The sequence below is a fragment of the Callithrix jacchus genome, chromosome 21 (assembly GCF_049354715.1).
Source record: "Callithrix jacchus isolate 240 chromosome 21, calJac240_pri, whole genome shotgun sequence".
In the NCBI taxonomy this organism is placed as follows: Eukaryota; Metazoa; Chordata; class Mammalia; order Primates; family Cebidae; genus Callithrix; species Callithrix jacchus.
The window spans coordinates 12,287,120-12,359,208 of NC_133522.1; the positions used below are offsets into that span (position 1 = coordinate 12,287,120).

At 35.2% G+C, this 72,089-nt stretch overlaps 1 long non-coding RNA gene across 2 annotated transcripts; it reads right to left on the minus strand.

The window, feature by feature from the left end:
* Positions 1-20,495: 20,495 nt before the first annotated feature.
* Positions 20,496-44,301, minus strand: LOC118149962 (uncharacterized). Of its 2 annotated transcripts, none has more exons than XR_013530680.1 (4): positions 44,233-44,301; positions 39,375-39,488; positions 39,088-39,212; positions 20,496-20,799 (listed from the first exon to the last, which is right to left on the minus strand). It is a non-coding gene; the product is annotated as an uncharacterized LOC118149962 (long non-coding RNA). The 2 variants fall into 2 exon arrangements; XR_004737741.2 differs by lacking the exon at positions 20,496-20,799 and adding an exon at positions 38,843-38,974.
* Between the last annotated feature and the right edge of the window lie 27,788 nt (positions 44,302-72,089).

Below are 72,089 nucleotides of genomic sequence, written 5' to 3' on the forward strand. Positions count from 1 at the left end.
AAAAATAAATAAATAAATATATATAAAATTTTAAAAATTCCCCAGTCAGTATAACAAAAACCCCACAAATCATAAGAGACAAAAGTGAATGATAATTTGGGCTTCTTTAATATTAAAAAAGTCCTCTCATCAAAAATACTATTAAAATTATTAAATAAGGCACAGATAAAAAAATTCACAGAGTGTATATTTCACAAGTGACTACTATTCAAAATACATCAGGAAATTACAAAACTCATCAATAAATTACCTAATTTTTTAAAGGAAAAAGTTAAACACATGTACACAGAATAAAATATACAAATGGCCAGAAAGCACATGCAAACCTGCTATTATTAGCTAGTGGAAAATGCTAGTTAAAACTACCATCGGATTACATTTCAGTCACTATAATGGGTAACAAAACAAAACCTCAGGGCACTAAATATTGGAGTGGATATGTGACCACCAGGACCCGGTCTTTCATCCACTGCAGGTGCGAGTGTAGAACAGTACAAACAATTTGAAGAATTGTTTATGGAATGTCCTATAGAGAGTTAATTATTCAAATCCTATTTATTAGACAAAAATTCAAGTGTATATTCACAAAAATATCTGAATTGTAACATTATGATTATAGCATCTTTATTCATAGCCAAAATCTGAAAATGAACCAAATACTAATCATCAGGGAACTGGATAAATATATTGTGGTATACCCATATGATAGACTACTGACGGTCAAGCTGAATGGTTACAATACGTGTAATTTAAATTATGTTAACTGCATTTTAATAAAAATTCCCAATTATTAAAGAATAAAATAACAAAAGAATATTTCTATGAAATACATGTATATCTATATAAACACATTATATAACCTCACTGAGCCTCAGTTCTCTAAGTGTAAAATAAAGAATTTAATAAAATATCTAAAAGGCAAGTCTCATTTTACTGTATATTTTGATAAGGAATTATTTGTTTTTAAGAAAGAGAAATATATTCAAACTAATTTTGGAAGAAAACTAATTATGACATGTATAAAGCAAGGAATGTTGTATGAGTTCACAAAAAACTAACACAGGAAATGAAACCTAAATGGTGTAAAAAAAACGCTCTCACTCTCCTCTGCTATCCTTTTTATTACCTCTACTTAATTTTCTTTTCCCATCTGTATTAATCTGACTCTCACAATCTACTTTCCCATAGACCAGAAGGGCTGCCCCAAATTGGTGGCATTGGGTACTAAGTTGAGAAAATGTAACAAATTTTATGCTGACATTTGATTGTCCCAGTCTCACCATGAGGCAGTACTCAGAAGAAAGAAAATTATTAGACCACTTCACACTTTCAATATAATGTGTTCACCTTTGGCCCAATCGAGTCCACACAAAGCAAAGCTCTCTATATAGAGAGACATGAACAATAATTCCAGCTCTGAAGCAATGAAGGGAACGGTAAGCTTTTTACAGAGCCAAAATTTATAAATAAAAGCAACAATACTTAGGAAATAACAATAATGCCAAATTCATGTTTAATTGTATAAATCTTCATTTTAATTTCATGTAAATTACCTGTATACATATTATGTTGTTTTTATATTTAATTATATGTGCCTTTTTGGTCCTAACAGGCACCCTAAAATTATGACAATAAAAATAATAATGATACAATAGAAATAGAGGATTACATTTTACTTACATGTAAAACTATTTATTGAGTCTAAGCCTTGAGCCCCATTTGTTTATTTGATGGCTTATACAAACAAATAAATGTTCATTAGCTGCTAAGGAGTATAAATTCATGGGAAATATTCTTTGTTACCCAAAACGTAATTTATAGCAAACTCCTAGTTTACTTGTTAGCAAATTATTAAAACCCAATCTTTTCTTTATGGCATGCAAGAAAGTCTCTCAATAAAAATATAAATCATGGCACTTTTTACTTCTGCCAATACTTAATCATTCAAGAGATAGGAATTGGGGGATCCTCAGATTATATATTAGTTTTAGTCATTTTAAACTCTTATAGGAGCTTTCTCTATTGTCCCTAAAGCAAATGATGTATAAATAAGATTTTAAAAAACTATTGATTTTTTTAGTTTATAATTTATTCTCAAGACTAAAAAACACAATTTCTGTTCTTCTTGAAACCAAATATACTTATTTAAGCCATCACTCCAAATGAAATGAAGTCTATTTATTCTTGTGTGGTCACATGAAACAACTGTTTCTACTAAAAATCAGACTGCATATCAAATAACAGCAGAATATAGACAAAAAACATTATATTGCCTGTGTTCAAATGATAAAGATGTGCCTTGCTTTGTACCGTCTACCAATAATCATCATAAGCAATTTACGGAGAATGCCATATCAACTCCTTGACAGTTGTAATGAGGTTAATGCAAAACTGAAAAGGTGAGTTACAACTTTCAGTTAAGTAAAAATCTTAAATATAGAAGCTAACATACAGTAGCCTAATGTATCTCAGCTTTATTTGATCTGAAAGTTTCTGTGTTAGATGCAATTTATATGAGGATATGAACTAATAGGAATAAAATTATTATTTAGAGACAAAAATAGTACTGCTTGATTTAGAAGAAATTTTGGCAGTACTCTGGTTCAAATACAATTTCCATATTTAAATACTTAACATCTTACCTCAGCCATTCAAATATTTCCAGTATTTGAAAACTGATCACCTCCTGAAGAGCCATATTTCCAGAATGTTCTGTAGTCATGCTTAGGCCACTAACAAAGGAATGTCACAAAATTAGATAATGAAAGAAGTGTTTGATAATGTTTTCATTAATAATTTGAAGTGCTGATGTGTCAAAATAGTATCAACAACAATAAGAAAAATGTAACTTTTCTATACTTTTAAAATACATCTTTTATGTTTCTTGGGTGTTATATTTTAAATTAATTATGAAGATACAGCTTCATAAAGTGCTTTGAGCCCCTTAGTTCAGTGCATGGGCTTATTTGCTGCCCATAGTTTTCCATTCTTTATATCAAATTTTTCTGCTTCCTGTAATATTCACCATATAGCACTACTAAAAGTCCATTCAAGGCACTAGCCACTCTTCTCTGAACACACACCAGTTAATGTTTTTGTCTCTTAAACTGTCATACGACAAAACTGAACATAATTTCACTCGCAGTCTGACAACAGATTGTGTGATCAGAGTGAAATTATCACTCTCCAACAATTATTACTAATAATGAAGTCCAAGATTGTATCGATTTGGCAACCAGATCTCATGGCTGGCTCACATTTATTCCAGTCAGAAAGCCTCCAAAAGTACTTATGTGTATATACACTGGTCTCTCACATATTCTGTTGTGCAGATGGATTTTTTTGGACACAAGTTCAATATTAAAATTATTTTTATTAAATTTCATTTTGTTAGGGTCAATCCTCCAGCACATCTTTGACATATTTTTGATTGCTTATTCTGCTATTAAACCTACCTTCTATGACACAGAATCAAAAATCCACGTTATAAATGACCTTTATATAAAACTATCCACTTCTTAATGAGCATTTGAAATGCTGAAGTTCTCTCTTAACTCTTTGTTCCTCACTAATTAGAACCCAAAACTTCCCTTTCTATGGGATAGGGAGAAGTTAAAAGAGAAGATATATTACCAATTCTATGGCCATGTCTTTCTGATAAATGGTTTAACATGTCACAAAAGGGTTTTTTTTTGAGACGGACTTTCACTCTTGTTACCCAGGCTGGAGTGCAATGGCACGATCTCGGCTCACCGCAACCTCTGCCTCCTGGGTTCAGGCAATTCTCCTGCCTTAGCCTCCGTAGTAGCTGGGATTACAGGCACGCACCACCGTGCCCAGCTAATTTTTTGTATTTTTAGTAGAGACAGGGTTTCACCATGTTGACCAGGATGGTCTCGATCTCTTGACCTCGTGATCCGCCTGCCTCGGTTTCCCAAAGTGTTGGGATTACAGGCGTGAGCCAGCAAAAGCCTTTTTAACTAGAAAATAAAAACACTGGAAGAAGGGACAAATGAATCAGATGGAAAGTATTATCGTTATAATACAATGAAAAGTTAGAAAAAATATATAAATTAATTAGTTTTAACAATATTTTTGGTCAAATAGCTTTGTATATTATCTTACAGATTAAATACCACTTAATGCATTTTTTTAAGTATGTATTTTAGTTTTTAAATTGTTTTTTGAATTGTAACACTTTTTATGTGCGGATCATAGTTAAGTATACAATGAGGTATTATGTTTACATGTCACTACTACTTTTTTTTTGAGACAGAGTCTCACTCTGTAGCCCAGACTGGATTGCTGTGGCGTGATTTCCAGTCACTGCAACCTTTTCCTCCAAGGTGCAAGTGATTCTCCTGCCTCAGCCTCCCAAGTAGCTGAAACTACAGGCATGCACCAGCATTACTGGCTAATTTTTGTATTTTTGTAGAGACTGGGTTTCACTATGTTGGCCAGGCTGATCTCAAACTTCTGACCTCAAGGGATCTACCAGCCTCAGCCTCCCGAAACTACTCTTTAATTACAAAACTATGGCAGGATTTAGCAGTAGCTTTTCTCTATGTAACTTCTTTGCATCAGGATTACTTGCCTGATCTTACATTCTCTTCTCATAACTGCAGTTTCATATCTATTTGTTTTTTTGAAAATTCTATCCCCAGAATTTGGACTCCTTGAAAAACTGCTGAATTTTCTTTGCATTAACATCACTTGGATGTTTAACTTGACCTTCTACTGTTAGAATGTATTTTGTATTGAACATAAAACATTGTGATCTTTTCAATTTCTAGAAATATCCCTTTTTGTTTTTTTTTTTTTTACAACTGTGTTTCATTTGTTGTTTGAAAAAAAAATATTTGTAATGAATCTAATTTTCCTCCAAGGATAGAAAATTTTTTTTGGTACCATTTGTTTTGTACAACCAAGTAGGATAGCTGTTTTACATGACCTCCTGGCATGTTTGCTCAAGGGTCCAGGAAGTGCCTGCTCTCTGTAGACACCGGGCCAGGATGCTCTCTTCTGTGTAGAGCTGCCTGAATTGACTGATACTAAAGTCAAGCTCGGTTAAATAGAGCGCTTCCTTTCTATGAAAAGATTTCTTTTTCAGATCTCCTGCTTCCTCTTCTGGGGAAGCTCATTCTCTGATCTGCACTTGAATATGTGTTGACCTACAGGTCTCTTAGGTGGCTCTACCTCCATTCTGTGTTAGTTTTCTTCTGGTGAGATGTTGCTTTTATCACATTTTCTGAAAAAGGACAGTTTTTCATCTTCCTTTTCTCTGCTGAATGTGTCAGATCCTAAAAATATTTCCCTGAAGCGTTGTTACTGAGACCTCTGGTGCTACCATCTCATCCTGAATGACCACAGAAAGAAACTGTTTCTTTTTGTCTACAAGAGTTGAATTAAGTTATTTTAAAAGCAACACATGAACTTGCTAGAAAATATTATGTCAACTGAGGTAGAAGTAAAACAGAGAGCATGTCATAAATTCCTATGATCAAGGAGACTAACATATGGTCCTATAATTTTAGAGAAACAGCCAGAAATAGCATCCTCGGAGCATTTAGAAATATAGCAACAAAAGGGTGTACAGCAATGTCACCATAGATTAAAAACCCTGATGATACCTGAAGAGACTTGGCAACAAAATTGTCTCTCCCCTTTAGAGCTATTTCCATAAATCATTGGGGAAAAGCCATTGATTGCACTGTATTGTATGAAAGGTGTGCTTTTGTTTTATGCTTGTTCAGAGTACAATATTTTCTTTATGCTGTGAAAGCCAATACAAGTAGGTTGACCAAAATTAAAGAAAACAATGAAAACCTGTTTGTTCTTTTATTTACTAACTCATTCCTCAATTCTGCTGCTTAAAGAAGCCTTCTTTCTGTGATGAATCTCTCTCCCTTACTTTCTTCATCTAATCAGTCACAACCATTGCCAATTTAATCTTGAAAATGCTTCTGTTCTGTCCCCACTGGCATTCTTTCAGCAAATTACCAATGAACCTGAAAAGAAGGACAAAGAAGATGCATTTAAATGAATCAATAAGAATATTATCAGAAAAAAATGAGAAAATATGGTACAATATGCATTGAAATAATTTTTAAAGCAAGTATAGGGAAAAGAAAATGATTTACCCAAAGTTTATATTTTGCAAGATGACAAAAATAGTAGCTGTATTAATCCTTCTTTTTTATTTTGTCTCTGTCAAGAAGAAATATATTCAGTTGGGAATATTCTTTTAAAAGAGAAGTAAAAGCTAACCTATGTGAAAGAGAATGAGTGGACTTAGCTTTCTGAAGGTAATGTTTTTAGTCAAAACATACATTAACATATGGAATTCATAGATAAGTGATAATTTGTCATTAGCTTCTGAGGACACTTAGAAAAGAGCAAAAGCATATGCTCCCTGAATATCCTATCAAATCAGTAGTACCACCATCCCACCATCCTAAGTTATCAACCTGAGCACCATCTTCTACTCATCTATTTTCCTCTCCAGACTTAGCCAAAAACGATTTGATAAATTTGTACTGATGATTCTACTTCCCAAACATCATTTACATGAGTTTTTATGTTTTCTTTCGATAACAACAACCTTATTACTTAAGGACTACAATAGTGTAATACATTTTTTTATTTAGTAGGTGTTTACTGTATTCCTACTAATATGCCAGCCACTGTTATAGTGCTGTACATACAATAGAGAAAACAATTACAAAATTCTCCACTCTTAGGGGATCTTAAATAGTTTCTTCAGCCTTGTATCTTCCAATATATCCTCCAAATTGCAGTCAAAGTTTTCAGGGCTGGAATTAGAGCAATGTAGAAAGTTACCCAAGACCATCAAAGAATGTGAATATTGGAGATTAAGATTCAAAGTCACACTTAAAACTCTACACTCAAAAAAACTTCAAACAACAAAAAACAACTCTAAGTAAAAATTTCATCCCATTTATACCCAAGATAGTAAAAATTATGAGGATCGTAGTGGAAACTACAATATGCCCCTTGCTAATATTTCCAAATTCATCTTCGGCAAGGATTCTACAAACAACCTATGCTTACATGTTTTGTGAAATATCACAATAAATTGTGCTGACTTTTTATAATCTGCCATATAATTGTCTCTCCTTATTATTTCTTGTTAATTCCCAAGACTCAACATAAATATTATTATTTCTCAGTAATTTTCCCCAGCCTACAGCAATTGTTCACTGAGTTACAATCTCTCAGTATTTGTATAGCTCCCTAGACACACATTAATACAACTATATAGGATGCTCTATTATAATTTGTATTTATATGAGCCTGGTCTACAAATTTATAAAGTCTGAATGTAGGAACAATGTCCTGTTCACTTGTATATGCTCATTGCCTAAGTTCACAGCACCTATTGAGTAATATAATAAATTTTGGCTAAACAAATGAGTCAGTGGGTATATTCAATCAGTAAACCCTTTTTTTTTTTTTAACCCTAAAAATTTGATACCTCTTATTAACTCTTCCAAGTTTACTGGGGCCAATTAACTATGATAAATTATTTACAAATACACAATTTATCCATGCTTAATCTTAATTTCTAAGCATTTTAATAACAAAATATCATGTTGAATAAGTACTTCCTTAGTAGGCCGGGCGCGGTGGCTCACGCCTATAATCCCAGGACTTTGGGAGGCCGAGGCTGGTGGATCACGAGGTCAAGAGATAGAGACCATCCTAGTCAACAAGGTGAAACCCCGTCTCTACGAAAAATAAAAAAATTAGCTGGGCATGGTGGCGCGTGCCTGTAATCCCAGCTACTACTCAGGAGGCTGAGGCAGGAGAATTGCTTGAACAAGGCGGAGGTTGCGGTGAGCCGAGATCGCTCCGTTGCACTCCAGTCTGGGTAACAACAGTGAAACTCTGTCTCAAAAAAAAAAAAATTACTTCCTTAGTTCATTTGTGGTAATAGATAAGTAAAGTGAAATTATTCAGGTTGGGAATTAATAAAATTCTTTAAACCTCTCCAATCTCCAAGAAGTGATAGAATCTCACAGCCAAAATTTCTTGTTAAAAATATTAAAGGTAGTTATTTTGTCATTAGATGTCACAATTTTAGCATTTACACAACATCTGGCTCAAATTAAAAACTCAAATATATTTTCATGAAAGTGATGACTAAATTTTGAAGAAACTAAAGAAAATCACGATGCAATTTATTTTTATACATTATATCTAGATTAAAGAACTCAACTTTTTGGTGAAGTCTCTCATATATTTATTCCAGTTTGGCTATTCAGATTTTTGCCTCACAGTTTCCAGGTTATATTTAAAAGCTCCAGATAAAAATGCATTTTAAGACTTTCCAATAAAGCATTTTATATTTGAAAATATCTTTATCAAATATTGTTGTAAGTACTCTACTGTGTTAAGAAAGTGGTTCCTGTTTTAACAATTTTAATTTCTAGGGGTTGCCAGGGAAGTTTATCTAAAAACTAACACTTATATAACTAATCACTATCGAATTTTTACTTATTCTGCATCTAGACTGAAAGAGGAGATATGCAAATTAAAGCCTTTTCTTTGGGAAAAATATCTATGAAAAATAAAACAAATATAATTTTAAAACTAAGCACCAGGATATGCATAAAGGGATGTGGTTGTCTTGCTTTTAATAAATGAAAGAATGAATGAAAATAAACATTCATATTCAAGGGGCCTGAATTTGGTAGATAATTTATTGTAAAACGATTTAGTAAACACACACACACACACACACACACACACACACACGTTCTTGATGACATTTTAAAATTCAGGTTGTTTTTAAAACATGAGCAAACTAAATAAACAATGAAGCATATTGCTACCTAATACTTTTGGTTCAATAATATTAATGGGATTTGCCTGAGTTATGGATAATCATAGAGAGAATTAGCTTTCAATTATTAAGTTATGAAGTGACAGCATACAATACAGAATCTAACTCCACTCTTCGAGAAGGCAAAGCTGTTCCATTTTAGAGGCATATTAATTCATACAATCCACAAGGGGCCCATGTCACCACTGTGAAACATAATCAGTACACTTAAAATAGGATAGCTTGATTCATTATAACCTCCCTTCTCTCCATCCTAATAATTACCTCAGGTATTCTGGGGTTGGTACTACATATGGAAATATTTCCTTACCAATTTTTTGTTCTATGATATATGCTACAATACCAGTTGAAATCACTGCACAAGTTTAAAGGTAACAACCCCGGAGGGGGAAACATTTCTTTTCTTAATTCATAAATAAAAGAAGTGTGTGTTTGTGAGTGTGGTGGAGAGAGTGACAGAGATAGAGAGAGAACCAGAGAGAGAGAGAGAGTCCTGGTAATATGACCTTATCCAGAACACTGAATGTTTGCCTTTCCATAAGTAAGAATAATAGACGCAACTAGCAAACAAAATTTCATCTTAAGAAACATGTAATTTATGCTTCCCCTCCCTCAGTCCTCAGATGACTTTTATTTTCTCAGGTCAGGAAAATTTTTCCGATTTATTTTTAAGTTGGAGAAACATTGTAAAGTTGAGGGTAAAAAGACAGCCTCTGAAGTTTCAGAATCAAGCTTTACACTTTGAAGATTGAAATATATTATGTTTATCTTGTAACACACAGAAAAATAGGATTCTCCAGTCACAATAATAGTTTTCATTGTTACAGTAAAATATTAGGTGTTGCATCTGCCATTTTTCTGTCTCCCAGCTTTGTCCTGAGGCTTTATTTGTAAAATCATTTCATTGCATTTTATTGCACAATTAAAAAGCACAATCTAGCAACTGAGATCAAGTTTTTACTTTTGGAAGTTTCAATTTCAAGATAATGAAACTGACTTTGCCCAAATATTTCTTCAAACAAATTCATAATTGCCATTCATTTTGAGGTCCACGGAAATTTGTGTTAACAAATGACACAATTGTCCAGGCATGGTGGCTCATGCCTATAATCTCAACACTTTGAGAGGCCAAGGCAGAAGGATCACTTGAGTCCAGAAGTTCAAGACTACCATAGGCAACATAGCAAGACCCTATTTCAACAATACATATATATTTTTTAATTGTAGCAGAATATGGTGGCTTATCGCTGAGTCCCAGCTACTATGGGGATGAGATTGCAGTGTCACTTGGGCCTGGAATTTTGAAGCTTTAACGAGTTGTGATAGCGCCACTGCACTCTAGCCTGGAGGACCAAGTGAGCAAAAGCAAAAACAAACGACACATAATAGAGAATTTTACAGATTCATATCTCAGAATAACTGAGTAAATTTAAAAAACACTGTAGAAAATTTTGGAAAATTTGGTAAATGATGGCAAAGGTAACTCGTAGATCTCTCATTATGTAGTTGAATGGTCCTGTGGGTGTGTATTTGTGCACACGTTTCTTACTGTGTTATTTAACAATTATACCCTATCGTTTTGAACAGCTTTGTTGCTAATAGCAAAGAAGATTTGTGTTTTATGTCAATGCTTAGCTTGATAGTTTCATTTCTCAAAATCAAAGGTGGAAAAAAGAGAATATACCAAAATTGAATTCCAGCCCAGATGCTACATTTCTCTTTGCTATCTGATTCTATATTAAATGTTCTGCAGAAAGGGAAAAAGAGAATAAAGACAGGAAAGAATTCAAAAGTAGAAATCATGAAAAGAATGATACTTGAGACCTTGAGAAAACTTTCAATGTCAAAAAAATAAATTCATTCAGAAGATGAGAAAATCAAGTTTAACTTATTAAAAGATTATGCTGCAGATTTAAGTAATTAGTAGAAAGCACAAAAAAAGAAAATGGCAAATATCCTTTATCTCTGACATCATAACTTAGGACAGTTATTTTTTTCAGAAGGCCAAAATAATAATGATATGATATTTACCAGATTAGTATTAGAGTGGCAAAATGTTATGAAAAAAATCAAGTTTGTTAAAAAGCCACCAATATTTTAGATTTTAAAGTATGTTTTTTACTATGTCACTCCTCCTCTGTGTCTCTGTCGAATGCCTTTTCCTCCATTGTTTTTCCTTTGAACTTCTCCAGTGTTACCTGATGGCTTACTTCACTCGCATAATCTCCACTTAACCTTTAATATTGCACATCCCAAATGAAATCGACATCAGTCAATTTGTCCAAGAGAACAAAGGAAAGATGGAGCAGAAAACATGCCAAGGAAATGTGTGTTAAGAATATGGTAATTGAACAGATGTTAAACTACATCAGAAAAGATCAAAATGTATTAATAAATCAACCAAACAGAGCCATACAGGCAGAAAGCAAAAAGGTGTTGTTTCAACTGGGTAAACACGCCTTTTTTCTTTCTTTTTAATTCCTACTATTAAACATATGCAGCTCCTTAAAATGTTTTATGAATTTCCTGAGTGATATATTCAAACTACAACCTGAGTCTCTGCTAACACCTAAAGTGCTAATTAAATGCTAAAGAAAAAAAGTATCTCCTAAGTCTATACAGTCAGTGATTATGATCAACAGACATTGTGCCAATTGCAAATATATTCAATTTTTTTCCATACTGGTTGATTTGTATGATACTGGCCACAATGTCAATTAACAGGCCCTTGCAGAGATGCTGCCAGTGGTTGTTAAGTGCATCAGGGTGACAGGGCACAAGGGAATGCATGTCCTGTGTTCCCCACTACTCCAAAAAAAGCTCATATCCACTGGGGGCAATGGAGCAGCTGACAAAACATACAGCATTTTCAGCGGCATTATCAATAGTGAGCCAGGTCTCTCTGGGACTAGTCATTACAGGAGGTACTGACACAAAGTATGTACCATCCAGGACAGGTGGCAGGGCACCTGGTCACCCTCTGACTGCAGCAATATGCTGGGAAAATCAGAGGGTAATGTTCTGGAATTCCTTTTCTTAGGTCATGTATCAGATAAGGGCAGATTTTTCCTAGTGATGTTCCTTCAAACAATTTTGGAAAATCAACAAATGATTTGTAAGTTATTGGGATTTGATTAATGATTTGCACTATAATATATACTTTTAGAAATCGAATTTATGATATATGAAGTCCAGTTTTTAAAGAGTACTGCAAAGTATGGAAGGGGAGAATCACATGTAGCTATTTAAATATTAATGTAAAAGAATTAAGGTTAAGTAAAATTAAAATTCAGTCCTCAGTCACATTAGCTACATTTCAACTGTTCAACAGACAAATGTGGTTTGTGGTTACTATATCGTTCTGTGAAGAAACATCTCCATCATTGTAAACAGCTGTCTTAGCACAGATTTCAGGATTAAAATGGAATATATTGTTTTGTATATAATAAATTATATATTAATTTATATATTTCCCCATTATTAATATTTTAATACATATTTAGCATATAATTAGCAAATCCTTTCTAGGCAAGGGTACTACTTCAATGTGAAGAAATTGCTTGATATATTTTTTAAATCCTAAGAAGCATTTTCAGAAGTTGTTTTTTTATGCTGTATAAATGTGTCCATAGAATATTTATACTCATTACCAGTGCTCGGAGTCTACTTTGATAAACATGGGAAATATTACTACCTTTCAGTCTTTGAAAAAAAGTTCTCAGCACCTCAAAAGCTTTATTTTTTCACTATTCATATTATGACTTTTGCATTAAAAAACTGTTGGCCTTTGCAGTGATCTGAATTATTAAAAATAAAATAAAAATTTTTTTACAGTTGTTTCTACTTGATAAAAGACGGCTAAAGTAGAATATTTCAGCCCCCAAAAGAAAAGGCTCCATAGCTATATTAGAGAGAATTACAGTATCTGTGATTTTTTGTTCTAAGTATTGCAATAGATTTGTTTTCTGGTTCCCATCTACATGTATAACAATAAATAAGTAACACTATTTGAAAATGATGATTGTCTTGAATAGATGTTAACAAGTGACATATTATTTCCTAAAGGGTAGACTATTTTTTTCCGCCTATTTAACAATAATTTATTATAACTCAGAGTAAACACAATTATTATTCTATTCATGTCTATTCACTACGATTTCCGTGAAAATTGTTAAAAAAGACAGGCCTCAGGGAGATTACTTAGAGAGTTCAGGATTTCTCTGTTCAGTTCCAGGAAGTGGAGGGGACACACAGAAGGCTGTTTTTCTTTCTTTCTGTTTTTGTTTTGTTTTGTTTTACTTCGGCCTAACAAAGCTAAGGACATGAGAATGTGCTGCTAGCTCTATGCTGAGGAATAAGTCCTAGAGAGGCAGCACATGTGGATCGGTCTGCACCCCATGGCTTCATGTGTCAATCAACTTATGAGTGTTCACAATTTGGAGCTGAGCCACACATAAGACCCAGCCATGTGTTCATCTTAGGAAGTGTATAATAGGACCAAGTATAGCAGTTATTCAACAGTGAAAAGCTAAAGTCAACGCCAACATTTCTAGGCATCGTGGAAGAAGTAAAGCTACCAGTTAATTTAGAGGAATACTTCGTAGATGTAATTAAGAAATCTTCAGTAGCGATGTAGCTATGAAGAATCCCCCTTACCCCTACAAACACACAAACAAAAATGTCACAAGCTAGACTCAGTTTTAAACATCCGCCAGACCCAGCAATTATGAAGCCATCTGGGAAAGTAAATAAATAAGCCATTTTTCTTATTTTTCTTCTGAGTCCTAGCTTATACTCTAAAGAAATAAGGGAGTGTTTATATACATTTTAGAGGAGGTGAGGGGCAAAGAAAGAAACAAGCAACTGTTTTCCTTCCTGGACACTATGAGGCTGTGCATAGCCTTTTCTGCATGACAGGAGAAGGAATAGCTATAACTCTGAGAAAAGTTAGAAACGTTACAGAGAACCGAATATTCAAGGGGCAGTTGAAATTGTCACTTTCAACTTCAAGTTTCTTTTCATTTTTATTAAACAATATGTTTTTTGCTGAAGGATAATAGGAAAAAAATAAAATTCATGAGTTTTTACTCAGGAGTAGTGGGTAAATATACCAAAGTAAACACATTTTAAAGAGACATTGGAAAACAAGGTAGAATTGCTGTTGGAGTAAATTTTATGAGACATATTTGTTCCAAATGTGAGTTACAACAGAGTTGAATGAAAGACAGAAGGTGGCTTTTGTGATCTGTAGACTCTATATTTCAATATTATCAACATCTAAAACAATGCTGTGTTATAACAATGATAATAAAGAAAACAGAAATCATTCCGATCCTCTAAGAGCTTGTTATCTGCTCTGTTCTGGTTTCACTGGCACGTGAATCAGCCCCTTTCACATTCCACTGCCAAGCAAATTCTCATTGTTTGGAAACAATCCTACTCTCCCAGAATATTTTGATGTTCTGCATGACCAGGAATGAATGATTAAACGGAAAGCAGGATTTGCAAGGTAGAGACTGTGCATTCCTCTGGAGACACTTGCTACTGGCACATGTTTGTAGGAGGATCTAGCCTATCATGCTCAGAGATAATTTGATTACATTCCAGAGCAAAATTTCTCTCTCTCACTCCCTCTCTCTGGGTGGGAGATGGGGTAGATGTTCTGGCCGCCCTACGCAGGCTTTGAGTCTCTTTTGCTGTTCTTCCCCTGGGGTGTAATTCCTCCTACATATCCAGGTAACCTCTGGTTCTTATTGTCTTGTCCCACAGGGAATTGGAGCACGGAGATGTACTGCTGCTAAGATTGCTCTGTGAGTAAACAAAAGGTTTTTCCTTTGATTCAGAGGTCTAGGGTTCCTATGGGGCAGGAGTGTGGGGAGGTGACAGAGAAATAGTGGCAGACTTACTTGTTAGTTTAAAAGTAGGGTAATATCAAAGACCCTTCAACCCTTCTCAGTTTTGTACTTAATGCTTTTACTCTAATATATACATATATGTAAAACTTTTTGATATCAAATCTCACTCTGGGGCCAAGGCTGGAGTGCCGTGGTGCAATCTCACCTACAGAAACCTCTGCTCCCTGGGTTCAAGCGATTCTCCTGCCTCAGTCTCCTGAGCAGCTGGGATTACAGGCCTCTGCCACTACACACAGCTAATTTTTGTATTTTTAGTGGAGAAGTGGTATTGCTATTGAGGAAGGAGACCCAGGCATCTAGGTTCACCTCCCCCTTGACCTCCACACTGCATTTCAGTAGAAAAGGCTGGAAGACTGTCGCCTCCTAAATCACCTTCCTGTAAACTGGCAGGCATGGTAAGGGGGAAACTCTCCTGAAGACACTGTTTTTACTTAAACAAGATCAAACCCCCACCCCACTCCTCCATCCCAGACCAGAACTCTTTCACATGTAATTCCTAAAATTGTAAACCCAAGACCCTTTCATATGTGATTTTTAAGGCTGTAATCCTAAGAACGTTTCATGTGTAATATCTAGAGTGTAAGCCTATATAAAGGCAGAGCTTCTCTTTGTCAGGGGAGCTGGGTCATTTAGACAAATTGTCGCCTGGCTGTCAGTCGTAATAAACTTCTTCCTTCCAGTCTGTTTCTCCTGACAGCTCCTGCTTCACTATGTCGCCCAGGTTGATCTCGAACTCCTGGGCTCAACTGATTTGCACACCATGGCCTACCAAGGTGCTGGGACTACAAGCATACACCACCACACCAGGCCTCTAATTAATATTTTAACAAAGACTTTGTCAGTTTTTAGATAAACTCAAAGAAGAGCTGAGTACTTATTCTGATTCCATTATATACCTGAAACCTTTATATTCACTCCCTCAATTCTTATATTACATTTCACTTTCCTATGCTCCCCATCAATCTGCCTCCAAGCCATGGTATTCTCAACATATCTGATGTCTCTCCCATACCTACTACTCATAAGGGGCAAAATCACCTCAAAATAATGGTTGCCATTTTTTGACAGTCACATGTGGCAGTGTTCACACAGTTGCAGCAAGGAGAAGTGCAGATCTGAGAAAGGGAAAAATCCCTCTATGGAACCAACAGACCTTATGATAGCACACTCACTATCACTAGAATAGCATGGAGGTAACTGCCCCCATGATTCAGTTACCTTGAGAATTGAATAGTCAGAATGTAGCCTTGAGAGTTGCAAGAAAGATAGACACGATTTTCACCCAAGGGAGGAGAGGGGTATAATGGATGATGACATGTATTACAATTTAGTATTATTTTAAAGACTACCTATGGCCCCATCTAGATCACTTCTGGGTAGTTATCCTAAAGCCACGTGGGATTCACAGACCAGAAAATACTGCACAGTATTTATTGTCCACAGACATCAATGCTTCAGTTTTTACACATTCATAGATTAGGTTCGGTGGTCTTCTGTTCTGAAAATATTTGCACATTATTTAAAGAGACAGTCTCCAGCACTGCCTTTGATATTTTGCTTCCATTTGCAAAAGCTAGAACATAATTAGAATAAAGCCATTTTCACCTCTCTATTCTGCCTTTGCTTTATGTTTTCCCCAGCTGTGTGGCCCTTGCTATGAAATAGCTCATAAAATCCAGTCAGAGGCAGGGCTCATTAATGCGGCTTTGGTTAGCACTTACTTTGGGCTATTGTTTTGTCACTCATTACTTAACAGAATTCTAACATACTCTGACAACACATACTTTTCATAGGAGTCACTTTTTAAAGCAAACAAGAATATTATAGTGATGTATTAAAAATTACTTCATGATGACCTTGAAACACCAAACATCTCTAGAATTAATGAATTACATAGGTTGCCATCTAGTCTTAACTATGCTTTCAACAACTCACAATGTGACCTCTGTTAGCAACTTACCTACACTGTGCCACCGTTTGCTCAAGTATCCAAGGAGGATGTTGAATATGATGAGGCTGCTCGAAAGCTTCAGTAAATACAACTATATTTTCAACTTTTCTTATTGGCCTTTTTAAGGAAAAAAAGATGTATCCAAGCCTCTCAAGATTATACATTCACAATTTACTTATCTTTTTGGTGATTTTGTTCTTTCTCTGAGATCACTCAAGCCATTTCTTCAAGAAGACCTGTGGGGTCTTTATTGGCTGCTGCTGTTTCTATAGCATTTTTTTAATGATGCCATAAGGCATAATTTCTATTTGCTATTTGATGTGGTTGGGCTGTGTCCCCACCCAAATCTTATCTTGAATTGTGGTTCTTATAATCCCCAGAGGGAACTAACTGAATCATGGGGGAAGTTACCTCCATGCTATTCCACTGATAGTGAGTGGCTATCATAAGAGCTGATGGTTTTAAAAGGGCTTTTCCCCCTGCTTGAATCTGCACTTCTGCTTGTTGCCTCCATGTGACGAAGGACATGTTTGCTTCCCCTTCCACAATGATTGTAAGTTTTTTGAGTCCTCCCTAGTCATGCTGAACTGTGAGTCAATTAAACTTCTTTCCTTTATAAATTACCTAATCTCAGGTATTTCTTCATAGCAGCATGAGAAAGAACTAATACACTAGTTTATTCAAAGGAACTCAGCAGTAAGAAACAAAATCCAGATCTAGAAGCACTGAGCATAATTCCCTTAGGGAGCAATTGTACAGCAGCCCTCCATCTTGGTCTTGCATTTTAATGTTATTCTGTTATTGGTTTTATTAATTCTACATTCTCTGAGCTGTTCTTCCTACAGTTGCAAAGATTATAGTATTCAGAGCAAAATACTGTTTTCTGTACTTCTCATTTAGGAAGATCAGAAGCTACAAAATAAATTGACAAGTAGTAAATGCCAGATGCAATCTTTCCTACACCATTAATAGACACACACCTGTTTCTCTTAAGCCACAAGAAGCATTAATGTAGATTTACCAGATGGTTACAGTGGATGAAGTTTAGTGAAGCAGCAAAGCAAAAGGTTCCATAAGCTGATTTCTCCTTAGGCAATAGCTAAAGATGCTTTTGCCTCAGGACTTTCATAGGAATAAAAAAACACCATGAAGAAAAAATAATTTGAGAAATTAGAAGGAAAAAGTAGAAAAAAAGAAGGAAAAAAGTAGAAATCTGTTTGTGATGAATGTGAGCTGTATATATAGAGAGAGCTAGTCTTTTTAAAATAATCGTATTTTTCCTCTCTAAATAGAAAAGATCCTTCCATAATTCCTAGGCATGAATGTTATAGTCCAGAATATGTCTACTCCCATGACTTTTTTTATGACCTTGCAAAAATAGGATTGCTCTAACACAATCATTTGTGCATATGGCTTTTCCAGACTTCAAATATGACAGGTCATGTCTGTAATGCCTCTTTCCTTCCACTTTGTAAGTCTGAATTACAGCACAAGTTTCAGTCTAGGGCCAAGTTGAGAAGCTACAACAGTGTATGTTGTTCCAAGAAAAGAAGATATTTAAATATATTGTTCTCTTATGAGAATACGGTTCTGTATTTAACATATTTTATTATATTGCTATGATTCTCAGTAAAGAGACTGATGTCTAGTAAATCACTGCTCCCTAGAAGGAAGGATCCTCAAAGCGGTCACCATTATCTCTGCACTATGATAGGGATTAACTTTTCTTTAAACAGGTTTTTGGTAAAAGAGGAGGAGGGATATTAATGTATAAGCATTTGAATATTTGCAGGTGAATTAACAAATAAGTTATTCCCTTACGTTTAAGTTCCAAATAATATAAACATGGGTCGTTTAGCAATACAAACCTAATGCAAGTTTTTATACTTTGGTTAAAAATATATAGCTTAGGAAATTTTACAAAATATTGATAAATAACCGATATGGAGACATAAATAGATATAAAACTGTTTATTTGGTAGAAATTAATATAAGTGAGTTGGAAATATTTTTTCTGTATAAGTTTGGTGAAAATATTACCTAGCATTGTCAATAGAAAAATTCATATGGCTTAATATTTTGCCATTCAGTGCCTTACTTACATAATTTCTACATAATGTATTTTAAGATGCATATTTTTAATATAAGAATGGCCTACAAATTTTACTTTTAGAAACATGTTTATACTGGTTTCTGTCTGTTCCCTAACTTGGTATCAGATAATTATATTGGAGGAAATATTATTTTCCAATTGAATTCTTTAATGAATACACTACACATGGCATATTACCTACCTGTTTTAGTTCATTTTCACACTGCTATAAAGAACTGCCTTGAGACTGGATAATTTATAAAGGAAAGAAGTTTTATTGACTTACAGTTCTGCATGGCTAGGGAGGCCTCAGGAAACTTACAATCATGATAGAAAGAGAAGCAGGCACCTTCTTCACAAAGCAGCAGGAGAGAGATCCAGCAAGAGTGGAACTACCAAACACTTAAACACCATCAGATCCTATAACTTACTCACTATCACAAGAACAGCATGGGGGAAACAACCACAATAACCCGATCACCCTCCACCAGGGCCCTCCCTTAACATCTGAGGATTACAGTCACAATTGGAGATGAGGTTTGCATGGGGACACAGAGCCAAACCATGCTACTACCTCACTTTTATTTGAATATTTAATGTAATGGTTAGTATTTATGCAAATTGGCAAAACACTACAAATTGTCAAAGTGCAGCTTATAAATTTTATTGCAGACATTATTGTTAATTGAATGGTAAACTATACAAATAAAACAGCAAACTTACCTGCTAGAAAATTTTTAAAATAACATTTAAGATGATTTATATATGCAGAAATTCTATTGTTTATGCCTATCAAAATATTAATGATCAATTTTAAAGTAAGAGAACTGCTGCTTTAAAGTGGAGAATTGCTGCTTTTGCATATGCTATGGTTTGAAAGTATCCCCCAAAGTTCATATGTTGCAAACTTTTTCCCTAGTGCAACAGTGTTGGCAGATGGGGCCCAATAAATGATTGAGTCTCGAGGGTTCTCCCTTCCGGAATCAATTAATATTATCTCAGCACGGGTTAGTTATCTGGTGGGTGGGTTTGTTATAAAAGCGAGTTTGGCCCCTTCTTGCTCTTGTTCCTCTCATTCTCTTGTTCTTCCACCTTCTGCCATGGCATGCAGAAATGCCAAATGCCAGCACCCTGTCTTTAGACTTCCAAGCCTCCAAAACTGTGAGCCAAATAAATTTCTTTTGTTTATGAGTTACTGGTATTCTTTTATAATAAAACAAAATGGAGTAAGACGGTACATTTTTTTTAAAAAAATGAAAAGGCTAGTATTACTGGTGGAAACTGAAGTGGGATTAATTTTTTTCTTTTCTCTCTATGACTCAGTTTCCATTTATATAAAATTTAGATTATATTGGTTGAATGTTAAACGTTTTCAAGATGTAGATATCTAGGAAGATCTATGCTTAGGATGCGTCTGCTTGGACTTGATTGAATTATCATCCTAAAGCATATATAGAATATTTTCATAACCAGCTAACACATTTTCAATTATCTTCCTTATAATTCATTCACAGTATAAATAAGTTATTCAAGGACATTTTTCTAACATCATTTCAAGGGTGCAATTTAACATAAGAAGCAATATAGAAAAATATCACAACCCAGAATTCCCACAGTTTTTGGAGTCTCACAGAATCAAGTATAAATCCTAGCTTTGGGCCGTAGCTCTTGGTAACAAGATAAAAAGAAAATGCTAAGCATGAAAAGTACTACTTATGTTCTAACAATTAAAAAATGGAGAGTTATTTTCTCCCTCTTTTCTTCTGTCTCTCTTCCATTTTACATTTTTTTCCCAGTTTCCACCATCAGTGCACTGTAAGCATTTACCTACATTGGTCATCTACAGCTAGTTCTTGAAGTCATAGCTTTGGTTTTATTTCTTCATTCCTTAAAGTTCCCACTTTAAATCAATCAATTCAAATTAAGTTTCCAGCCTTATGATATCTTCTCAAGTCATCGTTTCCACATTTTCAACCTGAAATGTATTAAAATGCTTATTAAATAGTAGACAATGAACCTTTGAAATAATGGCAAGATAAATGAAAGAGAAAGAAATATGTGTGTATACGTGTGAGAGAGAGAGATAAATGAGACAGATACAGGGAGAGATCATACAGGATGTGATCTCCGTAAATTATTACCTAATGATTTGAAGAATACTTTTTCAAAAGTATCAAGACTATGCTGTATATTATATTTTTATCCAAGAATGTTCATTTAGCATCTTATCACAATTTTGTTATGCCTTTGAAAGCATATTTATTGGCCCAAAAGTAGTGCTAGACTTGAAGTTAGTGTCATAATCAACAAATATTCTTTGTGCTATAATTTAATCAACAGAAAACTCTTGTGGAATTTAAGCTTTGCTTGCCTGTGTGTGTGCACGCATGCTCACGTGTGTGTTTTGGCTCTTGAAAATAATGTTTCCACAAATATTCTTGAAAATGATATTTGATTACTTCCTTAGAGACAGCCATTGAAATAGAATTTCCAAGCTGAAAGCTGTGGATATTTCTAAGCTTCTTTATAAATGTCGTCAAATTGTTATGTAAAATTTTTATGCCAATTGAAAGTACTCATAGATTAGGAAAATCAGGTTTGCCATGCCCTCTTCTTCTACATGAATTGTTTTTATTTCTTAATTCAAGGGGAACATAAAACTTAAGTAGGTCTCCTAGATTTTTGCATTTCTTCTGTTGCCAAGGAATATGTTAAAAATATTTTGCCTTTATTTCTATTGCAGAATTGTCCTTCCTTTACTGATATATAATATCACTTTATTAAAGATAGAAGACCCTTGTTCTTATGTTTCAAATATTTATTTCTAATTTGTTATTTTCCTTTTAACTTAGTTTGAGACATGTAATATTTGGTTATGTGATATTAAAGTAAAAAAATTACTTAAGCAAATAGTTTTCAAGCTCTATGCCCCTTTTTGTGTTTTTGCATTGTATTCGCTCTTCAACTTGACATTCTCTAGTAATCTACAGCTAAACAAAAACTCCAAATCACTCACAGCAAATAAACATCAATGTATCTCAATCAACAAATATTTAGCAGACTTATCTCCACTATTAGAATTCAAACATGAGATTAAAATTATTTTATTTTTTTACTTGAAATCTTTTCTTCCTAACAAAGATGTTTGTCAAAGTATCAAGTCCATCTTTAGGTAATACAGAGATTTTTCTCAAAAAAGAAAAAACAAAGAGAGAAGGAAATAAACGAAGAAAGAATGGGAGAATCAAAGAAGAAAGGGAGAAAAAGAAAGAGAAGAAAAAGAAAGAAAGAAAGAGAAAAAAAGAAAGAAGAAAGAAAAAGAGGGAGGAGGGAAGGGAAGAATCTGAAGGGAAGGGAACTGGGGGAGGGGAGGGAAAAAAAGGAAAAGGGAGGGAAGGGAAATGGAGGGAAGGGGATGGGAACTCTGGGAAGCCAGATATTTTTTAATACCAACCAGATACAGATTCTGGTCCCTCCTCTAGGAAGATAATGTGCCTTGTTATGGCTGAAATTCTTTCATGGAACAGGAAAGGACAATATTTAACAGGATGGGATGATACTTATAGAATTCCTTAAAAAAACACTTAATTGTTTAGAATAAGTTCTGCTAGGATCATAGTTTCAGTAGCAAGAGGTATTGAAAGAATTGAGACTTCCTGATGTGTCCAAACTCTATGTATCATAGAGTATCAGGGACATACAAGTGTTCCCGATAACTTCACTCCCTCCACCTTTCTCAGGAATTCTAAAACCAAAGGAAACTGCCATGGATCTGTTACCTCTGATCCTAGGTTACCAACCGATATCTCCAACAATTACTGTTATGTTGCATTATTATTAAGTTGGAAACTATTAAACACACAATGGTTGGGTGAAAGTGGTCACTGCCTGCAAAATTTCTATTTATTTGTATTTACCAAAATCACTTAAATATTTGGCTTTCTGTCATTTTACCATTTCTTGGTATTTCATGAAATTTATACCTAGTCCCTTTAAAGTATTATTATTCTAAATTTTTATGGTTTCATAGTAGAAGTATATGTTTATGATGCACATGTGCTGTTTTGATGCAGGAATACAATGCGTAATGATAATATCAGAGTAACTGAGGTATATATTACCTCAAACATTTATCATTGCATTGTATTAGAAACTTTCCAATCTCACTCCATATAGATTCCAATCTCTACTGTTATTAAATTCTGTTTTTCTTATTCTCCTCATTTTCATCCTCCTCTTGGTATTTCTGCTACTTCCAAATTAGTAGTATTTGTCACCCATTTTATTCTAATAGTGGCCATTTATAATAATTTTTGTTAACTTCATGGATGAAATAACATTTATTGACACCACTAGATCATTATATTGACTAGAAAGTGGTAAAAGTATGAATTTAATGCAGATGTCAGTAAGGTCAGGATAAATAAAAAACTTTTACAGTAACAAATAAAATAATAATGATACAGCAATAACATATACAATTTAATTTAAAAATGGGCAAAGATTTTGAATTGCTATTGCTCCAAAGGAGATATACAAATGGACAATGAGCACATGGTGACATGCTCAACATGACATTATTAAGGAAATGCAATTAAAACAATAATAATATACCAATTCACACACAATAAAATGATGATGAAATACTGGCATACATACAGTCAAAGAGAAAATAACCAATTTTGACAAAAATATGGAGAAACTGGAGTTCTTCTGAATTGCTGGTGAGAATATAAAGTGATGCAGCTGCTATGGAAAATCATATGACGGTGAGTCAAAGCATTAAATGTAGAATTACCATACGATCCAGCAATTGAAAAAAAGCAGTGAGTCCAACAGGTATTTCTACACCTATGTTCATGGCAGCATTATTTTCAACAGCCAAAGGCGGAAGTAATTCTAGTGTCCAGGAATGGATGAATAGAAAAACAAAATGTGGTATATTCATACAATGAAATACTACTTGGCCCTAAAAGGGAAGGAAGGTCCAGTGCATGCTATAACATGGATAAACTTTGACGACATTAAATTAAGTGAAATAGTCCAGTCACAGAAGGAAAAGTACTGTATGATTCCACTTATTTGACATACCTAGATGAAGTCGTCAAATTCATAGATAAAGAAAGTAGAATGGAAGTTGCCAAGGGCTGGGAAGAGAGACAACGAGGACCTATTATTTAAGGAGTACAGAGGCTCAGTCTGGGAACATGAAACAGTTCTCTAGATGGGTGGTTTTAGTTGCTTCCCAACAATGTACTTATGGCCACTGAACTGTAAACTTAAACATTATTTTTTGTTTGTTTGTTTGTTTTGAGACGGAGTTTCGCTCTTGTTACCCAGGCTGGAGTGCAATGGCAGAATCTCGGCTCACCGCAACCTCCGCCTCCTGGGTTCAGGCAATTCTCCTGCCTCAGCCTCCTGAGTAGCTGGGATTACAGGCACACACCACCATGCCCAGCTAATCTTTTGTATTTTTAATAGAGACGGGGTTTCACTGTGTTGACCAGGATGGTCTCGATCTCTTGACCTCGTGATCCACCCGCCTAGGCCTCCTAAAGCGCTGGGATTACAGGCGTGAGCCACCGCGCCCGGCCGCCTTAAGCATTGTTAAATAGTAAATTTAATGATATTTATATTTAACCACAATAAACACAATTCTGATATTTAGCTAGAGTTAAATAGAAGGACATAGGCTTTAGTCAAATTTCTGGTATTTGGTATTAATCTGTTTTGATGTCTGGATTGAAGGAAAAAATTCTTAGGACTTCACCTTCCTTCTATAAAGCGTAGTGGAGAAATTAGTCTTTACTACAGTCTTTAGTTGATTCCTTCCCGGAAAATCATGAATGCAATATGTCCGCCATGCAATGCTCACTCCTGAGGCTTTTCCTGATCCAGCCACTTTTCTATTCCTAACTTCAAATGCTGGTAGCATCGTGCTTCAGTCTTCCCCTTCTACCAAAGGGCATGCCTCATTTATGTTAATTATGGTGACAAATGAATATTTAAAAGAAATAAAGAGAGCATTTGAGGGTCAAAATGTGCTTTAGCCAAATTAAAAAGCAGTTTGCAGTTTTCTAGTTAGTTCAGACTGTGAGTCAGAAGCCAGTCGTAGAGAAGAATGCATTGTCCCTTGAGCAACCTTCCAGCCATAGCTCTCTCTCTCCACCACAGGCTGAAGCTTGTATCTGTGTCAGTTACCTTGGATTTCTAGGATAGTAGTTTAGTTCGGGATGTTGTAAAGGATTGCAGTTTTGATACTTGGTATATTTCACAGTGGGAAGTTGTCATTAGCTGAGTCACAAAATTTATATCAATTTATTTCCTGCCACGGTTTTGCTTCCCACTCTGAAGCTTCTGTTTGAAGAGTAGTATTAATATTGTTTCAGGACAATAATTATCACCCTCTACCGATACAACATATAAATGTGCCATCTTTACCATTCTGAGTCTGTAACAATACCTTGGACATCTGAAATACAGCTCACCGTCCCACACTAAGGAATAAATCAGATATCGTGTGTAGAGGTGATTATTCTTTTCTATCTTTTGCTTTGCTGTCATTTAAGTCTAAGGCCATCACATATTGTCCTTGTCATTTTTATGTGGAATATTCTCAGTGATAAGGTGACAGAGTTTGACAATCCATTTACCTTCCCGGTTACTATCACATTCTACTGAATGCTCTATCTTTATTGTGGAGATATATAGGTAATTGCCTCTTTCTTGAAGATTTTGCAGGACAATCATGTAGATATTGGAGAAAACTTTCACAAACGAGGGCCCTAACCACCTGCTCTCTCAATGTTACTTCAGTTATTTAAAAAAATTTGGTATTATATATGAGGATCAAGACTAATATGTAAGATCTTCACAAAATTTGAAGACATTACATCCAACATATTTGCAGTTCTAGATTTTAAAAAAACCAAAATAATCAGCATGTTGGAAAAGAACAGAAAGTATTAATATTCACTTTACCCTTAAATTTCCTACTAGGTTTATTTACATGTTAATAAAGCATACGATTTCCAAAGCTCTACCGGTTTCTCTTATTATAAAGCTTTCACCTTTACAATATATAACATACTGTATATATATTTTATCTACAATATAGATTTAAAATGTAGTCATTCTTAATACCACATTTTTTTCAAATATATTTACATATTTATCTAAATAACTTACTTAATGATAAGGTACTTTCAAAGTATAAAACCTTAGACTGTCTGCTTTTTTTTTTTTTTTTTGAGACCTAGTCTTACTTTGTCACCCAGTCTGGAGTGCAGTGGCATGATCTTAAGTCACCGCAACCTCTGCCTCATGGGTTCAAGCCATTCTCCTGCCTCAGCCTCCCAAGTAGCTGGGATTACAGGAGCCTGCCACAAATTTTCGTATTTTTAGTAGAGATGGGGTTTCCCCAGTTTGGCAAGGCTGGTCTGGAACTCTTGACTTCAGGTGATCCTCCCACCTTGGCCTCCCAAATTAATGGGATTGAAGGTGTGAGCCACAGCATCCGGCCCAAAATGTCTGTATTTTATACTTAGATATTTATTACATGTCACATATTATATTTGTATATACTTACAGAACATTCATAACATTTATGTTAGCTCATGGAATCTCAGGTTCAGTTGCATATTTTAAACCCAGATTAATATTTTTATCCCATGTAATCAAAATAATTAGACTAATACTTATTTTGCCTGAATTAACTGGTGATGTGGGATCATTGATTGTTAAATCAAGTCAGGTGTGTAATAGCTAAATCCAATTATTAATGTAACTTTAAATAACTTGAGAAAAAAGTCTTACTTATCATTAGAGATTGAGTTTATAAGATTATTTATGGAGATTAGGGCCTCTAGTAAAGTTTCACCATAATGAGAAAGAAAAAATACATGCTCCTGCTATAAATATGATTAAAATGCTTATAATATTTATATTTTCTATTATGTTTAAATGTTTATTCAATTTTTTAAAGAGAATGTTATAAAAAATTACAAACGATGAATCTGAAAGTCTTCTAACTATTGTCTCCTTCCATGAGATTTTCTCATCACCTGACAAAACTGGTCCTAGTCTCCAAGTTTATAATGTATGACTCACATGTCTTTTCCCATCCAATCTTTTCCCAGTTGATTAGTTAGAAACATGAATCAGAGTAGGCCAACCAATGCTTCTCTAAGTAACTTAGAACTGAAATCTCGTCGTTAGATGGCACTAGGTCCCATAAGTGACAAATCTGAAGGTAATAATAATCTGGTACATAGGCATATTTAAAAGAGAGTTAACAATAACTAGAAATAAAGGGTAAACTATCATTATGGAAATATGTGGAGAGATGGAAAAAGTAAGCATAGTTTTGCTTACTTGCTAGTTCCTAGTTCCTGGATGTCTTCCCTTCCAGAAATGGATTCTTATTTTGTGGCTGGCAACTGTTAAATGTATATTCTAACTACTGTGCATAAATATATGTATTTATTGCTTTATAATAAATTAACTGGACATGAATTTTATTTTTAATGTTGACATCTGTCACAATCTTGACAATTCAGGATTGTCAAGGTAATCAACCTCTTGCTTAAATGTCCATGTCTATTGAGTAACAATTCGTTCAATTCAGGATTTTTCTTTTCCCATTTCTCCTAACCTTCTACCTGATGGTAATCTAAAATCAAGGGATACTGAAATACTGCTCTGGAATTGAAAACAAGCCTATTATCCACAGTTATTCTAGGCCTCTGGAGTTTTCCACCGTAGGTTTTTCACCTAATCTGACTAGGTAATTTTTACACGATTCTGCTTTCTTTACAGCTCTATAGTTTCTGGGTCAAGTTTCTTCAGGCTTTTGCAACTCATCACTATTACAATATTTTTGGACTTTTCTTTCACAGAGTCCAGCCTTTGCAAATCTCAAGTATTTTGGCTTTCAAGACTATTGACTCTGCTATGATTTTTCAAGAGGATATTTGACATTTGGTTCTTAACAATATTGATTTTCTCTTGAAAATGGTGCCTATAAAATTCAAAGGTTGCTGCATAAACCATTGGTGTGATAGGAGTACTGTGAGGAGACTAAGGGGGTGAATATGATAGTAGTACTGTGAGACTGAGGGGGGAATATGATAGCAGTGCTGTGAGACTAAGGGGGGAATATGATAGCAGTACTGTGAGGAGACTAAGGGGCAATATGATAGCAGTACTGTGAGGAGACTAAGGGGCAATATGATAGCAGTACTGTGAGACTAAGGGGGGAATATGATAGCAGTACTGTGAGACTAAGGGGGGATTATGATAGCAGTACTGTGAGGAGACTAAGGGGGGAATACGATGGCAGTACTGTGAGGAGACTAAGTGAGGAATACGATGGCAGTACTGTGAGGAGACTAAGGGGGGAATACGATGGCAGTACTGTGAGGAGACTAAGGGGGGAATACGATGGCAGTACTGTGAGGAGACTAAGGGGGGAATACGATAGCAGTACTGTGAGGAGACTAAGGGGGGAATACGATAGCAGTACTGTGAGACTAAGGGGGGAATACGGTAGCAGTACTGTGAGGAGACTAAGGGGGGAATATGATAGCAGTACTGTGAGGAGACTAAGGGGGGAATATGATAGCAGTACTGTGAGGAGACTAAGGGGGGAATATGATAGCAGTACTGTGAGGAGACTAAGGGGGGAATATGATAGCAGTACTGTGAGACTAAGGGGGGAATATGATAGCAGTACTGTGAGGAGACTAAGTGGGGAATACGATGGCAGTACTGTGAGGAGACTAAGGGGGGAATACGATGGCAGTACTGTGAGGAGACTAAGGGGGGAATACGATGGCAGTACTGTGAGGAGACTAAGGGGGGAATACGATGACAGTACTGTGAGGAGACTAAGGGGGGAATACGATAGCAGTACTGTGAGGAGACTAAGGGGGGAATACGATAGCAGTACTGTGAGACTAAGGGGGGAATATGGTAGCAGTACTGTGAGGAGACTAAGGGGGGAATATGATAGCAGTACTGTGAGGAGACTAAGGGGGGAATATGATAGCAGTACTGTGAGACTAAGGGGGGGATTATGATAGCAGTACTGTGAGGAGACTAAGGGGGGAATATGATAGCAGTACTGTGAGACTAAGGGGGGAATATGATAGCAGTACTGTGAGGAGACTGAGGGGGGAATATGATAGCAGTACTGTGAGACTAAGGGAGGGATTATGATAGCAGTACTGTGAGACTAAGGGGGGAATATGATAGCAGTACTGTGAGACTAAGGGGGGAATATGATAGCAGTACTCTGAGGAGACTAAGGGGTGAATATGATAGCAATACTGTGAGACTAAGGGAGGGATTATGATAGCAGTACTGTGAGACTAAGGGGGGAATATGATAGCAGTACTCTCAGGAGACTAAGGGGGGAATATGATAGCAGTACTGTGAGGAGACTAAGGGGGGAATACGATGGCAGTACTGTGAGGAGACTAAGGGGGGAATACGATGACAGTACTGTGAGGAGACTAAGGGGGGAATACGATAGCAGTACTGTGAGGAGACTAAGGGGGAATATGATAGCAGTACTGTGAGACTAAGGGGGGAATATGATAGCAGTACTGTGAGGAGACTAAGGGGGAATATGATAGCAGTACTGTGAGACTAAGGGGGGATTATGATAGCAGTACTGTGAGACTAAGGGGGGAATATGATAGCAGTACTGTGAGGAGACTAAGGGGGAATATGATAGCAGTACTGTGAGACTAAGGGGGGATTATGATAGCAGTACTGTGAGGAGACTAAGGGGGAATATGATAGCAGTACTGTGAGACTAAGGGGGGATTATGATAGCAGTACTGTGAGGAGACTAAGGGGGGAATATGATAGCAGTACTGTGAGACTAAGGGGGGGATTATGATAGCAGTACTGTGAGACTAAGGGGGGAATATGATAGCAGTACTGTCAGGAGACTAAGGGGGGAATATGATAGCAGTACTGTGAGGAGACTAAGGGGGGAATATGATAGCAGTACTGTGAGACTAAGGGGGGGATTATGATAGCAGTACTGTGAGACTAAGGGGGGAATATGATAGCAGTACTGTCAGGAGACTAAGGGGGGAATATGATAGCAGTACTGTGAGGAGACTAAGGGGGGAATATGATAGCAGTACTGTGAGACTAAGGGGGGGATTATGATAGCAGTACTGTGAGACTAAGGGGGGAATATGATAGCAGTACTGTCAGGAGACTAAGGGGGGAATATGATAGCAGTACTGTGAGGAGACTAAGGGGGGAATATGATAGCAGTACTGTGAGACTAAGGGGGGGATTATGATAGCAGTACTGTGAGGAGACTAAGGGGGGAATATGATAGCAGTACTGTCAGGAGACTAAGGGGGGAATATGATAGCAGTACTGTGAGACTAAGGGGGGAATATGATAGCAGTACTGTGAGGAGACTAAGGGGGGAATATGATAGCAGTACTGTGAGACTAAGGGGGGAATATGATAGCAGTACTGTGAGGAGACTAAGGGGGGAATACGATGACAGTACTGTGAGGAGACTAAGGGGGGAATATGATAGCAGTACTGTGAGGAGACTAAGGGGGGAATATGATAGCAGTACTGTGAGACTAAGGGGGGGATTATGATAGCAGTACTGTGAGACTAAGGGGGGAATATGATAGCAGTACTGTCAGGAGACTAAGGGGGGAATATGATAGCAGTACTGTGAGGAGACTAAGGGGGGAATATGATAGCAGTACTGTCAGGAGACTAAGGGGGGAATATGATAGCAGTACTGTGAGACTAAGGGGGGAATACGATAGCAGTACTGTGAGGAGACTAAGGGGGGAATATGATAGCAGTACTGTGAGACTAAGGGGGGAATATGATAGCAGTACTGTGAGGAGACTAAGGGGGAATATGATAGCAGTACTGTGAGGAGACTAAGTGGGGGATTATGATAGCAGTACTGTGAGGAGACTAAGGGGGGAATATGATAGCAGTACTGTGAGACTAAGGGGGGGATTATGATAGCAGTACTGTGAGACTAAGGGGGGGATTATGATAGCAGTACTGTGAAGAGACTGAGGGGGGAATATGATAGCAGTACTGTGAGGAGACTAAGGGGTGAATATGATAGCAATACTGTGAGACTAAGGGGGGGATTATGATAGCAGTACTGTGAGGAGACTAAGGGGGTAATATGATAGCAGTACTGTGAGACTAAGGGGGGAATATGATAGCAGTACTGTGAGGAGACTAAGGGGGGAGATAAACTTTAAATGATATCTCAGAAATTATTTTCTCAATATTGCCACCAAAAATTAAATATGATTAGAAGGTACAGAGCCTGGTATACAATAGTAACCATTAAATATTTCCTGGTGGGCTAGAGGGATAGACAAGTTGATGCATAAAGTATACACAAAGATCTAAAAAATACATGTTTAAGTTCAAGAAAGGGTCGGTAATTTTAGTAGTAAGATAATAGTGGATAAGTATTTTGTAAACAATTAATAGATCACAAGGAAACAGTGGCCTGGAGTAAGATGACTCATGAGGATCTTTCTTGATAAAGAAGAAACTTCAAATTAGTTTCCAAAAGTTGGGCAATAGCAGGTGATGTATATTCATGTGTATATACATATATATACATATTCCTTTCAAATGTTTTATGTCAGTAAACCTAAGTGTTCAGAAATTTTCATTTCATCTTTAATGCAAATAAAGTAAAACCCTGTGAACACATACACTCACAAAATAATAAATGGATCGAAGAGAATGAGTGCTCACAAAAATTTTTTAAACATAATTGCATTTAAAAATGAGTTATTTGGATTAAATGATTTCCCAGATCCCCTTCCACTTTATGAGCTCATTATTGAATGATAAAACATTAACCTTGGGCAAACAGCAGAAAGTTGTAAATTACATGTAAATCTTATTCCCTTGAGTTTTAATCTTTTAAAATGTTCTGACTTTGTAATACATTCATTGTTACAGTATAAAGTAATGGTGGATATAGAACAGGTGAGAACGACTATGGAGTGAATTATAGTGTTGGCAATGCAGATGAGAGCAGAAACCAAGAGTTATATTTGTGTTTTCTTTGGACAGTCCTTAGTAAGTTTAACATGTCACCTGCTGTTAAAGAACCATTGCCTCCTTTTTTTTCAGATTCACCATTCAGGAAGCTCTTTACAGGCAAAAATGCTTGTTCTCTTTTATCTTAGCAGAATGATCCATGACAGAATTAGAACAGAAATTACGTCACCCTGGGAAGCGTCTCAAGATACATGCATATTAAAAGCTGAGGATGAACATATTGTGAACCCATGATTAGGTGTCTGAGGGACATTACCATTGAAACAGCTGTGAGACTGCTGCGAACAGCAAGCAGTGAACATAGCAAAACCTGTTGTTTTAGATATATACACTAGTACTGAATTAAAGCCTTTTAATTTTTTAAAAATGTTCATATTTAAAAACACATTTTCCAGCCCTGGCAAACAATTAGATAAGAAAGCCCATAACTGCAGCATCTGAGTATAGAAAAAAACTACATACTTCAGGGAATTTTCTGGTTTCCAATTACAAAATAATTTTTCTTTGAGTTTTTAAACAGCTTTAATTTCTTTTCTCCATCTGCTAGTCTTTTCTGTGCATTTTGGGAAAAGCAAAATTAAGTTTATGGAATGTGGATCACAATAAAATGAATCACCATATCTTCTAGTTCAAGATAATACAATTCTCTAGTCAATTATTTTTCAAAAATATTTAGTTCCTGAAAAATCTTTTATGATAGAACATTAGAAAAAAATATTTAGATTTTTGCAGTCAGCCCATATAGTTGGCCCTGTATCTGGGATTCAACCGTGTATTAAAAATGTAGCTAGGTTAACAATGATTGTGCCTGTATTGAATATGGACCGACTAATTTTTTTAATCATTATTTCCTAACCAATATGATATAACAAATATTTACATAGCATTTCCATTGTATTAGGTACTATAATAATCTAGAGATCATTTAAAGTTTATGAGAAACTGTGTTGAGGTGATATGCAAATATTACACCATTTTATATAAGACTTCAGTATCCCAGGATTTAGGGCTACTCTGAGGGGAAGGTGGGAGTTCTGGAATTAATTCCTTGCAGACACCAGGGGACAAAGACTATATATTAATACACAACAAAATTCTGCTCTGTAATGAATCAGACAGTGGTTTTGCAAGTGGTGTATTTGGTATGTCTTGTCATTAAACAGTAAATTGGTGTCCTTCTTTCACCAGGATTATACGTCTCTGAATTAACTTTCTTTGAACTCAATTTCCCTTTGAGTTGTTCTCATTTTCCTTAGAAATTTTCCATGTTTCCATTATTAATTCTGTTAATGTTTCTAGAATAGTGGTGTTAATTATACAAAAACTTCAGAGAGTACAGAAATTTAAGCAAATCTCTTGTATTAAATATTTATAACTTAAAAATGCACAAACATTAAAAATATACTTCTGCTGTTCTATAAAAGCTTTATATAAAACTATATTTCATTTATGATAAATATATTAACAATAATAAATAATACAAATTTAATGTATATTATAAATATGTTACTTTATAATTACATACACATAATTTCTTACAAATAAACACGACAGCTGATGTTCTATACAAATTTATATATATTAATGTGTATTTAACATATAATAAATATATATTTATATAACATAAATATATAGTGTATATTTAATATATTATAAATATCTAACTTTATATATAAATATTTATTATTAATATATATTAACAAGTGATGTTCTATAAAGGTTTTTTATAATAATATACATTCATTCATAATATGTACACATATATTTAATGTACATTATAATTATGCACTATACATTATTAATATGTGTTTATAATGCATATTAAATGTATACATGTAGTAAATTACATACATATTATATATACATGTAAATATATAGTATACATAAATACATACTAAAATATATATTAATATATACAAAACAACATCAGTGCATTATTCAATCCTTATCAGTGTGTCAATCAGAATATTTAATATAAATTTCTATATGATATGTATATAAGTATATATGAATAAAATCATCAATGAAATTAGCTCTATCATAAAAATTATCTGTTATTCAACTTCTTCCAGTGATTTGCTTGTTCAATTTACATAAAAATACTTTTCAATGCTTTGTAAATTATGCTTTTCACATTTAATAAAACAAAATGGCATTATTCCACTAAGCATATGAAGAAATGAGTGACAATAAAAGACCATAAATGTTATAAAATTAAAGGAAGCTAATGTAGCTTTCTTCACAGGGTACATAGACAATCACTATGCATATTTATTTTAATGGGAAGTCTATGATTACTTCAAATTCTGCATCTTTATTTTTGTAAGAAAAAAATAAACTAGAAAATCGCATATAAAATTTAGTAAGTTCAAGCATTATGTGGCCAGATTCCTATCAAGCAGCATATATATGAAAAAAAGTCATTTATAGGAGAGAAGATTTTACTATGAAGTTTTTTATGCTTTTTTTGCCTAATAGCATCGTAATAAAATTAGATTTTGTCACCCCACTGACAGTAGCTATATCTGTGCATATAAATAGAACGCCCACTTAAATGACTTCTTTAAGTCATAAAGCATTAAACTGGCTTCTCCTTATACAAATAAGTTGCAGTGCTCAGAACTGCTGAAAATGTCTCCACATGCCCACATTCTCCTCCTATGCGAAAGCTGATAAATGATACTGTTCTTTTTTAAGCTGGTTTGGGCTACTGCTGTGATTATCAAAATATGCTATATCATTTTAAAGGCAACAGGCAAGACTTACTTACTATTTTTAATTAGAAGCATTTATAAAGAATATCATTCCGTCCCTCTGCCAAAGTCATTTGTTACTTTCTTGCTATTATTGGAAAACAATAGTTGTATACTTTTACACTCATTTTGATCCCACTGAGCTACCTGTTTGAACAATAATAATGCTTTTTAGAATTTCATTTTTTGAGGTGTGATTGTGATATTGGATTTCACTGAGATAATCCACATAAACATGACTGGAATTTATGCATACTCTATATACCTGCTGTTTTTAAAATGTCTTAAAAATAAAAAATTTCCTTAAAGTACAATGTTTCATTTAAAAGCAAACCCATAACTGGCATTTTGGAAACTTTCAATATAAAATCTTAAAACTCTATTTTCCTCACAATCAGAATCTATCATAAGCTCACTAGATTTATTAGATTATATGAGAGGTACTATGGCATGTCACAACAACAAATCACAGTTAAAAATTAACTAGATTTGTCATCTTATTTTGTTCAATAAGTGTCAAGCTAACAGTTTATACGTTTAGGCAGGGATATGCAGTAAACTTCTGTTTCCTTCGTATCACCTATTCTTATAGAATGGTACAAAGACGAACAGGTTACAAAGAACATCAGTGTCTAACCAATACATTGAATGTGTTTGCATTTGTGAATTTCCCTCTGTCTTCATGAGAAATGTCAAATGGACAATCGAAGATACCTATTTATGAAAATGTGTTGTCTAGATAGCTACTAGTATTCTCTAGAATTTTTAATATGAAAGTCCTTTGCCCCTCCCTCCTACCAGTAAATTTGGTGGAACATGGGTGGTAGGTCTAGGTTTATTTTTATGCTGCAGCTTTTCCCCGGAATTATATAGTCCAATTTCAGAGAACAGGCAGTGGGGAACTTTCTTCCCACTGGTTTGCAGAGTTCCTTCCTTGTTTAAGAGGTAGGAAAGGAGAAGAAAGAGTGAAGGAGGGGTGAGCACTGCAGGAAACTGTGTCAGAAAGGTTAGAAAATTACAGTATCTAGTTATCAATGCCTACTTTAAAAAATGTATATTTTTATAGTATTAACAATAAAACCACCAGAGAATGTTGCTGCTGTATGGGATTTGTATGAGATTTGGTGGCTAGAAGTCTGACAAAGTGACTAATAAACTCAGTTCAGTAAGTGTTCCTTAAGTTTCCATAACCCTGGGTCTGCCAGACTCCTCCCCACTGTGTGGTGCCTGATGCTGTCTCTGCTTCATCCCCATGTCAGCCTAGTTTTGAAGCAGCTGCCTCTCCACAGGAAATTCAATCACCTCAAGAATGTAGGAACATGGAAGTTTTGAGGAACAGTGGGGAGGAATTCCTAGTGTAGCAGTCTGCATGCTGTCATCTGGCTCCCCATCTCCAAAGACCTGTTTCTTTCTGAAACCCCTATCCCCCCATGCCCTGGTATGAATTCTTCCCATTTTATTATGCAGTTTCTTCTTTCTTGCCTGGAATCCTGGGAGTCAGGATTCCACTTGAGCTCGATATTTCAATCTACAGGTCAGGAAAATTTTTTAAGGCCTAGTCCCAGCAGGGACTAAGAGTCATTATCAGGGCAACTGACTAGGAATAATAATTTTGTTTAACTCTTTATACAAATAAACATTTGATTTAAAGTATGTTTAGAATGTGGTTTCTTCTCACAATTTTCTTATCAGCACATTGATCCAAGCTACCTTCTTTTATCTGTCCTCACAAATTATAAACATTTCCTAACTGCTTCACTATTTTCTACTCTTGCCCTAGAACCGCAGACCTAAAGAAATCTTAGGAGGTGGGAGACAGAGTAAGTTCGAGATGTTACTGGTGTTCCATCTCACCGACAGGAAACAAAATGCCTCCTCTTTCACTGCACCCTCGCTCAAGCCTCTGTCACCTCCTTATGTTCTCACCGACACATCCAAGCTACTCCCACCTCCGGGCCTGTGAACTTGCTGTTCCATTGCTTCGAATGCTTTGCTTCAAGATACCTACACACGTCACTCCCTCTCTAACTTGTTTCCTAGCTCAGCTCACCTTAACAGCAGGAACTGCAAAAAACGACCAAAAGATTCCTACCCCACCCACCACTAGTAAAGACGGATAAACACACACTCACACCTACACATAGAAGTGTCCCAATCTCCCTTAATCCATTTTATTTTTCTCTGCAATAATTTACTACCTATCCTCTCATTATGACTGGTATATTAGTATAAGTCTGTGAAGTACTGACTGAAATCTCAGATTTATTTCTCTGTATGTAAAACATGAGGCATATTCTTATAATCCATAACAGGTCGCATGCATTTTATTTCTTTACTCATTTATTTTCCAAGTTACTTAGTTTCTGTTTGCCTCAGTTTATTAATCTGTAAAACGGAAAAAAATAGTTTTAGCAACCACCACTTATAATGTTTTAGGAGTTACAAATTGAAGTGATATATTTAAACAATTTGCTTAATACCTAGCAGAGAGAAATTACTACTCAACACTAGACTTTGTAGTTTTCTTAAGAACATATGATATTAATACAAAATAAATAATAACATTTTTGTTTCTATTAGTAGGTAGTTTTACAGGTTAGGTATGATTTTCAAGAACTCAAACCTGTGATGGGGATTCTTGTTATAAAGAGATTAAACTGAGGTATGCTTTCAGGAGAAGAGAGTAAGGAAAACAGGATAAAGCCAGGAAAAACAGCAAGAATGTGGTTTCTGCTAAACAGTGGCTTAAGCCTGATCTCACAGGAAGCTCTGATGCATTAATTGCGGCACCAAGTACCTCTAAATGCAAGAGGGCAAAACTTTCATGCCCTTGTGACAGTTAGGTCATGGGACGCTCTCAGTGGTGGCTACCTGACAAAGTCATCACCATTTACCTGAAGGTGTTTCTCCTGAGAAGTGGGCAGCTAGGAACAGTTGGCAGCCAATATTCACAACTGCTAAAGGATGGGCACGCCTTTGGAGATGCAATCTGGGTGGGATAGTAATAGCATCTACCACAACTTACAAAATTGCATCATAATTCAGAAATTGAAGGTACAAGTCACAGAGTTTAAAATTCATGCATGAATAGTTCGATATATATTAAAATAGTGATAACTCATATTCTTTCTATTCTCTTTTTACCTTGCCTTTTAGATCAGTTATCACACTCAATTCCGTAGCCTCGTAGGAACCCTAAAACTTGTAGAGCATGCTGTGGAATGGTGATTGATTTTTTTTCAGTTTGTTTGTCTGAAATTTCAAGATTAGCAGATGGAATATCTGATTCAAATGAAATTTTATTGCTTTAAGTGAAGAGGTAGCAATTAGATTATTGTGTAAGTAGATTAGCAATCTGAACTCCTATTCTCCAAAATACTTATGACTAGGACATGAGTAGTAACTGTCAATATTAGGCAGCTGGAAGAGAGCCAAAATATCCGAAGCTATTGATAAAGCTTTTTATTGCTGAATTATACTTTCCGTTTAACCCATCTGCCAATAAAAATAGGTATTCTAGCATTTATTACCTAAATATATGCTGAATGCAATACATTTTAAAGATTTTGATGCCCCATGTTAAAATATGATAAACCAAAAAGCATTTAATGATTAAAGTGTCAACATATACAAAGCAGATCATAAAACACAAGATATGGCAAATAAATAGTAGGATCAGCCACTGGGTTACTGAGATTCAAGACTATGTTTTTTAAAGTCCATTTTAAATAATTATACATCCACTAAGATTTAACACCCCAACTTCTTTGTGACTCAATATTAACTCTTCAGTCTTACAGAAATGAATATGTAAGAAATGAAAGAAAATGATTTAATGGGCAAACATATAATAGTTTCTATTACTGTATATTTTAAATCGATTCCATGTAGAAGATAATTCCTTATCTGATTTACTAGTCAGAAATGTACAGCTAAGAAATCTACATGATTCATCATGGAAAAGATTTAAAAAATCCAATTGAATATATTGATGTGGTGGCTTATAAATTACAAAAATAATTTAAAACCAATGTTTGATTCAATAATTCTAGGAAGACAATAAAATCTTCAGGTACATTTGGCTACCTGATGAGCCATTTAAACAATTATAAAGAGATTCCTTGTTACTTTCAAATCATATTTTTATTATAACAGTTAATTATTATGCCACAGTATATTTTCACCAAGTAAAGAAAGCTTTTTCGTGGTTCACTGAGGGCAATCAACCTCTTCACAATCTAGAACCTGAAGACTGGATATTCTGAGAACATCAGTGAAAGACTGACCTTGCCATCCACACTGCAACAAAATTTTGGGAACTTGAACCTTGGGTTTATAATATAACAACTGAGAAGGGTACCCCAACACTTTTGGAACTGTACACCCATTGGAGCCCTTAAGTTAAAACTTACTGAGAAAGTTTCTCTCCAGAAGAAGATGACATTCTTCATGTGAACAGCTTTTCCCAAGATCACAAATCAAGACTTCTATTATCATGGTATTCTTATCTTTGAAAATGTTTTTCCTCCTTATGTCTCTATGAACAGTAGAAATTAAAAGGGTGTCTATTATGTGCACTTACAGGATGTACTTTTATTTGTGAAGAATTTTGTATCCATTCTTATACATATAAAAATTTGTACTGCGATAGGTAAAAGATGAAGGCCCAGTGTAGGTGAGAAACTTTAGTGGTACATACGTTGCCTCATAATCAGTAAAACCTCCTCTTATCCCACATCATGGACTAAAGAGAACATTGTCAGGAGACATTACTCTTCTACAAGGACATCATTTGTTAGTTCCTTCTTCCATGCTTTAGAATAAAAGAGGCAATAATTAGAAATGTATACCTTTTGATAAGCTGTATAACAGATTCTACTATTAAGGCTATTTTTATGCAACAGACTTTAAATTCTCTTGTGAAAGTTATTCTAAATAATAGAATTGGATAAACAGAAAAGTACCCGTGCAGCTGCTGGCACTTACGACCTATAAAGAAATTTATCAAATGCAGATTATAGAAATTCAGTTGAGAAGATTAATGAAAAGTTGACTTAGTCAAGTGAGTAGACTCTTTAGCTCATTCTTTATTTAATTTTAGGTGGTTTGGTTTATGGGGACCCTGGATAAGGAGCATATTCCAAACTCTTGGTATCATCCTCCCAATAGTCATAATAATAGTCTTGCTGGTGTGCCATATTCTCTCAAAAGTTTTAAATGTTTGCATGCAGCCATCTCTAGAACTTCAACTGAAATAGCAAGAGCTGAAAGAAATTTGCTACCATGAAGATACCAAAACCTATGGAAAATGTGATGAAACAGGAAACCCATGATGATGGTAACAGAGTGGCACTAAGCCCCTAAGTTTTGGTCACACTCTCACCCAAGTGACAACCTGACCAAAAAGGGTTTTTTTTTTGGTTGTCGTTTTTTCTTTTAAATAACATTATTGAAGGCTATTGATTTGGAATAAGCTCACACACTAGACCCCAACAGGCCAACCAAACTAAAATGGAGTCACTCATGCTAAATGCAACATGGTCAAACTAAGACTTTAAGGAAACACATAGAACAGACAGGGTTTTGGTGTTTTCCTGTAAACAAGATGCTCCAGCATAGAGATACCCTCTACTCAGTTATCATTCTTACCTTTGCAAAACACACTGTTCTGCTGTTTCCCAGTGGGTTTCAAGACCAAATAAGTACATTTACAATGGTTATGGTGACATCAATAATGAAAATTTTGTCTATCTCTCAAAGTTGAGAAAATTATCAAAAGGGGAGAATTGTTAAAGTGAACAAAATATGGGCTGATAAGGACTCCATACCTTTATATTTAATTCCTTTTGGACAAAATGCATCCTAGGTTAAGAGGTAAACAAGATTAAAAACCTAACTTAGGAGTATGTGCCTGTAAATTAGCCCTCCCAAGTCTAAACTAGGAAGGAGTCAAATCCTTGAATAGAACAATAACAATTTCTGAAATTGAGGCAATAATTAATAGCCTACCAACCAAAAAAAGTTCAGGACCAGATGAATTCATGGCCGAATTCTACCAGTGGTACAAAGAGGAGCTGTTACCATTCCTTCTGAAACCATTCCAAATAATAAAAAAAAGATGGAATCCTCCATGACTCATTTTATGAATGAATGGTATCATCCTGATACCAAAACGTGGCAGAGATACAACAGAAACAAAAAATAAAATTTTAGGCCAATACCCTTGAAGAAGATTGATGTGAAAATCCTCAATAAAATATTGTCAAACCAAATCCAGCAGCACATCCAAAAGCTTATCCACCACAATCATGTCTGCTTCATCCCAAAGATGAATATTCAACATATGCAAATCAATAAACATAATTCATCACGGAATTATGCAGAACCAATGACAAAAATCACATGATTACCTCAAGACAATTCTAAGCAAAAACAAAAACAATATTAATGGAGGCATCATGATACCTGACTTGAAACTATACAACAAGACTACAGAAACCAAAACAGCATAGTACTGGCACCAAAATAGGTATTTAAACCAATGGAACAGAACAGAGGCCTCAGAAATAACACCACACACATACAACCATCTGATCTTTGACAAAGCTGACAAAAACAAGCAATGTGGAAAGTATTCCCTGTTTAATAAATGGTGTTTGGAAAACTAGCTGGCCATATGCAGAAAACTGAAACTGGATCCCTTCCTTCCACCTTATACAAAAATTAACTCCAGATGGATTAAGACTAAAACATAAGAGCTGAAGCCATAAAAACCTTAGAAGAAAGCCTAAGCAATAACACTCAGGACCGAGCATGGGCAAAGCCTTCATGACTAAAATACCAAAAGCAATGGCAACAAAAGCCAAAATTGACAAATGAGTTCTAATTAACCTAAAGAGCTTCTGCACAGCAAAAGAAACTATCATCAGTGTGAACAGGCAACATACAGAATGGGAGAAAAAATTTGCAATCTACTCATCTGACAAAGGGCTAATATCTGGAATCTACAGAAGACTTTTAATGTAAAAAGTAATCAAACAACCCCACCAAAATGTAGGCAAAGGATATGAACAGACACTTCTCAAAAACAGACATTTATGCAGCCAACAAATATGACAAAAAGGTAATCATCACTGATCATTAGAGAAATGTAAATCAAAACCACAATGAGATATCATCTCACTTCATTTAGAATGACATTCATTAAAAGGTCAGAAAACAACAGATGCTGAAGAGGATGCAGAGAAATAGGAATACTTTTACACTGTTGGTGGGAGTGTAAATTAGTTCAACCATTGTGGAAGACAGTGTGGCAATTCCTCAAGGATCTAGAACCAGAAATACCATTTGACTAAGCAATGTAACTACTAGGTATATGCTCAAAAGATTATAAATCTTTCTGCTAGAAAGACACATGCACACACGTATGTTTATTGCAGCACTTTTCACAATAGCAAAGACGTGGAGTCAACCCAAATGGCCATCAATGATAGACTAGATAAAGAAAATGTGACAAATATATACCATGGAATACTCTACAGCCATGAAAAAGGATAATTTCATGTTCTTTGCAGAGACATGGATGAAGCGGTAAACTATCATTCTCACCAAACTCACACTGGAACAGAAAACCAAACACCACATGTTCTCACTCATAAGTGGGAGTTGAGCAATGAAAATACATGGATACACAGTGGGATATCACACGCTGGGGCCTGTCAGTGGGTAGGGGAAGAAGGGAGGGATAGTGTTAGGAGAAATATCTAATGTAGATGATGGGTTGATGGGTGCAGCAAACCACCATGGCACACGTATACCTATGTAACAAATCTGCAGGTTCTGTACATGTATCCCAGAACTTAAAGTATAACAATAATAATAATAATAAAGACCTTTTCTCTCCTCACTCTATTCTAATATATTTATATTAGTCATTTATATATGACTAAAAGAAGTTTCACTTTTTTAGAACCCTGTCGTAATTCCCAGTATAGCTGTTCTTTATGCCCAAGTTTTGCAAAACTTGTGTTAAATAATTATGTTATAGCAGAGAAAATATCAACTTTTCCTTCCCGATATCCCATTCAAATGCTAAAATGCATCTCATAACAGTTTTAGAAATAAAAATATTTGGGAGATTATTCTCCATGGGTCTAGCCCAATTCTCTATATATGCCAATTGAGATAATGACTAGTTTTATTTGGGATTATCTTTTCACAGATATTTCCATTGCAAAAAGCCTGGAAAGATAACAATAATGTCTCCAACCAGAGACAATGACAGGCACACTTCCTGTTCAGTGTAATAAAGATTTCTCCAGTATAATAAAGACAGTGTTTCCCTCTGGAGCTAAAATCAGGCAAGCTTACAGCCTACTTAAAAGATCCTGGTTCCCTAACCTCAGAGATCCTTACTGAAACACAAGTCACTGTGTGTGTGGCTGCACCTTTGCATTCTTTCACCTCACCCTGTTGGGACTTGGCCCAGGGGAACAAGCACAGAAAACGTCCAAGATCCACTTCCGTTGCTCTAAGTAACAAAGTCTTTTGTCTCTCATTCAGGAATATCATTTCTTCTTTCAGCGTACATGTAACTGCGATAGGCAAATTTGTACTTTCTCCTCCTTGATTCTGTTGCTGTCTATACACTGTTTCTTCATCAAGTCTGTGTACAAGTATAGCGACTATCCATCTCAGTTTGCCCAGACTTTCCTGGTTTTAACACTATAAGTTCTACATCTAAAGAAACACTTTGGTACCGGATAAACAAGAACGCATACAAAAACGTTCTCTCCCTTCTTTGCTTTCCCTTTCTCTATATTTTCTCCTTACCTCTTCCCTCATTCATTCTTTCTTTCTTTCCCTCCCTCCTTCTTTCTTTCCTCCTTCCCTTTTCCTTTCCTTCCTGCCTTCTTTCCTTCCACCATTTTTTAATTAGAATTTTAAAAAAAGGTATCAAAGAATTAACTTCGAGTGTCAGGCATCAAGATTTAGAACATTAACTGTTGTCTGTGTAATTAATTAGGACAGTAATAGAAAGAAATTACTGGTGTTTGAGTAGTTTTGACCTTTATTACCTACTATTTATAGATAACCTTTTCATATATAGTAATTCTATGTCCTGAGATTGATTCTATAATTGTTTTTAAATATTTGCTGCTAATCCCTCTGGTAGGGTTTGCTTCCTTGTCCATTCATCAAACCTGGTCATGCGACTTGCAGTTCCCCTTTTTATGGGGGAGATTTTACCTGCCCATCACAATGAAATCAAGATCGTCTCTGTGGTTTTCTTTAGCCAGGGAAATATAAGCAGAATAACACATAGCCTTTCGAAAAAAAAGCCTTTCTTTTTTTTTTTTTTTTTTTTTTTTTTTGAGACGCAGATTCTCTCTTGTTACCCAGGCTGGAGTGCAATGGCGCGATCTCGGCTCACCGCAACCTCCGCCTCCTGGGTTCAGGTAATTCTCCTGCCTCAACCTCCTGAGTAGCTGCGGTTACAGGCACGTGCCACCATGCCCAGCTAATTTTTTGTATTTTTAGTAGAGACGGGGTTTCACCTCGTTGACCAGGATGGTCTCGATCTCTTGACCTCGTGATCCACCCACCTCGGCCTCCCAAAGTGCTGGGATTACAGGCTTGAGCCACCGCACCCAGTCAAGAGAACTTTCAAGAGCCAGAATGTTCTGTTGTTCCACCATTGTCCTTTGTCATTTGCTGCTGTATTGGCAATGTTCCATGTAGACAGATCTAAAACTGGAATCAGGTTATCTGTGTCTTCTGTACATTGATAAATCACACAAAACAATACAGAAATCATCCCATTTTGGTAACATTTTTCTCATTCTCTGTCCATTTTACTTTGGGAAGGAAACATCGTTCACCATTCAGAATAGTTAGAAGTATTGCTGAATAGTTGATTACTACAGATCAGTTACATCAGAGCAAGAAACACTCTGATATAAAATTAATTTCTAGATTATAATTCATATTTTTCTCCATGACAACTTTATGTGTTCCTGGAAGCCTAGTCTCTCAGCCATCCAAACTTTCAGAAAACAGAAATAGTTAATATTGAGTGGTAAAATTTTGAAGAAAAACACATTTAAGAGAACCTTGCCAGGACTGATTTATCTAACTAATTAGCTGTTTGATCATGTATAGGTCACAATAGCTTTTGATATTTATTTCCTCATTGAAAAGGGAAGTGATTGAGGTCTCGAAGTTCCTTCAGTGTTAACATTTGATCTCTCTCCAGAGCGTTATTGAGTTTAATGACAGTAATTTCCCACTTTTATGAGAGAACTATGTTTTTTATATCATGTTCTGATAAATTGGTGTTATTCCTTCTTTCTCTAAAATCCTTGAATGTTCTGGTTTGCACAGTCCATATGTGCAAGTGTTCCTTGAAATTTATGCAAAATGTATAATTTAGGACTCTTTTCAATGACATTGCTCTTGAACAAGTAAGGAAAGACAAAGTAGCTGAAATTTTGCATGACAAATATTGTTCTTAGCAGGTAATTGTGGACATACTCCTATATAGGTTTCAAAGTCTGCTATCACCAATGTTTAGGATTGAATGAAGGTAGGTAAGAATTCAGTAGAATTCACTGTGTCATTTCTATAGGAATACAGTCATCATGAGTATCCGTTTGAATCAATAGTAATTAAGGCTCAAATTACCACCTTCTAAATGTCATGCTGGCTCTCCAAGGAGGGTAACAAAGGGCCGTATCAATGTAGGGTCCATTTGACTTGTTCTTCACATAATACAAATCATTCTCATTGTAATGGAAATTTGCACACAAGTCAGAGTACATTTACTTCTTTCTCCAGATCATAGATGGCTGAAGACTCCAAATAAAGTGTTCCTCTAAAGACTGGGAACTAGTAGAAAAATTTCACTCTGATAGTGAAGTTGGAAAGATTCAACATAAATTAAATGAGATTAGCCATCTGCAGAAGTGACCCATTCTAACAGATGGTTTCTACATGTGAAAATGATTACACAAGGGTGCTTCTCAAATCTCATTTAAGAGATAAAAATAAAGCCAATGTAAGCTAAACTGACCTAATTAATTGCTACTTCTTTTATGTAATGTCTGAAGAAGGCGAAGGCATGCTGAAGGAAGGAAGAAAAGAAAAGCCAAAGGGCCAGAATTTGACACTGACATTCATTCATTCAACATTTATTGAGCACCTAGACTTACAGGTCAAGCATTACGCAATACTTGACTGACACTTAGAGAATAAAGAAGGCAAATGTTTGTGTTTTCTTGGCAAATATTATTTTCTGTTGTAGAGGGTTGGATCAAAGTATCAGATTTTATTAAACTTCCAAATTTCTTCAGTCAAATATCATAGATTTGAAAGCTGATCAACTAGTATAAATATTTAACTTACATCTCTTTTTTCTTTAATTTGAACATACTTAAATTATTATTGAGAAAATACTAAGTGAAAGACGTTTTGCATAAAGCTATGTAGAAAGCAGTCATAAGCATGTGTAGATGTATTGCTTGCTGCCCTCAACGAGTGTAATCATAAGAGAAATAAAATCCGAGAAAACCTACATATAGTATTAAGTGAAAGGAAATGGCAAACACACAAAAATTCTGCAATCGGCATTTGGAAGCAGAAGGTTGAATAGAAAAAGCGTTCATGGAGAAAACAAGCTGAACTTGAAAAGATTTGAATAGCTTTAGAAAGAAGGAATAGCACTCTAATTGGAGAGTAAAATGTAGCAATGCATAAAAGCAGGAAAAAGTAAAGCTGGAAACATTGCTGGAATGTAGCAGATATGGAAAGGAAGTAATAGCAGGTAAAAGCAGAAAAATATTTTGAATAAATTCAGCATGAATTTTATGCCAAGATAAATATATTGGACTTAATTCTGTAGAATACAGAAAAAAACATTGAAATTTTGAGTTATGATATAAATGGAGATCATGATTAAACATTTGAATGTCTCCATCCAAAGTTATAAATTGCTTTCTAACTTTTAAATTAATCCAATGTTAATATACTAGCACGTGAACATCCCTAGATAGACTGATACAATCGATTTCCAGATTTTAAAATACCGAGAACCAGACTCTGGTCCCATGATACAAATGTTTCATGGAGTCATAAGATAGGAAAAGTTGTTGCTAGATATTTTATCCATCCCTTTTCTCCTCCAAACTATGATAAGGCCGACATTTGAAAAACTGAATTATCAGTGAATTAAAAACTGAATTCAGCCAAACTATGATACATTTAGTGAAATAATAATTCTTCATTAAAAAAGCCTTTTTTTTTTGCCTCAAAGCTGCTAACAGTATATAATGACTTTATTGTACATGTATTCTCCTTAGAATTTGATATTTCACATACTTTGAGTTTGGAGCATTGTTTCAGCAATCTTCTTTCTAATGAAAACCTATCTTCTGAGAGTAAGTTTTTAGAAATATAATTTAATTTGTGCTTCAAGTCAGAGATTCGAATTTTAAAGTACTTCTCTCTGTGTTTCCTTCAAGGAGGAATTTTTAACGTCATTGACCTTCATAATTCTACACAACTGTTTTCTTTTGTCATATGCATCCCTGATTTGATTAGGGGCCAAGATGTCATGTTGTATACCCTTAAAAACCATGTTTGAGAAGCCTATTCTAAACATTGAAAAAAGAAAAATGACCACCTAATTGACTGACTTTGATGTAAATGTAATCATTTTCCTTTTCTCGGGATTACTTAATTAAACTGTTACCTTTCCATGAGAGATTTTAATACATAGTAACACTAAGAATTCATTTTGTATTTGCGTGTCACTGGACTGTGCATCATGTCATTAATAACAGGTATATAGCTGCGCTTTTTACTTTATAATTTTCTAATGATAGAATATTGATGTATTGCTCCTTTCTTTTAATAAGCTGGTGTCTATCACCACAAAGATTTTGATGGAAATACTCACTAAGACATAAAAATAGAAAACTAAAAATCGAAAAGTACTTCCATATTGAAAAATAATCCAGGAGAAATAGCATTTTCTCATAGGATTATGTACTATTAGGCTGCACAAATGGTGCTGATGCTATGATTTGGGGTAAGTTTTACATCAGACGTAGGATTAATTCAAAATTCATGTCCTTCATCAGCCCATTACCAACCCTTGTAGTCAAACCTCATATGGGGACTTATAAGGCTCTCTCTTATCCAATTCCAACCACATTGCCTCAAACCTCAAAGACAGTGGAGGTTGTCATAGGCTTTTTTACCCTATGTGTTTTTTATAATTCATACCAAGGGCACTGGCCCCACCACTTCCATAAGCCCCATGCCTGAGATCAGGCAATCTTCTAAGGATAATGCAATAGGTTGAATTCTGCCACTCAAATGTAGAAGAGTTATCCTCCAGTACTTGCAATTGTGACCTTATTTGGAAATAATGGCTTTGCAGAAAATCAAGTTAAGATGAAGTTATTTGACTGGGCCCTATTCCAACAAGACTATATTCTTATAAAAAGCATAAAGCATAAATTTGAACACAGAGACAAATATACAGGAAGAATACTATGTGAATATTGGAATTGGATTACCACAAACCAAGGACAATCAAAGATTGCCAGAAAATCATCAGAAGCCAGAAAATCATCAGAAGCCAGAAAACAGGCTTCTGGTCCTCAGAAAGAAGCAATGTTAGACTTCAGATCTGCAAGACAGTAAATTTCTCTTGTTTGAGCCATCTATTTTGTGGTATGGCAGCCCTAGGAAATTAATACAAGTGGCCATGACTATCTCCTCTGAGAACATTTGAGACAATTGTTTCATAATACTAACCAGCCCTTCCAGTCAATGTGGTAACTTTCAGCCTCGCCTAGAATGGTCTTAAGTCCTGCTGGACAAGAGAAAGACATTCTGGCCTTTCCTCCCTTCTAATATTAGTTGTGAAAGACATGGATGCACTCAAAACTTCAAAAATATCATGATCTAGGGATGCATTGGTTATGACATAAAGAGTATTAGAGAAGACATTTTTTGGATATGTATATGATATTAATGCCACAAAATAATTTTAAATGTTCTTAATTTTAATTTATCATGACCAAAAATTGAATTGCTGTCCACATTTTCCTGTATACTCTGGATAAGACTTGATTTGTGGTCACCATCAGCAAAGTACAGTGATAATCTGAGAGGCATTGGAAGCAAATGTTCATGGGCAACACAATGAATGATTCAACATATGAGTAACAATGAAAAACCGGGATTATGTACGTGGTTTTAGGGAAGTGAAGAGGCATGGAGTAACTGAAGAGTCATGGCACAATGAAAAATAGCGGAGTCACTACCTTTTTTTAAAATTCCAATGGGAGATATAAAATTAAAATTAGCCAAGCATGTTGCATTTGAAAATAAAGGGAAACAAAAAGGTAGTTTTGGACCTGAATAACAAAAGATTCTGGACATTAACAAGAGTATTTCTAGACACTGATTTGGCAATAGATAGGAGTACCTCTTTTATATCTATGTTTCTCAATCTTCATTAATAAATCACTATGTTTCAGATGAGCTCATACATTTTGTAACATGTAGTCTGCCCAACTTATTTACATGGTAATGGGACTTGGAAGTGATGGTCATAATTAAGCAAAGGGGTGGGTATCCGTCCAAAAAAAAAAAAAAAAAACCAGCTGTTAAGATTACAAGATAGATCATAAGAACAAATGATCCACAATGGGAATTATTCTAGATCTCCCTGGCTGTCTGTATGTTCATCCCTTCCCCTTCCTCTACTCTACAATGCAAGGCACCAGATCTCTGATATCTTAGCGTCAGTTTTTTTTATGTCTTTCTGGGATGTATCAGTGGCAAGCAGTGGTGGAAAACTGGAGGGATGGTGGCAAAATGTAGGATGACGTTCTCATACTTTGAGCCTCAGGAGATTTCTCTGGTCAAAGCTACATCTTCTCTGTGGTGTCCATTATACCAGACAAGCCCACCGTGTGCCTATTCCAGCAGTGCCCCAGGGTTCCAGCAACTCTACTTCTTTCGAGCCTAAGGATGAAAGGAAATGACCTCAGCGGCAAAACTCTAAAGAACGTTAGGGTTTTCAGATATCATCTTCTCAATATGTGTATAACCGATTCCCTGCAAAATGCCCCTTGGTGCAAATATTTGGGGCATTTCCCTTTTTGGGATTAGAGCATTATTAAGGCATTGCCTAAGGTGCAGATGGCGACTGCTATAGTTTGAATCATGGTGTCTTCTCCGAAATTCTTGTTGAAATTTAATCACCAATGCAATTGCTAAGAGGTGGGACTTTTTGGATAGTCTTCACAGATAGGATTAGCACCCTTATAAAACGATCCAATGCTGAAAGGAGTGATTTCTTGTCCTTCTGCCTTCTGCCATTTGAGGACACAGCATTTGTCCCCTGCAGAGAACACATCCACAAGGTGTTATCCTGGAAACAGACAGTAGCCTCACCAGACACCAATACCAGCACCTTACTCTTGTACTTCCCAGATTCCAGAACTATGAGAAATGCTTTCGCTTTTTGTTTTTTAATAACCCAGTCTCAAGTATTTTGTTAGAGCTGCACAAACAGACTGAGACAACCATTCTTCACATAGTGTAGGACACTGCCAAGGTCGACTTCAAGTAAGACTTGTTAGGCCAGTTAGAGAAAAAGGGCAATGCCTTGACCAGCATAAACATGCTGCATAGGCAAGGCACGGTGGCACACACCTGTAGTCCCAGCACTTTGGGAGGCTGAGGTGGGTGGATCATGATGTCAAAAGATTGAGACTATCTTGGCTAACATGGTGAAACCCCATCTCTACTAAAAATACAAAAAAATTAGTCGGCATGGTGGCACATGCCTGTATTCCCAGTTACTTGGGAGGCTGAGGCAGAAGAATCCATTGAACCCTTGAGACAGAGGCTGCAGTGAGCCAAGATCGTGCCACTGTGCTCCAATGGGTGACGGTGAGAGACTCCATCAAACAAAATTAAAGATGCTGCATAAATTGAACAGCAAGTATTTGCTGCAGGAATAAGTCTCCTTCCCAGGGTTAGTACGAAAGCGAGCTCTTCCTTGGCTACTGGGACCTCTACTGTGCAAAAAAACCCAAGAATGTTTTCTTTCTTTCATGTTCTGGGACAGTATTTCATACAATTTGGCTCTGTGAACCCACCCAAGTCTCATGTGCAATTGAAATCCCCATATGTTGGTGGAGGGGCCTGGTGAGAGGTGACTGAATCATGGGGCAGACTTCCCCCTTGCTGCTCTCATGATAGTGAGTGAGTTCTCATGAGATCTGGTTGTTTGAAAGTGTGTTGCTCTTCCCCCTTTGATCTCTCTCTCTCCTGCTCCACTATGGGAAGATGTGTGTTCTTCCCCTGCATCTTCTGTCATAATTTTTAAGTTTCCTGAAGCCTCCCAGTCATGGTTCCTGTTAAGCCTGCAGAATGATGAGTTAATTAAACCTCTTTTCTTTATAAATTACCCAGTCTCAAGCAGTTTTTTATAGCAGTGTGAGGATGGACTAATACATTATTATTTGCAAAAATATTCACAAATTATAAATGTGTATAGTTAATAGTAGAGAAATATGAGCCTTTCACTATAAAAATAAACAAACATTCATCAGATAAAATTTCAACATTAATTTTTTTTTTTTTAGTTTTGCTCTTGTTACCCAGGCTGGCGTGCAATGGCGCGATCTCGGCTCACCACAACCTCTGCCTCCTGGGTTCAGGCAATTCTCCTGCCTCAGCCTCCTGAATAGCTGGGATTACAGGCACGTGCCACCATGCCCAGCTAATTTTTTGTATTTTTAGTACAGATGGGGTTTCACCATGTTGACCAGGATGGTCTTGATCTCTTGACCTCATGATCCACCCGCCTCGGCCTCCCAAAGTGCTGGGATTACAGGCGTGAGCCACGGAGCCCGGCCTAAAACATTTTATAAAGGAATCAAATCAGAGCAAATACTTCTGAAACAAACAGGAAAACGCATTTGAAATTTTTATTAATACATAAAATAGTGTTAATATTCCTTCTATAAAACAAGATAAGCTAGCCACATAAAATGACAAACTAACTACCATGGGTGAGTGATTTTCTCTTTCATTCTCACGCCCTTTGTTTTAGGAATAATGGCTACAGATGTTCAACTGCTCTAACTTTGGAGATATTTTGTACTTTTCAGTACCTAACTCTATTGAGCTACTTATTTTTTATTGTAAGATAAAAACATGAAATTCTGTAATGCTGCTGCATTTTGTTCTTCTGCTTTTTTTTTTTTTTTTTAATTTCAGAGTCAGTTGGTGGTGGTGGAACAGATCTCTCCAAAATTAATGTGTTTTAACAGTACATTGGACTGTTGCTCATAAACCCCAGGTTTTCACAATCTTATCTTTTAAAATTCAGTAGTTTAATGATACATTTCTAGAGTTCTGTATCAAAATTCTTTCATCTGTCAATTGAAATTACTCATAAATAATGATTGACGTGTGCTGGACAATGTCTGCTCAATATTAAAAGTATCTCAAATTTTGGCCTATGAAAATTGCAGATAATATGTCTTTCAACTAAAATCATGGGTACATTTTTTAAACATACTTTATCTAAACAATCTGATTGTGAAGACAATGCTTTGTTCATTATAAATCAATACATACACTAGATGCTCCTCTGCGCCAGCAGTCAGCAGCTGTAAGGTGTATCCTGCCTTTAAGAACTTCATAGAATAGTAGTTTTGTCTTGTCTTCATTCACTAAAAATGACAGTAACTTAAGGTTTTCTTTTTCATGTTACAGGTAAGCCATTTGTGGGAATAACCACAGATATAAACTTCTCTGATATGACTGAATCCTGTAAGAAACTGTCCGTGGAGCCTGAGACAGACAGTTCCATGCTTACCTTCCTAATGATTTTGTTTGCTGCTTCTGTGAATTCAACTAATCTATCAGCAAGTGTTTATTGTACTCCCACAAATACAGAACTGGGTAGGAAACCTAAGAGAAATATCAAGTTTAAACCTGGTCCTTAATTAGTCTACGAAAGTTCTCTGAACTAATTCCTTCACTCTTCCGTCACTTACTTACTCAAGATTGTTTCAGGAATAGCAGAAACTACAAATTTGGAGTCATCAACATCTCCTCCTAAACCTGGAAATCCTAAATTCCCAGTCTTAATATTCTTAAAATTTTCTTACATCTTCTTCTTGGAATAGCAGTTTCTATCTAAAGTCATAGAAGTCAGTTGACCAAAATAGGTCCATGGTAATCACAAAACCCACAGAAAACGTGCTGAAATAAATGCTTATATCTCAGCATTGGCTTTTCTAAGCCTTTTCCCCAGCTTCAGCTCTTAAGGAAAATAATTCTCATTTATATGTATAGTGGATAAAAGGCACACTAGCAGAGGCTTTTAAAAACCTGTCCTTCATTTTATCTTCTTTTCCTAGCAATATGTCAGTCTCTGCAAGCAACCAACAAATGCGTGCTAAACTAAATATTGCTAGGCAGTTGGTTAAGTAAAATATGTTATCTAATGGATGGAGTAACTCTAGCAATTAGTCATGATGTTCCTGGATATTGACTGATGACACGAAACCATGGACATGATTGTGGCAGGCAAAATAGTGGCCTCTTAAAGATGCCCACATTCTTATCCCTGGGACCTGTGACTTTACATGTTCAAAGAGACTGTGCAGATGTGATTTGGTAAAGGATCTTGAGACAGAAAATTAATTCTGGATTATCCACAGGGGCACAATGTAATCACAAGGATCCTAATGAGCTAGAGAGGAAGAGGCAAGAGAGTCAGAGAACGTAACGCAGTAAGTAAGCAGGCCTTGGAGTGATGCTGCCATGAGCAGGGAATTTGGAGTGATGCTGCCATGAGCAGGGAATTTGGAGTGATGCTGCCATGAGCAGGGAATTTGGAGTGATGCTGCCATGAGCAGGGAATTTGGAGTGATGCTGCCATGAGCAGGGAACGTGAGAGGCCTCTCGAAGGTGGAAAAGGCAACATCACATTCTCCCCTAGAATCTCCATAAGGACATAGCAGTATTGACACCTAGATTTAGCCCTTTAAAACTCATTTTAAGACTTCTGATTTCCAAACAAATACCTTTGTGTTATTGTAAACCATTACATTTGAGGTAAGTTGTCACAAAGCCAGAAAACTAATATAATATTCACATTAAAATTATGCCAAATATTTTAGTTCAGGTTGGCAGAAGGAGCAACTGTATCAGCCTTCTGTTTCCCTCTAAATCTTATTGCAATTAATAAGATTTTAACAAAATGTTAAAAATCTATAACAACAAGGAGCACAGTGTGCATGGCAGGGATGGATCATCAACATGCAAACATGATTAACATATTTCTGACAGGTTGAAAAATCAAGACATAAATATCAAGTAAGTAATCAGAATAAAAGAGTCTGCAATCCAGTACAAAAAGATAGAAGGCAAGAGGAGTGGTGAGAGGATATTTTCCAAAATACCACAAAAATAGTCAAGTATGAGAGTGAGAGTGAGAAGTGGGACAGAAAACAGGTTGATTACTTAAAGAGTTTTCTATGGAAAAAGTTGCTTGGTCAACTTTTTACCTTCCATTCACCAACACCACTTACTTATAAAGGGCTTAAGCCCCTAATGTTTCTCTCAAGGCAAAAACTGGAGTTCTGTTTCTAGAAAGTAAATGCCTTGGGAAAATAACGTTTTCTCAGATGATGTTAGCACTTCAGAACAACTTGATCTCATTTTAGATGTGCATAGGGGTAGGGGCAGGAACATGCTTCTGATCTCTGCATACATTTACACAGCTTTCCTGCAAGTCTCACAGCTCTCCCACAAACCTTTTGCTGTCAGCCAGTCTTATTACCAAGAGAAACCATGTCTCCTTACATAACGGCAGAGAAAACCCAAGATGGTTACATAGATTGACCAACATCCAAACACTATTAAAGATATTTCTGACACATTGAAAATGAAGGAATACACATTGAGAAATTAACCCAAATAAAAGAAGCTGTAATCTAAACTAACCCTTCATTCTTAAACAGTAATAAAAAACCAAGGTCACCAGATTTTTGAGAAAATATTACTACAGTTAACAAAAAGACAACTAGAGAAATGATTAAATAGACTAAATTCATATCCTCATCGTTGTTTGATATGTTATTATGGCCATAAATTACAAACAAGAAACGTTGCTGTAAAACAAAAGATTTTGGTTAAAAACACAAAACAAATGTACAAATTTTGAAAACATTGTTTACTAATGATTGAATACAGTCATGTTTGCGTGAAGGGAAAGAATGTGAAAAAATAATCGAAAATATAAAGAGTTTATCCAAGAGGCTAATATTCAATGAACAAGAGAGAAAACAGAAATGAGGAAATTATCCCTCAAATATTTGAAGAATCAGCCAAATTGGACAGTACCACCAAATGAGTGGTAGGGTAATTAAAAAAGACTTCAGCCTGGACACAGACTCATGAAATATCAGAAAAGCAAAGGAAAAATTCATAAAGCTACTAGATCAACAACAACAAAAAAGGAGATTCAGACCAGTTTCAAACATTTCTGTAGTTCACCTAAAAGAGATTTTAAAATGAACTTCCAGTTAGACATATCCATTAGTCACATTTAAATCAGTTTAAGAATATGCTATGCAGGCCGGGCGCAGTGGCAAGGCGGATGTATCACGAGGTCAAGAGATCGAGACCATCCTGGTCAACATGGTGAAACCCGTCTCTACTAAAAATACAAAAAAATTAGCTGGTCACAGTGGTGCCTGCCTGTAATCCCAGCTACTCAGGAAGCTGAGGCAGGAGAATTGCCTGAACCTAAGAGGCGGAGGTTGCGGTGAGCCAAGATCGCGCCATTGAGCTCCAGCCTGGGTAACAAGAGCGAAACTCCATCTCAAAAAAAAAAAAAAAAAGAATATGCTATGCAATTGTGATTAAGATTCTGCAGCTCTATGCCTCTCCACAACACTTGGCCCTGTCTCTCTTCACTTCCTCACAATCTGCATCAGTTACAATCTGGTTCCCAACTACAATGTTGCCTCTTGTTTACCATGTAGCTCTGTCACTCTGGACTTGGCATTTATATAGGGTTACTTGGCAGGTTTCTGGCTCCCCTCAAGGTCTTTGGCTCAATTTCACACACTGACCTTCCCCCTGTGGATCACTTCTGAGAGTACATGGCCTCTTATATCCTGCCAGCCCAATAACCAACCAGAAAATCCTCTACAATAGGGAGAATGGGAAAGCCATGTTTTTGCTTAAAATGTCCAACTTCATTTTAGTATCTGTCAGGTTAATGTGACACATTTTTGTCGAAGAGAAGGTCATTACTGTTCTTGTTTTGATTTTAGCTTATTTTCTCGATTATTGAAATGATACACAATTTCTCCTTGTTGTATTTCTGTCAATTTTCTTTCAGTCATCCAAAGTTTGCTCACTATAAAGTGTGTTTCTGAGCCATCTGTAGCTACAATTCACAGCCCATTTATGTCCAGATCAGCAAAACATATTTCAGTAGACATAAGTTGAATGATGATGGATTCAGAAGTGACACTAATGGAAATGCTCAAAATATAAGATTTGCTGCCTGTCGCAGAGCTAAAAATTACAGTCATATTGACAATTAGGTATGCGTACTGTACGAGGCCACAAAGCCTTAAAGAGCCTTTTTATCCTAAGGCAGTGACTAAGAAAATGCTACATGCTTTTAAAAATAGGATAATTCAAGAACATAGGCAAGAAGCTGATTGTGACAACCATTGTGTGAAGTTTTATGTTACCATAGCAGTCACTTCTGACTACAGGAACGTGGTGTTAGAAACCTCCCTAAGAATAGTTCCTGAGTGGACCTGAAGCCTAAAATCAATGTTTACTCATGTTTTTAATAGCACTTTGCTTTCAACGTTGACGGAGTTTATTGAAAACTCCCACTGGCCGTTTTTAAGTATTAAGTTAAATTGAAAGTTCCCAATGGTGTTATTGAAACCTACAACTTACAGACACCCTTGGTTTTTCAGCGAGCCAATGACCCTGACTATCACTGGTTGCTTAAACCTTTGGCAAGCAGCCACAGGATTTCTGAAATTAGCTGCTTTTCTGGCCTGTTTTCATTGAATTTTAAAAAAGGGCTTTATAGAAAGTAATTACAAAGTCTTTACATTAATTCTAGTAATTAAATGTGACTACACCTATCATTATTAGCCTCTGTTCTTTTCTACATTACCAGAAGCAAGAGAGATCAACATGAGGGGTTATTCTTAGCTGGGCATGAATTATTTACATCAAATAAATAGACATGATCAATTTATTGTATTTAAAAAAGTGGATAAATTGAAAAATTTTTTGAGTGGCAGGGGCATTTCATAATTAAAGTTGTATGACTACATCAAAGAACCCTAAAATGATGAAGTTCATTTTCTCACTTAAATATTATCTTAAGGTAGAACTAGCACTACACATAGCAGGAGTTCAGGGACTGCAAAAGCTAGATTCCTTCGTCTAAGTTGCCTCTACCTTAATTTGGAAGAGTATTCTAGAGAAAAGGAAAGATGAAGTGTCTTACTTTGTTCTCTGCATATGATTTTTATGGCACTTTGACTAATGCCCACAGACTTAAAAGCACCTTTTAGCTATTGCCCGTTCAGCATAAAATTGACTTAAGGATGTATGAGAAAAAAATTGTCTTTATATGGCCCTTTCATTATAGATACGTATTAAATTAATATCTCCAAATTCCTTGTTTCTTCCTAGTGACATTTATAAGTCCAGGATGGAGGAATATGAGAAAATTACTTAATATATCCTTCTTGTCTTGAAACTATTTAAGATTAGAGGATCTACCATGATATTCTCTTAAGGAGACAGTAGGAGGTTAATAATTGCATAAGATACATGGTGGTTTTCTCCTCATTGTTACTCCTTATTCTTTACCATAGCACCTACTTTCTACATGCTATTCCAGGACATTAACTAAACTTCTTTCTAGAAATTTAAGCATGTGTTTGGAGGCAATATTAAGCTAGTCCTGGACCCTCCCATTTTTCTGTACCTGTGTTTTAATAAAATGTGAACTATTGTTTAATTGATTTTCAACTTGATTCCACTGTGGTCTAAAAGAGTACTTGCTATCATTTCAATTTTCTTAAATTTGTTGAGACTTGTTTTGTGGCCTATCATATGATCTATCTTGGAGAATGTTTCATTCTCTAATGAATGGAATGTGAATTCTGCAGTTGTTGACTAGAATGTTCTATAAATATCTGTTAAGTCTAAGTGGGTGTATTTACTAATCATTATAACCTATCCTCTGGTCACAATTACTGCTTCAGAGATGAAAATATTACTGAGCTGACAAATCAAATTCAATCAAAGTGACGCATAAAACTTATAGACAAATTTCTAACATACATGCTCCTTCAATCAGAGTGATGTAGTGGAAAGATGAAGTACAGCCATCTTACCATCAAACCAATGCCATCTTGAGGATGAACTTATCCACAAAGAGGGAAGACTCTTTGGGACCCACAGAGCAATGGAGATGGAACCAATATTAAGCCAGTCCTGTACCCTGTCATTTTTCTGGACTTGTGTTTTAATAAAATGTGAACTATTATTTAAGCAGTTGGAGCTTATGTTTTCTAAGCAAGAATCTTGACTAATATAGTCATAGAAGAGAATAATAAAAAAATAAGAACATAATGACATAAACCACCTGTGAGATTAACAATGGATTTTTAAGCCACACACACACACACACACACACACACACACACACACACACACACAAATGGAGCTTAACAAAAATTCTGTGATGTGTTCTTACCCAGTGAGAACACCACAGCCACACTGATGAGCTGAAAGCCCTCCATAGTCATATCGGATTTCAGTACACAAATCATGTATTTTTGGCAAAACTATGCATTTTTATTGCTTTGATGCCTGTATTTAAAATATTAGTCCTCTACTAGTTTAGGTGCACAGCAAAGCTGATAGTAGCCTGGAATGACGTTTAGTATTTCTATGGTATTGGTTGCAATATCTCCCATTTCATTTCTAATTGAGCTTATTTCGATCTTCACTTTTTGTTTCTTGGCTAATCTCACTAGTGATCTATACATTTTATTTATGTTTTCAAAAAACAGGCTTTCTCTTTTATTTTTCTTTTTTACTGTTTTGGCTTCAATTTCCTTTAGTTCTGCTCTGACCTGTTCTTTTTTCTTCTGCTGGGTTTGGGTATGGTTTGTTCTCTTTCTCTAGTTCCTTGAGGTGTGACATTATATTGCCTATTTATGCTCTTTAGAATTTTTGATGTAGCCATATAACACTATAAACATTCCTCTTAGCACTACTTTTGCTAACAGGAATGTTTACGGTAGTGTATCCCAAAGATTTTAATAGATTGTCACTATTATCATTCAGTTTAAAAATGTTTTAATTTCCATCTTAATTCTATCCAGGAGCATGTTATTTAGTTTCCATGCATTTACATGGTTTTAGGGTGCTTTTGGAGTTGATTTCCAATTTGATTTCACTGGGTCGAAAAGAGTACTTGCTATCCTTTCAATTTTCTTAAATTTGATGAGACTTGTTTTGTGATCTATCATATGGTCTATCTTGGAGAATGTTTTATGTGCTGATGAACTGAATGTGTATTCTGCAGTTGTTGACTAGAATGTTCTGTAAATATCTGTTAAGTCTATTTGTTCTGGGGTATAGATTGAATCCATTGTTTCTTTATTGACTTTCTATCTTGATGTTCTATCTAATGGTGCCAGGGGAGTAATGAAGTCCCCCACCATTACTGTGTTGCTGTCTATCTCATTCCTTAGGTCTGTTGGTAATTGTTTCATAAATTTGGTAGCTCCAGTGTTAGGTGCATATGTATTTAGGATTTTGATATTTTCCTCTTGGACTTGTCCTTTGATCTCTATAATGTCTCTCTTTGTCTTTTTTAACTGTCATTGCTTTAAAGTCTGTTTTGTCTCATATAAGAATAGCTACTCCTCCTCACTTTTGGTGTCCGTTTGCATTAAATGTCTTTTTTCACCACTTTACCTTAAATTTATGTGATTCTTTATGGGTGAGGTGAGTCTCTTGAAGACAGCAGATACATGGTCGGTGAATTCTTATCCATTCTGCCATTTCATATCTTTAGGTGGAACATTTAGGCCATTTACATTCAACATTAGTATTGAAATGCTACTGTTCTGTTCATCATGCTAGTTGTTGCCTGAATAACTTGCGTTTTATTCATAGTGTTACTGTTTTATAGGCCCTGAAAAAATTATGCTTTAAGGAGGTTTTATTTTTGTGTATTTTGGGTTTCTCTTTTTTCGAGACTTAGAACTCCTTTTAGCAGTTCTTCTGCTGCTGGAAAATTCTTTCAGCATTTGTTTGTCTGAAAAAGATTTTACCTCTCCTTCATAATCTACATGTCTGACAAAGGACTATCATCAAGATTTTACATGGAACTCAAATCAGCAAGAAAAAACAATCCTATCAAAAAGTGGGCTAGGGACATGAAAAGACAATTCTCAAAAGAAGACGTGCAAATGGCCAACAAACATAAGAAAAGATACTAAACATCACTAATGATCAGGAAAATGCAAATTAAAACCACAATGTGATACCACCTTGCCCCTGCAATAATTACAATAAGAATAATAATAATAAAGATGCTGGCATGGATGCAGTGAAAAGGGAACACTTTTACACTGTGGGTGTGGGAACATAAACCTGTTTAACCACCAAGGAAAACAGTGGGACATTCCTTAAAGAACTAAAAGTAGATCTACCATTTTATCCAGTAATCCTACTCCTGGGTGTCTACCCAGAAGAAAAGAAGTTATTATCCAAAAAACATACTTGCACACATGTTGGTAACAGCATAATTTGCGATTGCAAAAATATGGAATCAGCCCAAATGTCCATCGGTCAGTGAGTAGATAAAGAAAATGAGGTATGTACTATATATGTATATATATATATATATATATATATATATATATATATATATTACACACACACCATGGAATACTAGTCAGTCATAAAAGGGAATGAAATAATGGCATTCCCAGCAACCTGGATGAAATTGGATACCATTATTCTAAGTGAAGTTACTTGGGAATGGAAAACAAAACATTGTATATTCTTACTTATAAGTAGGAGCTAAGCTTTGAGGATGCAAAGGCATAAGAATGATACAGTGGATTGTGGGGACCTAGGGGAAATGGTGGGAGGGGGTGAGCAGTATACACTGCTCAGGTGATGAGTACACCAAAATCTCAGAAATCACCACTAAAGAACTTATTCATGTAACCAAATACCACCTGTTACACAAAAACCTATTGAAATGATAAAGAAAAAAAGCTTAAAAAATAAAATAATAGTACTATGCTAGACAGATCATGTTATACCTAGGTTTAGTCATTTGTCTTAATCAATAAATTAAACTCCAATGTGGGTCCATTATAATTAAATTTTATAAATCTAAGCTCAGGAGTAACTATTAAAAGCACTTCTGCTATTCATATTTTAATACCAAGGCTTTCTCCAATAGTATAATAAAATGTTTCCAATGGCAAAATTAATGGCTTGTTAATTATTATAATGTATATTACCAAGAAAATCTCAGTAAAATAAATAGTATTTAAGATATATAAATTGAAATATTTGAGAATCACTCCTCATCTTGGCATAATTAAAGCATAAAATTCTCAAAAATCTTGATCTTTTAACAATCTTGTATCCAGCCATTGCATTCAGAAATTTCTAATTTTCTGATATCAGCTAAAAAGGAAATAGTGTACTATTTGCAGAATATTAGCATGTCTCACATATATAAATCTTTCATTGAAACTGTGGTCGAAGCATCAAAATTTGAGAGAACTGGGTTTTCATGGTTCTTACAAAATAAGTGACATGAACTATTTTATGTCTACTTGTTAATATTTGCTAATACATTTCTGTATATAAAGCAAGATTTGGTCTAAATATTGGTTTTCTTTCCAGTTTTAGCAATACATCAGGGGTAGAGTTAATCTTAACCTACCTCAAAATTCTCCAGAGATTATCATCATCCAACAAAATGAAGTATTGTGCATGACCAAAAAGTTTTAGAATCATTTTAAAATATCTATTATTAAAGCAGTGTCTCTCAGACTTAACACTGAGAGACACTGCTTTTATATGCATTTGAAAATCTGGCTTAGAGTGAGATATAATTTGTTTTAAGAGAGAGGTAAGAATTATAATTCTTTCTTAAATGATGTAGAGCTAAAAACCTGTTATATTCCAATGGTGACATAAAGCTAACTGGTAAATAAATGAACATTAGGCATGAAATTACACATTATTTATCTTAAAGCTACTATTAGATTTTTTTTATTTTTCAAGTACAATTTTATTTATATAAATAACATATTTTTTCCTGGAAAAATATTAAAATGTTATACATAAAAAGGAACTCACAACTATGAATATTAACCACCATCAATAATGGTCTCTTTGTTGGCTACTGAATGCTGTGCATCTTCAATAATTGTTTTCTGGGTACTTATAAAAGCAAGCAAGCATTTGACCACACACACAAACATCATGGGAAATACAGAATATTATTTAAGAGGGAAGAAGAAAAGCTATAGAAATGTATTCTTTTTTCACTAAACATTGTCTTAACAAAGTAATACACACAATTCCAACCTACTGTTTTTTGCCTGTTTTTTATTTTGATTATTTATTTGCTTTTTTCCCCTAAAATATAAACAGTGCTGTGGTGAATGTCATTATGGTTCATTCTTGCATTAGTATAAGAGTATTTCTTTTAGCCTACATTCCAAGAGTTTGAAGTGTAATTGCCAAGTCATAAATAATTTACATGTAAACTCATAATACATTTTACCAAACTATTCTTTAAGTGTGTCTCCCAGCAGATGAGAGGGCCTGCTACCATATACTGGTTGCTTTGTCAACACTTAATGTTTGCTAATCTGATGGATGAAATAAGAATCTCATTAATTCCTTTAACAATTTGCTGGTTACTTGCAAGGCTAAAAACTCCTTTGTCAGTGTATTGAGTGATTGAAATTTTCTCTTCTATGAAAATTTCCTGTTCGTGCTTTTAGCCCAGAAATGTTTTCATAGATACTCATATTCATTGCAACACAGCATTAGCAATTAATAATAATTTCCAGCTTGCTGGGTGTATCTGCATTTTTAATACCTTAATTGCAAAACATGCAGAAAAAGACAATCTAGTGGTTTAAAAGTAGACTACAATAAATTATTAGGAACTGCTCCTAAAATTTAATAAATAAATACTTACACAGTTTAACATATCTATTATTGCAAAAGTGCCCAATCTCCCCAAAGGGGATATTATAAGAAATTACTAAATTTTTTGCTTTTTTAACTTTTATAAACAACTTTCCCTTTCACCCCCATTATAGCATTTTACAGTACTCATTCTGTAAGATTTCTGATTATTATGAGTGGTAATATTGCAGTTTGTTTAAATGCATTTATTTATTTATTTCATGTATATATATATATATATATATATTTTTTTTTTAATTGCACTTTAAGTTCTGGGGTACATGTGATTGTTGCATAGGTACATACATGGCAATGTGGTTTGCTGCCTCCATCCCCATCACCTATATCTGGCATTACTCCCCATGTTATCTCTCCCCAACTCCCTGCCCTCCACTGTCCCTCCCCTAGTCCTCCACCCACAGACCTTAGTGTGTGATGCTCCCCTCCCAGTGTCCATATGTTCTCATTGTTCAACACCTGCTTATGAGTGAGAACATGCAGTGTTTGATTTTGTGTTCTTGTGTCAGTTTGCTGAGAATGAAGGTTTCCAGGTTCATCCATGTCCCTACAAAGGACACAAACTCATCGTTTTTCATGGCTGCATAGTATTCCATGGTGAATATGTGCCACATTTGCCTTGTCCTGTCTATCATCAATGGGCATTTGGGTTGGTCCCAAGTCTTTGCTATTGTAAACAGTGCTGCAATGAACGTATCTGTGCATATGTCTTTATAATAGAATGATTAATAATCCTTTGGATATATACTCAGTAATGGGATTGCTGAGACTAATGGAAATTTGATTTCTAGATCCTTGAAGAATCACCACACTGTTTTCCACAATGGTTGAAATAATTTATACTCCCACCAACAATGTAAGTCTTCCTATTTCTCCACTTCATCTCTAGCATCTGTTGTCTCCAGATTTTTTAATGATAACCATTCTAACTGGTGTGAAATGGTATCTCAATGTGGTTTTGATTTACATTTCTCTAATGACCAGTGAACATTTTTCAATGCTTTTGTTGGCCTCATATATGTCTGCTTTGAAAAGTGTCTGTTTATATCCTTCACCCACTTTTGAATGGGTTTGTTTGTTTTTTCTTCTAAATCTATTTAAGTTCTTTGTAGATTCTAGATATAAGTCCTTTGTCAGATGGGTAGATTACAAAAATTTTTTTCCCATTCTGTTGGTTGCCAGTTCACTCTAATTTTCTTTTGCTGTGCAGAAGCTCTGGAGTTTAATTAGATCCCATTTGTCTATTTTGCCTTTTGTGGCCAATGCTTTTGGTGTTTTAGTCTAAATAAAGAGTATAAACTTAGGAAAGGAGGAAGTCTAATTGTCTCTGTTTGTAGACGACATGATTGTATATTTAGAAAACCCCATTGTCTCATCCCAAAATCTCCTGAAACTGATAAGCAACTTCAGCAAAGTTTCAGGATACAAAATCAATGTGCAAAAATCACAAGCATTCCTATACACCAGAAGTAGATTTAAAGAGGGCCAAATCAAGAATGAACTGCCATTCGCAATTGCTACGAAGAGAATAAAATACCCAGGAATACAACTAACAAAGGATGTAAAGGACCTCTTCAAGGAGAACTACAAACCACTGCTCAACAAAATAAGAGAGGACACAAACAGATGGAGAAACATTCCATTCTCATGGTTAGGAAGAATCAATATCATGAAAATGGCCATACTGTCCAAAGTAATTTATAGATTCAATGCTATCTCCATCAAGCTACCTATCACCTTCTTTAGAGTACTGGAAAAACCACCTTAAACTTCATATGGAACCAAAAGAGAGCCCACATAGCCAAGTCAATTCTAAGCAGAAAGCACAAAGCTGGAAGCATCACGCTATCTAACTTCAAACTATACTACAAGGCTACTGTAATCAAAACAGCATGGTACTGGTACCAAAACAGAGATATAGACCAATGGAACAGAAATGAGGCCTTGGAGGCAACACCACACATCTACAACAATCTGATCTTTGACAAACCTGACAAAAACAAGCAATGGGGAAAGGATTGCCTGTTTAATAAATGGTGTTGAGAAAACTGGGTAGCCATGTGCAGAAAGCAGAAACTGGACCCCTTCCTGCCACCTTACACTAAAATTAATTACACTAAAATTAACTTTAATGTATTAAAGACTTAAACATAAGACCTAACACCATAAAAACTGTAGAAGAACACCTATGCAAAACCATTCAGGACATAGGCATAGGCAAGGACTTCATGACATTGATTTATTAATCATGCAACCATTTCTTTTAAGATGAGCATCACAGACTATTCGATTTCCAAGGGCATTCACTGTTTTAAACAAGGTACCATGTTGCTATCTCTATAAATTATCAGAAAAAAATGAATGGGTGATTTGTGAAAGCAATTGAAGTATACTTCTACATCTATGTATTTTGTCTAACTCTCAATAGCACATCTCATTGAAAAGTCTTTGACTATGCCAAGAACTTTAAAAACAGCTGTGGATGTTTAACAAATAGATTTTGAATTGAACATGGAAAATACAGTAATGAATAAATTGCTTATCCTTTAGTTTGATTTAATTAAGTAGAAAGTTAATACCAGTGAGAAAATTAAATGTTCACTTGTACCATAAATTAGTATAAAATTATTAGGGAAAAATCACAAAAATATAATGATGTCTCTATTCTTTGTTACCAGTAGGCATCCCATAGATGGTCTAAAACACATTGCATTAAATTATCCCTGGTGATTATCTTTCATGGAGAAGTTGTGCTTTCTGAAAATGACGTTTCGTATCTAGAAATAATGAGTCTCGAGCTCTGGGGATAGATATTACTGGGCAGTAAGGTTTTAGAAGATACTGTATTACCACATCAAAATATCTAGCTGAGGATGTATGGGCTAACTTAATATTTTAGAAAATAAAAGTAACATTCTCTAATGCTAGGTCTAAACTCGTCTTCCCTTAAATTTTTTCTCATGCAGGACACCTTTTTTTTAAAAAAGGTAAAAGTTGTCTTAACTGTCTAAATAAATACTTGTTTTGCAGCACACGATATTTTCTCGTGTTCATGATGGCTATGTTTTGTTTCAGGGTTTTTTTTACACTTTCAAATTAAGCTTTTAAAAATTATTTTATTTTATTTTATTTTCACAAGTAGTCAGTGGAAAAGGTAAATGCTAGAAATTAATGTATTTACCAAAATCATTTATGTTATTCAGAAATAAAATAGCATATTATTTTTCAGATGTTCTCCATGTTGGGTGTTAAGTATGATACTAGTATCAGCAAACTATATTTTTTCCTTACTATAAGCTGAAAATAAGAATCTTGATGAATAAATAGATATTTACTTAACTTATATTCTTGCTGAAATTACAGAGATCTATTATGTTTTTTGTTTCAATTCAGAAAGCTGATAACAATTAATGTAAATAAGCCTAAAGTCATGGTAGATCACCAAAAAAAAGATCAGCAGGCAAACACATCCAATTTAAAAGTGATATAATCATAATTTTATTTCAGTCCAACTGCTTCATGCTTTACCTCCCTAAAAGTTATGTGCATAGTATTTAAATAAATTTCCTATAGGGATTATAATTTTTGGTGTGAGGTTTTGAATACTGCTTTTTCTCAAAAACTTTTACAGGATATAAGAATGCAATTATTCATTTTACACCCCCATTCCTTTCATATTTGGGGTGTTCTCAGCCATAAAAGTCTGTTGGCTGAGAGAATATAATTCAGTCCACAACTTACTATGTCCCAGGAGTCTTATGCTAAATTGCAAAGAAACAAGGCAATTAGTATAAACCCAGGTTTAATAGAGCATATTACATAAAAAAGAGATAGATTTATGCGCAATTCACAATACTACAATGTAAGTATTAATCCAGCAATTCAACTGAAGTAGTTATAAAGTCACAGGTAAATAAATAAATTAATCTCTGAGTGGAAACAATAAAGTTGTTAAAACTTCATAGAAGAAATACTAGTTACACTGGGCCTTGAAGGGTGACCAGGCTATTGTAAATTGTACAAAGGCTAGGAAGGGTATTCCTACCAGCGAAGCATGAATATAACACATCTAGATATATAGGGCATGTAGGTCACAGGTCCCACAGGGAAATTTGTAGAAAATGAAATCAGATTGTGCATGGTCATGAATTCATTTGGGCAATTATTGGTCTCACAAGAAATGATATGTTATGTTAAATGATAATCACTGTGGATATCTGAGAGAGGCTGAAAGCAAATGTGCTGTTAAGAGCACATTGAAATAATGTGACTAAGTGATAATATCATCTGGATAAGGACAAGTAGAATTAGAGTGAAAATGAGTCCTTGAAGGCATTTTAGGCATTAATTTACAGGTGTTAGGCTATAACTTCAAGAGAGTGATGATGAGCAATCAGAAATTGCTTGTGTATATCTACGAGATTCCTGAGTCGGTGAAGAGATGTTACATTAACTGAAAAAGGAAATTCAGGAAGAGGAACTTGGGAGAGTGAGAAAAGGAGAATGTATTCACGGTTGAACGTGGTTCCTTGTCAAAGCTATGAAAGCACAGGTAGGTATATTCCCCTGTAGTCACAGATATAATGTGGATGTGAGAAAACTATTTGATTGTGAAGGTAGTACTTTTGGAATCATTGGTATGTCACCATCAATTGAAAAGGGCCAAAATTTAATATCAATATTTAAGATTGGAAATACATTTTAAAAAGCTCAGGTGAAAGCCTGAGGACTTTACAAGGGCCCCTATACCCTTCCTTGTAAACTGGGTATTCTCATGATTGTCCCAACACAGAGGAACTACTGAAATCTCTGCTTAGCTTTTGGGCCTCCTATTGGCTGCTTTGGATCTGGTTTCCCGGAATCTTGCCCTCAAATATATAGCGTTATATTCAGGATATTGACCCTTCAACTCCTCACCGTCTTGCTAGTTTTAAATCCAGTATTTGTGAGAGGCCACAAGCTTTAGAATGTTGCTCCCTCTACAGCCTCCCTATTTCTCACAGTGAATAAACAAATTTCTTGACAGGGAAAGTCTACAGAAAAATTCAGTTCACCACATTTTATTCTGTCCGGAATATCAAACCCACATTTTTGACTTGTTTTAATCTTTGTAATGACTTCAAAAAGTCATTTTTTAACACCATTGTGCTCAGACTCTATAGTTTGCCATAGTGGGAAAATCTGGTTACAAGATCTCTATCACAGGTTGGTGTGAATTATCTCCATAATATCTTAAATGTAGCTCTATTAATACACCACTTCAGTGTATTCTAATTATTTATATACCTTTTTTCTCCAATTGAACTTAAGAACAAGGAATTGATATAGATTTGTTTCGATTTTTCTTTACAAAACTTAATGTCTGGCATCAATAAATTATGTTTGTGTAGACAATGAATGTTTAAAAACTATGTGAAATTTTCTGAGAGCTATAAAGGAAGGAAATCAACTGTTCCCAAAGTGAAAAAGAAGTTGTCTTTATATTCGCTTTTATGAAATGAGTGCGTCTGACTCCCTTGAAACTTACCTTTTCATCATTCTGAACTTCATGCCTCCTGCCATTCTAACTCAGGTTGCATTGTTATCAGTTGGTAACAATACCACATGATGGTAATGTTGTCTTGCCCCTACTTTCCATCAGTATCAAATAATTCCATCTTGCTTTTCTTATCTCTGTACGAAACTCCTTTTCATTCCTCAAAATTTGGTTAAACAGCATCTCCTCAGTAAAGCATTTCTAAATCTCCTCTTTTTTACACTATTTTAAGATTTTGCATTTTTCCTAATGCACTTAATTTTTGTTTATTTTTCTGCCTTTTATGGAGAGATGACTGCATGTGGAGTCTATATCTAAACATTTTCCAAATTCCTGTAATGGGTAATCTCCATGGAGGATTTCCAGGCTGTGTGTAAGAGCTTTGATTCCATTTTCTTCTTTAAACTTCAAACACACACACAACTATGATGTAGCTATCATTAGTTTCACTTTATTGAGAACACTGAGGTCAGAGAAATTAGAAAGTTATCAAAATCCACAAATACAGTCCTATGGTGCACATGTTTATGTGGCCCCCACACTCAACGCAATAGTATTTAAAGATGAGGTCTTTGGGAGGCAATTCATTCATGAGATTAAAGCCCTCATAAGCAGGATTAATGTCTATTTGTTGTTGTTGTTAAGAGACAGTATCTCACTATGTTGCCCAGGCTTATATCAAACTCCTGGCGTGAACTTCTACTCTGACCTTCCAAGGTGTTGGGATTACAGGCAGAAGCTACCATGTCTGGTCGGGTTAGTGCTTGTATGAAAGATGCCGGAGAAAGCTTGTTTGCCCCTTCTACTATGTCAGGACACAGTGAGAAGGCATCATTTGTGAATCAGAAGAGCAAACCCTCACCAGATACCAAATATGCTGGTAAGTTGATCTTGAATTTCTCAGTCCTTAAAACTGTGGAAATAAATTTGTTGTTTATAAACTAACCACTCTATGGTATTTTGTTGTATTATAGCATCTCAAACTAACAGATAATAGGCAACTAACAGATAATAAGCAACATACCACATATTCTGTATGCTCCTAGAACTTGGGCTTTTAATTTCTATTCTTCTTGTCCATATAATATCTAGCATAGCATAGGTACCCTATGACGCTTGTAAAACGTGATAGAATTATTGCCAGATATACTATATATTCTGCTATATTACTTTACATTATATCACCAGATTTCAATGAGATATGTCATGATTATTTTATATCCAAGGTTAACCATTTGTAAGTTAATCACCAAGCAATACATTAGATTCATCTTCAGTTATTTTAAGCAAAATAATGAAAAGATGGCAATGAATTATTCACTAAAAAAACCCATCCATGTGTAAACTAAAATAGTTTAACATGCAAAGCTACATTAGATCTTTGGTTTCTTAAAATTATAGAACTTCCAAATATAGGGCATATGCCAGTAAAATGCTTTATTTCAACAATCTGCTAATCTGTGTAAAGATAATTTATAGGCAGACTTCATTTAGACACTGGTAAATGTTTCATTATTGAAATAACATAAGAGATGACTACATATGACAACATATAAATGTAAACAGGAGCCTAGTGCCCTGAGTTTACCAGTGTATTTTGCATGTTGTTGGAATTTGTCTCTATTATATCATATTAGTCATTTGCACTGTGGCCAGTGAAGGATCTGTTCACATTAAAGAATATAAGAAAAACTTCTTGAGAAATAATTAAAGCTAGGCAGAGGAAAGACTTTTCTCCATAGAGTGGAATAAGAGTTGTGTTATTGTGAGCTTGACAGGAAGAATCAATTCACAGAGAAATTATTATCTTCATAAAAAATCTGCTACATCTAATCATGTATTATGTTTTAAAATGCAACTTAAGTACATAATACAAAGGATAGTGAAGAGCTATGAGATTCCCAGAATCACTTTTTGTGTCATTACAATCATGAATCACATTTAAATACGTGGTATTTCAGGACTAGTATTGAAGGACACACAGCTATGCATCATATAACTACAAGCATATGTCTGAGAAAGACATTGTTAGGCAGTTTTGTCAATGTGGGGCTATCATAGAGTGTACTTACATAACTTCAGATGGGGTAGACTGCCACACTCCTAGGCTCTTGCTCCCAGGCTGCAAACCTGTACAGAACGTTACTGTACTGAATATTGGTAGGTAATTGCAACATAATGTCAAGTATTTGTGCTTCAAAACATAGAAATGGTAATCTTTTTCAATCTGACTTTATCATACAATGTCAGCGTTCACTACGCAATAGGAATTTTTCACCTCCGATACCATCTTAGGGAACCCAAAGTCATATATGAGGTCTGTCATTGACCAAAGCATTTTTATACTGTGCATGACTGCATAGTCAATGGAATCTCATACACACACACACACACACACACACACACACACACACAGTGTAAACAGTCAATCTTTTGCAATCTTTTGCAACCCTTAAGCAGGTATTGTGCTTTTTGAAAGTTCATGTGCTTATTTTAGTTCTCATTTGCACTATTACTTGGCGCCTGGCACTGAAGCCGTCTTGTTCCCTACCTATTTTGTGGATTTTGAAGTAATTAAGTTTAATAATTCAAAGAACTAACTTAATTACATTATAAAATTCTTTCTAAAATAAATGAGAAGTAGTCTGCTTTGTGACTTCCTCATTTTATTTGTTTTTATCAATAAATTCATAATCTGATGTTATAGAAAGCTACAGGTCAACGCTAAGGTAGCATTCATACTCTCATACAAGTCGACCACAGGTTTGCTTTCAAAGATGGCTTTTTGGGCTGAATGAGAGCACTATAATAATTTGAATGGAATGATTAAGGAAATATCACATGTATGTAGATTTTCAGTGTTTTTACTTGTTTCATTAGCTAGGTTTTATGTACATACAACGGGCCACTCTGGTAAGCTAGACATGATTGTACATTTCATTAAGGCAGAAGTTGAAGAGAAGGTGAGCACATATTCTGAAACAATAAAATTATTAATTTGTTCATAACTCATTTAAGTTATCAATTTTTTTGTAAAAGAGAGTTCACTGATGCTGTATTAGGATATTATTTGTGACAGATACAAAAAAAATGAAATCTATTTCAATTCTAAAACAAAAATAGATGTTTCAGTGTTATTTTTTATATTTAAATGTATAAGATGTATTTTCTAAAGTATGAGAGAGAGACAGATAAAGGTGTACACATCTTTCTCTACATGAGTTACTTTGATTTTAATTCTTTAAAATCACTGCTTGCTATAGAACTCTGACTGAATCAAAATAGTGAAATAACCAATCAGCTTGTCCTGAAACCACTCCTAGAAAATGTCAGTTTATAATACAAAAGCGTTACACTGTTTGCCAAGAAATTATACATATGCTTGTCACTTCCTTTCTTGTTTGCCTCCTAGCGGAAGAGATTTCTGGTTTGTTTTAGAAAGTTAATTGTGTGACATCACTTGCTCCCTTTCCTAAATACGATTACTAAACCAAAGCCAGGAACACATATAAG